General features: G+C 36.2%; 3 protein-coding genes and 2 non-coding genes across 6 annotated transcripts; 2 read left to right on the top strand and 3 right to left on the bottom strand.

The window, feature by feature from the left end:
• Nucleotides 1-2,205: 2,205 nt before the first annotated feature.
• Nucleotides 2,206-9,584, top strand: LOC123258074 (transcription termination factor Rho 1-like). 2 transcript variants are annotated; one of them, XM_044717983.1, is made up of 3 exons: nt 2,207-2,459; nt 7,202-9,022; nt 9,083-9,584. In XM_044717983.1, exons 2-3 carry the CDS (start codon nt 7,867-7,869, stop codon nt 9,268-9,270), a joined length of 1,344 nt encoding a protein of 447 aa, XP_044573918.1. In that variant the 5' UTR covers nt 2,207-2,459; nt 7,202-7,866; the 3' UTR covers nt 9,271-9,584. The 2 variants fall into 2 exon arrangements, with proteins under 2 accessions (XP_044573917.1, XP_044573918.1); XM_044717982.1 differs by having other exon boundaries at nt 2,206-2,459; nt 7,202-9,584.
• A 63-nt stretch (nt 9,585-9,647) lies between these two features.
• LOC123258071 lies at nt 9,648-15,358 on the top strand. The gene has a single exon (XM_044717977.1). The coding sequence runs from the start codon at nt 9,891-9,893 to the stop codon at nt 15,147-15,149; it is 5,259 nt and encodes a 1,752-aa protein (XP_044573912.1). The 5' UTR covers nt 9,648-9,890; the 3' UTR covers nt 15,150-15,358.
• Nucleotides 15,359-24,063: 8,705 nt separating this feature from the next.
• On the bottom strand, nt 24,064-24,136 carry Trnam-cau. Its single transcript has one exon. It is a non-coding gene; the product is annotated as a tRNA-Met (tRNA).
• An 11,762-nt stretch (nt 24,137-35,898) lies between these two features.
• Nucleotides 35,899-46,560, bottom strand: LOC123258033 (single-stranded DNA-binding protein-like; the record flags this gene model as incomplete). The annotated part of the gene is made up of 2 exons (XM_044717944.1): nt 35,899-36,339; nt 46,510-46,560. Coding segments are annotated over 2 exons (492 nt in total), but the record flags the coding sequence as incomplete, so codon positions are not given.
• On the bottom strand, nt 36,425-36,498 carry Trnar-ccg. Its single transcript has one exon. It is a non-coding gene; the product is annotated as a tRNA-Arg (tRNA).
• Nucleotides 46,561-60,948: the final 14,388 nt, after the last annotated feature.

Raw genomic sequence — 60,948 nt, 5'->3', positions numbered from 1 at the left:
TTAGTGGATATGTTGATAAGTAAATTTCTGCTGTTTTATATGTAACTAATTTACTTATCAACATATCCACTAACTATAATCTGTATACTGCTACACAGTTGGAAGTATTTTTTGATTTTATTATGCAATTTGGAGAATTTTTATGACTTTTTTGTTGACTAACAAGACGGTATCTTTTCTAGTGAAGATTGCTCTCAAATCGCAATGTTCGTACAGTTGTGTGTCTGGGCACTGGATGCGTTTGAAGCAGCTTATAAGATTTTTGATTATATATCATCAAGTATAGCGTGATTAACTTCGACTTTATACTTTGATTCCAGATAGCTAATTAATTGCTCTTTTAGCGATATCATCACACGTTTTCCGGTGTCAAGCATGTTTAATTTGCCATTTGATGAATGCATTTCTTTTAGAACACCTATTATAATTTCATTATTGTATTGAATAGGGTCTGTCACTGAACCAGTTGTTTTCATATTGAAAATCTCTTCTACAAAAGAAAATGGGTAGTTTTGTTCATTGCGATGCATCTGCTGATCTTCAACTAATTCCACACCTTGAATTTTTTCCCAATCTGTTTTTTCTCTTAGTTGAACTGCAAACTCTTGCCCAATTTTAAACATTCTTTCTTTTATAAACTCACTCTGCCAAAGCTCTACTGCTGATGCCCTGCCTTCTTCAAAACTTTGTGATTTAGGTGGAACGATATCGATGATTTTTACACTAACAACAGCGTCCCCAACGCCCTTAAAATAACCTTTCTGATCCTTTTCTCGCGAAAAAATGAAAGAAATCAAATCACTAGAATCTCCTACGTTATTACCGCTTTGATCTTTTCCACTCGCATCTACTGGACCAATAGTTTGTATAGGTAAATTATATTCACTCAATATTTCTTCGATTGCTGAACCATTGTATATCTTATAGTTCACTTGGTTTATGAAATCATTGACTCTTTCAAAAGACTTTTGGTTAGTTAAAACTGACTTTATGTCTTTTTTTAAATCAACTAAGTCTTCATCAGAGATTTGATGCGCACTTTCCACTTTTATTATGTGCCAACCAAAACTGCTTGCTAAAACTTCACTTACTTCACCTACTTTAAGAGCAAACACCTTCTCTCTCATGTCTTCCGGTAGAAAATCCTTAGTTATATTATTTACTCTAGTTTCTTCAAGTTCTGCTTTGCCAAACTCTTCTACTATCTGTTCAAAGCTTGTTTTACCCTCCTCAAATGCTCTTCTTGCTGTCTCAGCTTCTTCTTTGGTAGAAAATATTATATTAAATATGTCTCTTTGATCTCTAAGTTCTTGTTGTTCTATTATGCCATCAACTTCTTCATCTGAGATCTTGATTTGATCTTCAAAATATTTCTGTTCTAGAGAAATATATTGCGCAGTTCGATACTCAGGATAATAAAAATGGGATTTATTTCTTTCGTACAAATCAAGTAAGGTTTGATCATCTGGTTCAGGAATGTTTGTAACTGCATCTTCAGTTATCTTAACAATATCAACTACTCTAGTTTGGTAGCGACTGTTGTATATCTGCTCATCAATTTTCTCGCCAAAAGTTACCGGATAATTATCTTTAAATAACGAAGTCATAAACATCATTGCAGGCAGGATTTTCTCTAGCTTTGCTATATACTCTTTCTCTGTCATATGCAGGTCATTTAGCGTTTCATGGAATTTGTTTTTGTCAAATTCGCCTTTATCATTTTGAAAGTACTTGGTGTTTTTAATATGGTTTTTTATAGACTCTTCTCCAACTGTCAACCCCAGTTCACTAGTTAGGTTAAACAATAGTTTTTGCTCTATAAGTGCGTTAAGTAAATCATATTTCAGCTTTTTTACTTGTTCTCTACTCGCATCAGATCCAGAAATTTGTTTTCCATAATTTTGATATAGTGATTTATACTCATCTGACGTTATAACTTCTTTTCCAACCCTAGCTACCTCTTCTTTTTCATCATCACCTGATAAAAGGTTGCCAACTCCCACAAAGATTAACAAGCAAGCTAAAAGGACAACAGTTACTTTAGTGAAAAAATTTTTAACATTCATTTTAAACTCAGTTAATTAATGGTTAATTATAGAATAGTGATAATTTAATACTTGTAAACCTGTTGCTTTATTAGATAATATATATAATATATTAACTTAAAATTTAACTCTCTTCTTAAATAGAAACATATGTTTAACTGAGTTATACTATACCTTAAGAAGGGGAAATATGCTTAAAGGTGAGAGCATTTAATTAACTTAAGAGGTGGGAAGTGACAAACAAAAAGTTATTGAATGACAAAATTAATGCTTTTTTAGTTTTAATAGCTTATATTTTAGCTCTGTATAACAGTAATGGATACTTTAAATGGGAGATGCTTTTTTGATGTCAATGGAATCTTCTAAGGGCAATAACGATAGAAATAAACAGTTTCTAGTGCAAATAGTTGCTTGGTTAGTAGACAACACTGGTTTAACTTTTAATCAAATAGCATGTGGCGAGTCAACCGACACAATTTGAAATTGCAACGAATAAATTCTTTTTCGCCATAGTATCTAAAATCCCTTTGGGCATACTAAAAGACTACTCGCTACAAGAAGCTTCACTCTTCAAGAAATCATCTTAATATTGACAACATATACATTCCACCAAATCTTTGTATCCACACTATTCATGCAGTTATCTTTAATAAATATTAATAGTTATTAACCAACGTGGTTATATTTATTTGGAGCATAAAAGACTCCATAATTGGTGACCCTCGACAACTAGAACAATTTCAAATCACATCAAAGTCTTGAGTACATACACACAAGTATTTCACAACATGGCCGAAAACGAAGACTTCGCTGACGCGCAAGACGCTGCGCAATTCACTAGCACAGCCATGATCCAATCCGTATTTGGAAAGATGCCGTTCCCAAATTTACAATCAATCACAAACATAGAAATGTTCTTCACGAAGTTAGAAAGTTGGTTCGCACTACAAGGACTTGGTGCACGAAAAGAACAGGAAAAGTTCGCTGCAGTCATCGCCTACGCAGACCCCAAATACCTGGAACAAGTACACGATCTTGTGAACAATCCACCCGAAACTGCCCCTTACTCCACCTTAAAGGAAGCGATCCTTTCAAAGTTTACGGACTCGGAAATGGTACGTTTGGACCGACTTGCAACGGGAATTCAGCTCGGCGACAGCCGCCCAAGCCACTTACTCTGCCAACTGCAGCAAACCAAGGCAACCTGCGACGAATCAGTAGTACGACGCTACTGGATCAAACGTTTGCCTCCTCCCGTACGCGCGGTAATTGTCGGCATGATAGGAAGCTCACCGCAGACCAAACTCTCACAACTTGCAAAAGCAGCCGATGCGGTTATGGATTCCTTAAACGACGATGCGTCTGACCACGTATATGCTTTTTCAAAAAGCAAACAACAGCAGTCTCATCAAGAAGAACGCGTCATAACGCTGACCAAACGACTCGACGATAATGACAAGGCTCTGCAGCAGATTAACAACAAACTGGGACAGTTACTTAATCACAATCAAACGCGTGGCAGAAATAATCAGCGACCCCAAAATTATTACCGCAACAATGCACCTTCTAACGATAGATCGTCCCAACAACTGTGTTGGTACCACAACAAGTACGGCAGAGATGCACAGCGTTGCAGCCAACCATGCTCCTTTACAGCGTTCAACGAGGACGACCAAAAAAACTAAATGCAACCGTCAGAGGATCAGGAGGCAGCCTTGACGGATTAAGTAATTTCGCCTCTTCTTATCATCAAGCATTCCAAATTAATGTTCACAGAATCTCTTACTGCAACCGACTCTTTGTACCAGACGCCCAATCTGGGAGAAAATTTTTAGTCGATACAGGAGCCGACGTTTCGATCATTCCATACAGTACTATTCACAAGAATATACAAAACGCCAATCGCCATACACTCTTTGCAGCGAACGGCACAGAAATAAAAACATACGGCACCATCCGCTTGACACTGGACCTAGGACTACGTCGTCCTTACACTTGGAACTTCGTTATTGCTGATACCAATACTCCAATCATTGGATCCGATTTTCTACACCACTACAACCTTCTTGTCAACATCAAGGAGGCTAAGTTAGTTGATGCCAAAACACGCTTGACATGCTGTGGTATCCACACCCATCAAAATTCATCAATTATTAAAACATTCAACACATCCAACGCATTCGCTCAACTGTTGGAGGAATTCAAAGACATCACACAATTCAACACAATCACACATCGTCCATCGTCAACAACTAGCGTCACCCACGTCATCGACACCAAAGGAGCACCACCCTTCGCGCGACCACGAAGACTGACCCCAGAGAAACTCCGAGCAGCAAAGAACGAGTTCCAATATTTAATGGACATGGGAGTATGCAGACCTTCTAAAAGCCCATATGCTTCACCTTTACACATGGTACGAAAACCTACTGGTGAATGGAGACCATGCGGTGACTACCGCGCCCTCAATGCGCAAACCATACCGGACCGGTATCCACTACCACACATACAAGATTGCACACACGTGTTCTATGGAAAAACTATTTTCTCCAAGATCGATCTCAACCGCGCATACAATCAAATCCCAATAGAACCTAAAGACATCCCTAAAACGGCCATAACAACTCCTTTTGGTCTGTTTGAATTCACACACATGACATTTGGACTGTGTAACGCAGCTCAAACATTTCAACGCTATATGCATACAGCATTCAGGGATTTAGACTTTGTCTTTGTTTACGTCGACGATATAGCAGTCGCATCGGCCAACATACAACAACATCATATCCATCTGCGCCAAGTTTTCGAGAAACTGCAAGAGTACAATCTCACGATAAACCCCAGCAAATGTAGTTTCGGAAAAGAATCAATTGAGTTCCTAGGACATAAAATTAACCACCAGGGTATTAAACCTCTACAAACCAAGGTAAACGCCATTACAAATTTCCCCTTACCCAAGGTGGCCAAAGAATTACGAAGATTCCTCGCAATGATCAACTTTTATAGACGATTCATCCCCAATGCTATTCAACATCAAGCTCCACTAGTGCAGCTTATACCAGGCAATAAGAAAAACGATTCCACCCCAATCAACTGGACAACAGAAACAATCGACAAATTCAACAGTTGCAAAAATTCTTTAGCACAAGCTGCACTATTGGCACATCCTGCACCGAACGCAAACCTTTCGCTAAGCACAGACGCGAGCAACATAGCAGTGGGAGCGGTTCTACATCAAGTCATCAACTCGGAATACCAACCAATGGGATTCTTCAGCATTAAGCTCTCAGAAACACAACGAAAATATAGCACATACGATCGGGAACTCCTAGCAATTTACCTCGGAATAAAACATTTCCGCCACATGCTGGAAGGCAGGGTTTTTCACATCCGTACAGACCACAAACCCTTAGTATACGCCTTCGATCAAAAACCCGAAAAAGCATCCCCGCGACAACTTCGCCAATTGGATTTCATAGGACAATTTACCACATCTATAACACACGTAAGAGGAGACGAAAATACAACCGCAGATACGCTTTCCCGCATCGAAGCCATCGGAGATAATTGCATTAATTATAATGAAATAAGCGATGCGCAATTACGCTGTCCAGAACTCCAAAAACTACTCAATTCCAACACCAGCTCTCTTCAGTTAAAAGCAGTAAATATTCCTCATACACATCACTCACTAATTTGCGATATATCTACTTCTAGCGTACGGCCTTTCATACCACAGCCGCTTAGAAACACAATCATCGAAAAGCTACATAACATTGCACACGGTGGAGTTAAGGCAACTATAAAACTTTTAAAACAACGATTCGTTTGGCCCTCCATGCACAAAGAAATCTCCGAGTTCGTAAAACACTGCATTCCTTGCCAAAGATCAAAAATCACCCGTCACGTTCGCTCACCTCTTCAAAACTTTACACTACCCAACCAAAGATTCGAGCACATCAATCTGGATCTTATTGGACCACTACCACAATCTGGCCCGTACAGATACTGCCTCACCATTATAGATCGGTACACGAGGTGGCCAGAAGCCATCGCTATTGAAGACATGCAAGCCGATACCGTAGCATCCGCCCTCATTCGCTCCTGGATCTCCAGATTTGGCATACCGGCTCGAATCACAACGGATCAAGGCAGACAATTCGAATCGAGGCTATTCAATGAATTATCAAGGCTACTGGGAATCGATCACCTACGTACAACCGCATATCATCCACAAGCAAACGGAATCATCGAACGCTGGCATCGAACACTAAAAGCTGCCATCATGTGCAAAAACCATGCAAATTGGCCACAGAAACTACCAATAATTCTTTTAGGACTTCGCACAGCTTACAAACCGGACATTCAAGCAACACCCGCACAGCTAGTATACGGAACTACGCTCAGGTTGCCGGGAGAGTTTTTCCACCAATCAAACAAAATACAATCCCAAACGGAATATGCCAAAGAATTGGAAAAAATCATGCAAGAGATCCGTCCAGCACAAACAGCTCATCATGACACCTCCAAACCATTTATATTTAAGGAATTGGAAACCACCTCACATGTATTCCTACGAAATGATGCCGTACGCACTTCACTTCAACCTCCATACGACGGTCCATTTGAAGTCATCGAAAGGAACGACAAACACTTCACCATATCCGTCGCTGGACGTCCAGTCAAAGTATCAGTGGACCGCCTCAAGCCCGCCTTCATAATAATGCAACAGCCAACAGACAAAAGCTCAACGTTGGAACCACCAAATAAAGGACCAGACCTACAGGCTCTTGGAGAGTCACCGGAAACAACCTCACCTCCAAGACCCCGGCGTACAATTAGACTCCCTGCTCGCTTTGCACCATGAAGTCTAGGGGGGAGTACTGTGGCGAGTCAACCGACACAATTTGAAATTGCAACGAATAAATTCTTTTTCGCCATAGTATCTAAAATCCCTTTGGGCATACTAAAAGACTACTCGCTACAAGAAGCTTCACTCTTCAAGAAATCATCTTAATATTGACAACATATACATTCCACCAAATCTTTGTATCCACACTATTCATGCAGTTATCTTTAATAAATATTAATAGTTATTAACCAACGTGGTTATATTTATTTGGAGCATAAAAGACTCCATAAGCACAATGTTGCAGATTGGCCCTTGAAGAAGTACAAGACATAGCTGATGAGGAAATAGAAGTAGAAAAATATAACCCTATTATTTCTGGAATAATTACTGAAAAAGAAATCGATGATTGCAAAAAAAATCCAAATCGTGTACCAAATTTGATTATAAAAAATATAAAAAAAAGGAGTAAAGCGATTGGTAGCATTCTTGGCTTTGCCTCTACGGCAAGACGTAGAGATAAACCTGATGCGATTTATTATTTAGTAAAAAAATTTCCTATCTTGGACAATAACGTTATAGCTAAATTAATTAGTACAACAAATTACACAGTTGAGCAGGTAAGAGATGGATCTCATCATAACATGCAAAATATAAAACCCCAAGATCCTGTACTACTCGGCTTATGTAGTCAAGAAAATTTAGAAGCAGAAGTGGAAAAAGCAAAAGTAGAAGAGGAGAAGCAAGAAAGGTTAAAAAAATATAAAGAATAGCTATTGAAAATCCTCAAATTTTTGTGCTTTGTTAACATTAAATTAACTTGACTTGCTAGTGTTTATTAGTATAATGTAAGTAAAGTACGGGGTTTAATGATAATTAAGCTTAATACGCACTGAAACTAACTCAGCCTAATTTATTATCTTATAGTCACATTTTAGGTTAGTAAGCATCAATTAAAATTTTTGGAGGATTATGACAACAATCAATGAAGATGTTTTGGCAAAAGGAAAGGTTACAGCTCAACCTGAAAAAAGTGAGCAAATTTACAATAACGATACAGTAAAACAGATGGTCAATGAAGGTACTGAGAAAAACAGAAAAACATTAGATCTGAGCGAATTAAAAGAGAAAACAGCAGAAGAATTGTTAGAGTTAGCTGAAGAAAGAAAAATTTCAACTAACGGTAAAAGCAATGGTAGAATGCTAAAGCAGGAAATAATATTCAGCTTAATGAAAAAAATGAGTGAAGAAGGAGGCATAACCACAGGGAGTGGAATAGTGGAAATATTGCCTGATGGTTTTGGTTTCTTACGTTCAGCAAGTGCAAATTATGCCCCAAGTACCGATGATGTTTATATTTCTAACGGGCAAATAAAGAAGTTTAATTTACGTACAGGAGATATGGCATATGGAGAAATAAGGCCACCTGGTGATAAAGAGAGATATTTTACTTTAACTAAGGTTCAAAGTATAAACTCTACTGAAGTAAGTGAATTAAGAAAGTACGTCCATTTTGATAATTTGCTTCCTCTTTATCCTGAGGAAAGCATAGTACTTGAGTGTAATAATGGTGATGATAAAAAAGGCTTAAGCATGCGTGCTATAGATATAGTAGCTCCTCTTGGAAAAGGGCAAAGAGCGTTAGTAGTTGCTCCACCTCGCACAGGAAAAACTGTATTGCTTCAGCAAATGGCTAACTCTATAGCTATAAATCACCCTGAAGTAGAATTAATAGTGTTACTTATAGATGAAAGACCTGAAGAAGTAACAGATATGATACGTTCTGTAAAAGGTGAGGTAGTAAGTTCTACGTTCGATGAGCCTGCTTACCGTCACGTACAGCTTGCTGAAATAGTAATAGAAAAAGCTAAAAGAATGGTTGAGCATAAAAAAGATGTGGTAATTCTACTTGACAATATTACTAGACTTGCACGTGCTTATAATGCGGTTATTCCTTCGTCTGGGAAAGTTCTAACTGGTGGTGTAGATTCAAACGCACTGCAGAGACCAAAACGCTTTTTTGGAGCAGCTCGTAATATTGAGAATGGGGGTTCTTTAACTATAATCGCCACAGCTCTTATAGAGACTGGTTCAAAAATGGATGAAGTTATTTTTGAAGAGTTTAAAGGTACAGGAAATGCTGAGATCATACTTGATAGAAAACTTTCTGATAAACGTATATTTCCAGCTATTGATATTACAAAATCCGGAACAAGGAAGGAAGAGCTATTAGTTGATAAGGCTATACTAAATAAAATATGGGTGGTGCGTAGGATACTCAATCCTATGGGACCCGTTGAAGCAATGGAATTTTTACGTGACAAACTACTTTTAACAAAGAGCAATGCTGACTTTTTTAACTCCATGAATCACTAAAAGTAAGCCAGTTATGATGGATATGCTGAGCAAAAAGTAAAACGCTCTTATAGCTAAAATAATTTGGATTTACCAAAATATATTTATAGTTAAGTTGGCAATTTACCTTAAGTTAGCGCGTGACACTGGAATAACACCCTTGGTGGTAACAACTAAAGAAAAATATCAACTAGGTTTATAATCTATCACTACCGTGTTTGCAATTTTGTCATGAAAAGCTTGTTTATGTTCATCATCTACTGCACATACTAAAACTAGGATTAGTATAGCTAAAAGTAAAATAGGATTATAAAGCGATATACAGTAAATTATGAAAAAAGCGATGGTTCTTTTTATTGCTTGTTGTTGATGAACGGTCACTGTAAAACTAAAAAACTGCTTTAATTAACAATTCGATTTGGAAACTGGGCACACAAGAAGTTTATGTAGAGAAGAAGAAGGAACTAGAAGCGTCGATTGCAAGTTCGGCGTGTGAGTTTTTGCTTTGCTTTGTGAGACAGATGGCGAAATCAAGCGATTGAGCCAGCACTTATAATTCAATAAATAAGGTTAATCATCATAGGAAGTTTGGTCCTTCAGAGCCAGATTCGTTATTGTTAGTAAAGTAAAGCACCATTGCGATGGAACAACTCAAACGGCTAAAGGGAGTGAGGGGCCGTCTCAAATCCAGCCTCACCAAACTGCTACACACAGCAGAAAACTCTTCCGCATCAATCGGCGTTGACGCCGTGGAGGTACTGCTAGTCAGGCTCGACAAGGTTTGGAATGATTTCGAACTTGCCGGAGATGATCTGAGCGTGCTTGACGACGTCGAGGGCTGGGTTGATCCTGCGGATGACTACGACGAGTATGAGGCGAAGTACATAAAAGCCCGTGCGCTTTTGTTTTCCCTCAAGCGCTCACAGGAGCCGACAACACCAACAAGACATGCAGAAGGAGATTCAATAGCTAACAACGACGCTATTTCTCGCTTAGTGCAGCAACAACAAGAGTTTTTCGAACGCCTAGGAGCAACTTCAACACCAACCCAGGCTGACGCCGCGGCGCCAGTAAGGGAGACAGAATTACCGAAAATACACATAAAACCGTTTGGTGGCATTTACAAGGAGTGGCCAGCCTTCAAAGCACTGTACATAAGCACTGTACATAGCAAGCAACATCTGGGTAAGATACAAAAGTACCACTATCTAAAATCGTTCCTCGTGGACGAGGCTGCAAGTTTGGTACGCCATTTGCCGATTTCTGAGACGGCATATGACAACGCTTGGGAACGCCTCAACGAGAGATACGATCGACCACGGCAAATTATTCACAACCTGTTGGACACCTTTATGGAGCTACCATCGACTAACAATGGAGAGGTATCCATATTGCGTAGCATATCAGATGGTGCAAATGAGGTCATCCGTGCATTGGACTCAATTGGCCATATGGACCGAGACTGCTGGGTTATCCATTTATTGCTGAACAAAATCGATCCAGAGTCACGCCGCAAATGGGTAGATGCAAGCCGTGCTTCAAATTCACCAAAAGTCGAAGAGTTCTTCAAGTTCCTGGACGCACGATGTGAAGAATTTGAGCTGTGTCAAAGCGATCCTGTACCGAGACAGGGTGGTAACAATAAGAAGACAAGCAGAGCCATGGTAACTGCTGCGCTGACAAAATGCGTGAATTGTAATGCGGATGGGCATCAACTGTCTAAGTGTCCTCAATTCATTGGTTTGTCTATCGACCAACGCCGTTCTTTTGTAAAGCACAAATCTCTCTGCTTTAACTGTCTCAAACCAGGTCACAGGTCATCAAACTGTAGCTCAAAGTACAACTGTCAGCAGTGTGGCAGCAGACACCACACACTCATACACACGCATGCTATGCAGACCAACGAGGGTCAAATCACATCCACGTCTTCAAGCGATCGCAACGATCCAGACACGACATCGGTGACTGCGAGTCACATGTCACAGGCACTACTCACGCCAACCCTATTGTCACATGGGCAAGTAGGACGAACATGTACTTTGCCAACTGCATTGGTACACATCCGCAACTCTCAAGGCACATACACAAACTGCCGAGTGCTACTCGACACGGGCTCGGAGTTATCATATGTATCGGAACGCTGTATTAAGGCACTGGGTCTTAATCGGGCTCCTGGCCGGATTCTCATTTCCGGCATTTCTTCAATCAAGGCCGATACCACGAGGGGATTCAGCACACTCACGATCAAGTCTCGAGTTTCTGATCACTCGCTACAAGTAAAAGCTCACATTCTAGGAAAAATCACATCTACGCTGGCAAGGGAAAACATTGATGCATCTGCGCTTGAGATTTTCAATGGGATTCCGCTTGCAGACACTGAATTCAACTCGGCATCGCCTATAGACGTCCTACTAGGCACCGATTCTGTATGGGCTATTTTAACCGGCAACAGGAAGCTGGATGCGCAAGGCAACATAATAGCCATTTCAACAATCTTTGGATGGGTTATCACATCGATTGCGTATCAAAATCCATCAATCACCACGTCATTTTTGTCTACAGTCGATATCCATGCTACTTTACAAAGGTTTTGGGAAATCGAGGACTCCCAAATCACCACTCACCATGATCCTGAAAATGTTAAGGTTGAAGAGCATTTTCAAACCACGCACTCACGCGACTCCAAGGGAAGATACACCGTAGAGCTTCCATTCAAGGATGCAGATCCACAATTCACTGACACTCTGCAGGGAGCAACCCAACGCTTTGCTTCTGTGGAGCGCCGTCTACATAGAGACACAGATCTGCACTCACGGTATGTACAATTCATGCAAGAGTATATTTCTCTAGGCCACATGCGCCAATTGAACCCTGACGAAATTCTCACCAACGATGGAAGGGTATTCTACATGCCACATCACCCGGTACTTGGAAAGAAACTACGAGTAGTTTTTGACGGTTCATTCCAAGATTCTTCTGGTCAATCTTTAAACGACACCCTGAACGTTGGGCCGAGCATTCAACGAAACCTGTTCGATGTATGCGTACGCTTTCGCCTACATAAATACGTTTTTTCTGCGGACATCATCAAGATGTTCAGGCAAATTTGGATCAACAAGCATCACCGCAACTATCAACGTATCGTTTGGAGAGAACATCCTTCAGCTCCACTTCTACATTACCAACTCTGCACTGTAACCTATGGCACTGCGTGTGCACCATTTCTGGCTGTACGGGTTCTTGAGCAACTGGCCAGAGACTACCAACATTTGTATCCAACTGCTGCGCGCATTCTTCTTGAAGATTTCTACGTTGACGACGTTTTAACAGGAGCTGACACCGAGGAAAAGCTTCTACAATACAAACAAGAACTAATTCAACTAATGTCATGTGCTCAACTCGAGCTTGGAAAATGGATTTCCAACAGCAACCGCGTTGTCGACCCTGAGACAACAATCACAAACAATACATCATACAGTCCACTCGAAACTACGAACAAGGTTTTGGGAATTCATTGGCAACCGCACACGGACACATTGGCATACAAGGTATCTTTGCCCAGCGAGGGAAGGATTACAAAACGACAAGTTTTATCAGACGTGTCTCGCATTTTCGACCCACTTGGATTGCTGGCTCCAGTGGTTATTCAATTCAAAATCCTGTTCCAAGAACTTTGGGTTCTCAACTTAGACTGGGACAGCCCGCTACCGCTCAGCCTGGAAGATTGGTATCTCAAATGCAAGAACGATATCAACACGCTCAATGAACTTGAGGTTCCACGCTACATTGGCAACTCTACTGACACAATTGAATTGCACGCCTTCTCGGACGCATCTATAAAAGCCTACGCCGCTGCCGTTTACAGTAGAGTCACTCTCCCTGATGGTAACATACAGGTTACTCTTATTGCTGCAAAGACTCGTGTTGCACCGCTCAAAACACAATCACTTCCACGCCTGGAATTGTGCGGCGCACTGCTACTAAGTCGACTCATCAACTCAGTCAAAGCTGCACTGAAAAACTACAACGTCACTGTTTACGCCTGGTGCGACTCTACCATTGTTTTGGCTTGGCTCTCGCACATACCTGCCAAACTAAAGACTTTCGTCGCAAACCGCACTGCCGAAATCCTCAGCATCATTCCACGAGATCACTGGCAACATGTCAAATCAGATGACAACCCTGCTGACTGCGCTTCAAGGGGCATGCTAGCTGCTGACTTAGTAAACCACAACCTATGGTGGAAGGGCCCACACTGGCTATACTCAACCGAAGCTGAATGGGTAAAAACACCTAGCACTCCTCATTCTAGTTTCATTTCAGATGAACAAGTCCAGGCTGAAGTAAAAGGTTCCGCTTTCACGACAATGAGAACATACAACACTGAAACCTCACTATTGGATGAACTGATCGACCGTGTCTCCTCGTGGCCGAAGCTACTTCGTATTCTCGCCTACGTTCTCAAGTTCATCCGACGCACTCGCAGAAAATCCAACACCGCTACGCTGACACTTGAGGAGATCCATGACGCACGGATCCTGTACCTGCGCCATGCCCAAGACGAATTCCAAGCTGACTACAAGCGACTCCTCAACCAGCAAGATTTGGGAAACAAATCAAAATTGCGCACCCTCTCACCGCAAATCGACAAACATGGACTCCTGCGAGTGGGTGGCCGCTTAGGTAACTCAGAACTGCCAGCGGATGTGCAGCATCCAATAATTATGCCCAAATCTCATCGCATAACGAAACTCATTCTGGAACATGAGCACCGGATTCACTTACATCCTGGAGTATCGGCGTTATTCGTGATCGCACGCCAACGCTACTGGGTGTTTGGCGCACGCAACCTCATTCGAAAGATCACGCATGACTGTCTAAAATGCTTTAGACAACGGCAACACACATCTCACCAATTCATGTCAGATCTGCCGTCTGTCCGGGTTCGGCAGGCATTTCCGTTTGCAAACACTGGCTGCGACTACGCCGGGCCAATCACCCTCAAGGTCCACAAGGGACGAAATCCACGCAAGGAAAAGGGTTACATCTGCCTATTTGTATGCCTAGCCACTTCTGCCTTGCATTTGGAGTTGGCTACAGATCTTACAACCGACACATTCTTGGCGGCACTCAGACGATTCATCTCTCGCCGCGGGAAATGCTTGCAAATGTATAGCGACAACGGGAGAAACTTCGTCGGGGCAAAAAGGGTATTAAACGAAATGCAAACTCTTCTGAAGTCAGACGAACACAACAACACCGTACTGAAGGCCCTGGTAGACGAAGGAATCAACTGGAATTTCATTCCCCCCCATGCACCACACTGGGGTGGCAAATGGGAATCAGCTGTGCGCTCTGTCAAACTGCATCTTCATAGAGTCATTGGCAAGAATGTCCTCACCTTTGAGAAAATGCACACACTTCTCGCCCAAATAGAAGCTGTGGTCAACTCACGTCCACTATTCTCAACTTCGGACACTGAGGTCAACTATCTGTCGCCAGCACACTTCCTCATTGGTCGTCCCTACACGACAGTACCAGAAGGCGATCTATCAAATGTACCAATCAACCGTTTGGATTATTGGCAACAGACTCAAGCTATGCTGCAAGGCTTCTGGAAACAATGGCACATGGAATATCTTACATCACTCCAGCATCGGCCAAAGTGGATGAACAAATCGGTCAACATGGCCAAAGATGACATCGTGCTCCTTAAGGATTCTCACACCCCGCCAGCAGCATGGCCTCTCGGAAGAGTCATCGAAACGTATCCAGGAAAGGATGGAATGGTCCGCGCTGTACGACTTAGGACTCCAACTGGAGAAACCACCCGTCCAATTGTCAAGCTCGCCCTATTACCAAATTCTGAAACAGTGTTTCAGGGGAGGCCGGGATGTTGATGAACGGTCACTGTAAAACTAAAAAACTGCTTTAATTAACAATTCGATTTGGAAACTGGGCACACAAGAAGTTTATGTAGAGAAGAAGAAGGAACTAGAAGCGTCGATTGCAAGTTCGGCGTGTGAGTTTTTGCTTTGCTTTGTGAGACAGATGGCGAAATCAAGCGATTGAGCCAGCACTTATAATTCAATAAATAAGGTTAATCATCACTTGTATTAGAGTGATCTGCTCAAGTGTATCTTTGTCTCTTACACGCATGCTAAATAACAAGTGCCCTAGAGTGCCGCCAAATTTTACTAGCATGAATATATGAAATATACATGGTATCATTAAAAATAAAGAAAATACAATCGTGGTGATTACAATTATTGCACCCATGATCCCTTGTATTGCGTGTGTAAGTGAGAAACCTACCGCCATTAAAGCAAATGGTATTGCGATAAATAAAATACAATCAACTATAAATGCTAGAATACGCCTTGTCATTGTTGAGTAGTTTACGTTTTTATCCATACACTGCCTATAAAGAAAAATATCAACTAGGTTTATAATCTATCACTACCGTGTTTGCAACTTTGTCATAAAAAGTCTGCTTGCGTTGATCAAATATTGCAAACATTAGAACTAAAGTTAGTATAATAAAAAGGCATCCAGAAACATAGCTAGGCAGAAGATAAGACAGAAAATTATAAATAACCCAAATGCCTTCCCTAAAAATGTATCTTATTGTTGCTTGCATTAGAGTAACGTTTTTAAATGTATTTGCATCTTTTATACGTACGCCGCACAGTAGTCTTCCTGGAGTGCAACCGTACTTCGTTATTGTTAATATATTAAATACTATATATGTTATAAGCAGTGTTGCCATAAGGATTATCCTATGGGTAGATATATCATCTACATCGTAATTTAGAAAAAGGAGTGAAACAAGTGCTATTATCATCCATAAAACACCGTCGATCGCACATGCTGAAACTCGCCTCAGAATCCCTGCATAACTTACTTTAGTATCCATACTCTGCCCATGTTCTACTGTGACATAACTAGTATAAAAATATGTTATTAAATAACCGTAAATATACTAATTTGGGTAATATTAGCTACTTGTGTCACTCTATTATTTGAATTAACATTAAATCATTTACAGTTAGGGAAGTTATGTCAACACCAATCACAGTTGCGTATGGCGACGGTATCGGACCAGAGATTATGGAGGCGGTGCTGTCGATATTGCGCGGAGCGGAAGCGAAGATCTCAATAGATATTATTGAAATAGGGGAACGTGTTTATAGTAAGGAATGGTCTCACGGAATTTCTCCAAGTGGTTGGGAGTCTATTGAAAGGACAAAGATATTACTTAAGTCTCCGACAACAACTCCGCAAGGTAAAGGCCACAAAAGCTTAAACGTTGCACTCAGAAAAAATCTAGGGTTGTATGCAAATATCAGACCATGCATTTCATATCATCCTGTGATAGAAAATAAATTCGGTAAGTTTGATATCGTAGTGATACGCGAAAATGAAGAGGACGTTTACACCGGAATAGAGCATAGGCTCACTGGTGACTCTTACCAATGCACTAAAATTATTACTAGGTCTGGCTCAGAGAAGATATGCAGGTACGCTTTTGAATACGCGAAAAAACACAACAGAAAAAAAGTAACTTGCCTGACTAAAGATAACATAATGAAAATGACTGACGGCACTTTCCATGCAGCGTTTGATCGCATTGCAAAGGAATACCAGGACATAAAGGCAGAACATTATATAGTTGATATTGGAATGGCACGTGTTGCAACAGAACCCGAGAATTTCGATGTTATAGTAACCGAGAACTTATATGGCGACATATTATCAGACATTGTGGCACAAACCTCTGGATCTGTGGGGCTTGCTGGAAGTAGCAACATCGGAAATGAATACGCAATGTTTGAAGCAGTGCACGGTTCTGCCCCTGATATTGCAGGAAAAAACATAGCTAATCCTTCTGGTCTTTTAAATGCTGCAGTGCATATGCTAATTTACATAGGTCAAGTGGGTACTGCAAAATTAATCTACGATGCATGGCTCAAGACTTTGGAGGGTGGAATACACACTGCCGATTTGTATAAGGAGAAAAGAAGTAAACAGAAAGTTGGTACAAAAGAATTTGCAGAAGCTGTTATAGATAATTTAGGAAAGAAACCTGCTGAGCTTACAATTGGCAGTGGTTCGGATAGTAAAATAAATTTGGATAGTAAAATAAATAAAGTACAAGACAATTACGAACAAGATTACAAAGTTAAAAAGCTAGTGGGTAGTGATATAACTCTCGCTTGGGACAAATCCAGTAATGTTGATCAAATAGTAGGATTATTTGAATCAAGTAATCCGCAGATTATAGCAATATATTCGAAAGGCCTTGCGATTTGGCCAGGAAGTTCAAAGTCTTCAAGTGACCAAATAACCTGTAGGTTTATCGCGAATAGCGAAAAAAAACCTATCACAAATAGTGACGTAAACGACCTACTAATCAAACTCGAAGAAAATACCTTTGACGTAGTAAGAATGGATAAGTTGTATTTGTATGATGGGAAAGAGGGGTTTTTCTCTTAATGATCGTTTGACATTCTTATGATTGCATAAAACATTTAAATAGATTATACTAGAGATATAATTTATTTATGTGAGATGTAGTAATGGGTCAACATTTCAAGTTAACTGGTCAGGAGTTTTGTGATAATGCTGACCTGTTCAACGTATTGGAAGTAGAAGCTAAGCAAGTTGTAGACAAGAATTATGAAGAGCTTAGCGCAATTTTGAAGAAACAGCATAAGCAGTTAATTCTTGTAAATCATCCTGACAAGGGTGGAGATAAAAATAGATTTGATCAAATTTATAAAGCTTATCAAGAACTAAAAAAATATATTGAACCTTTGGAATCAGGAAATCCTTGTGTTAAAGTCAGTATTGGCGCTGAAAGTGATGGGCGTTTAACAGCAAGAGAGTTTCACTATAGGAAAAATTTGTTTAATAAGCTAAAAGTAAGTGAGGAAGAGGCTGTAGGTAAAGATTTTGATGGATTGATTTCTATACTAAAAAGAAATGACTATTCGTTTGAAAAAGACCTAGAAAAACGCATTGAACTTGAAGATAAAATAGAGAGGATTTTGCAAAATCCAAATTTAGATGATTTTGAGAAGAATGTAAAGAGTGCAGGATTAATGGAAGAGCTATATCAATATATAGCAAAGCCAAGCATACAATTATTCAATTATGTTACTCCTCTAGGAAAAAAGAGAAGCCTAATTGAAGAAGATAAAAAGACATTAGCATTGAAATTTATAGAGCGTAAAAATGCCTTACTATTTATTCGGACTCTTAGTGTTCTACCCTTAGGCCTGTTAACTACAATTACTATAGGTTGCTATTTTTCATGGTGGATCATAGCACTTAATATCATTATTAGTAACGCCTCTCGTTTATTAATAGGTCATTATATGAAAAAATATGCCAACTCAGAAATTTCTACTGATGAATTCATGAGTAAAATAAACTATATCGCACTAGGTAGTAAGCTTCTTATCAACTATCCTTTAGCTGCTTTTTCTGTTTATCTACTTACAACAAATTTCATTGCTAATAGATTAACTGTTGGTGGAACCATACTTGGTTCACTATTGTTATTGGCAGTATTAATTGAAATGTTAGCTCCTGTTTTCTCAAAAGGCTGTGAAATATATGCTGAAAAGCACACAAAAGATTTACTAGAAGAGGATCCAAGAGATAGGGTACAAAAGGAAACTGACCTGTTAGGATGGTATGATCCACGAAAACTGTTAATGCCAATTGTTATGCCTCTTGTTAAAAAGTGTTTTGCGGAAGTGGCAAGCGAATTTGCTGAGAGGAATTTTGATGAGGTAAAAACTGATATGTCTGATGTTAATGCTAAAGGACTATCTAAGCCTAAAGGAATTGAATTTGCACAGCAACCAGTGTAGTATAAGCTTTTAGCTCTATGCATGGACTCAAAAAAAGTAGAATTGATATTTGAAAAGTTTCAACAATCAAATCCTGCACCAAAAATAGAGCTGAATTATACCAATGATTTTACGTTATTAGTTGCGATAGTTCTATCAGCGCGAACAACTGATATAAGCGTTAATAAAATTACAAAGGAGCTATTTAGTATCACTGATACGCCAGAAAAAATGCTGAGTTTTGGGCAGAGTGAGCTAAGAAAATGCATAAGCAGTATTGGTTTATATAATTCCAAAGCAAAAAACATAATCGGGCTCAGCAAAATATTGATTGAGAGGTACAATAGCAAAGTGCCTACTGATTTCGATGATTTGGTGTCTTTGCCGGGAGTGGGAAGAAAGAGCGCTAATGTGTTCTTAAATTCGGGGCTTGGCATTCCAACATTGGCAGTTGATACTCACGTTTTTAGAGTGAGCAATAGAATCGGGCTTGTGAAAGAAAAAGATGTGTTTAAAACAGAACAATCTCTTTTAAATGTGGTTCCCAAAAAATACCTGCTTTATGCTCATCATTGGCTAGTTTTGCATGGTAGATATGTTTGCAAAGCACAGAAACCTTCGTGTGAAACGTGCATAATTCATGATTTATGTGAATTTGAGTGCAAAAGGTATAAAGTCTAGTATTTCTTTTTTTGTCATCCAAGTAGCTATAGAAACGAAAAAACTTACTTGACACATTTTGCTGGAATGATACAAGTTATTATTCAAACAACAGTTATGCAAGAGATCTGATTACATCTAAGCTAACAATGGACCACTAGATATATTACTAATCACGTTGACCTGATTTAATATTTTATTAGTGGGATTGAAATAATTGTATCCGTTCAGCGGAGTGGCAGAATAAGGTAGACAAGGTGATCTAAAAAGATAATCATAGAGCAAAAGTGAAATAATATGGTAAACCTTTTAGAACTTTGCAAAAATTTACAGCAAAAAATAGAAAGGTTAGAAGCAAAAATAGAAAGATTGGAAAAAGAGAATGAAAGTTTAAAAGCAGAAAATAAGGCTTTAAAGATAGAAAATGCTGAGTTAAGAGAAAGACTCGGTTTAAGCTCAAAAAATTCATCAATACCAAGTTCCAAAGAGTTGTATAAAATAAAAAAGAATAAGCCGAAAAGCGAAAGGAATATTGGCGGTCAGGTTGGTCATAAAGGAAGTTTTCGCGCCAACATGGATGCAGATAAAGTAGTAAAGATAGAGTTGCCTAATACTTGCGAATGCGGAGGAGAAATTGCAATATGTGAAAAACCATATATTCATCAGAAAGTTGATCTTCCAGAAATCAAGCCTTATGTAGTGGAATATCAGTTAGAACATGGCCGTTGTCGGAGATGCGGAAAGAGAAGAAGTAGCAAGTTACCGGAAGGTGTTACGCCAGATACATTTGGTCCAAGGGTTAAGTCAATAATTGCAGCGTTCAGCGGATTCTACAAAAATTCAAAACGCGAAATAGCGAGTGTCGTAAATGATATCTTCAATTTGAACATAAGCGTCGGTAGCATATCAAATAGTGAACATAGAGTTGCTTCAAAATGCAAAAAAATGTATGAGCAGATCGAACAAGAGATAAGTAGGAGTAAAGTTCTACATATTGATGAAACGAGCCATTATAACAAAGGTAAACTCGCTTGGTGTTGGATGTTTGCAAGCAATACGGCAAGTTTTGTAAAATTTACAGAGTCAAGAGGAATGAAAGTTTTACAAAATAGTAAATTCTGCAATCGCAATAGCTTGGTAATAACTGACAGGTATGCAGCATACAATTATTTTGCCGATAAAAACAGGCAAATCTGTTGGGCACATTTATCAAGAGATTTTGAAAGATTAGCACATAGTTGGAATATTGAAGTTAAAGTTCTGGGTTGTTACTTGAGAAACGTGGCCACTGAATTATTTGCACTAAAAAAAGCTTTACTAAAAAGTGAGATAGATGTTTTGAGGTTTGTCAGACGTGCCAGAAAATTAAGAAAACGTACAAAGTATTACTTGAAGGAGATATCTCGTTTACCTGAAGCAATTGGAGCCTCTCGAGTTGCAAAAAATGTTCTGAGATCTGAAAGAATGATGTGGAAATTTTTAGATGACCCAGAAAATATTCCGCTGACAAATAACCACGCTGAACGGCAAATTCGGCATTATGTCGTTTATCGCAAAAACTCATATTTTACACAATCAAAGCGGGGAAATACATTCCTTGAGCGGATAATTTCATTATACTTAACTTGGAAACAAAGGGGTCTCAATCCTTTCCAAAATCTCCTATCTATTGTTTCTTAAACCACTCTCCTGAACGGATACAAATAATTTTCTATAAATTCCTTATATATAGCTGTTAACTTGTGTATATCGTTTACTAATACGCATTCGTTTATCTGATGTGCGGTTTTGTTGATTATACCAAATTCAATCACTGGACAAACATCTTTGATAAACGCAGCGTCAGATGTGCCACCACTTGTGCTCAGCGCAGCATCAATACTGGTAACTTTATTTATCGCATCAAGCATAATATCAGTATTTCTATCGGGAGTAGAGAGGAAAACGTCCCTGCTGCTATGCACAGAAAGTTTATAATCGTTAGTTACACTGGAGCATATTTCATCAATCAGCTTATATAAGCCACCCGGTGTTTGTTCATTGTTATATCGAATGTTAAAACGTGTAGTTGCTAAACCAGGTATTAGATTGCTAGTATTATTTCCAACATCGATAGTAGTAACTTCGCAATGTGAAGGCTGAAAATATTTATTACCATGATCAAAAGTAGTATTTTTTACCTTACTCAATATCGATATTACCTTATATATTGGATTATCTGCTAGGTCTGGATAGGCAACGTGCCCTTGTTTTCCATGGCAAATTAATTCAAATGTTACAGAACCTCTTCTGCCTATTTTTATGGTATCACCTAATTTCTCACTACTGGTTGGTTCAGCAACCACACAGAAATCCACCTTTTTTTGCTTACTTTTCATCCATTCCAAAACTGCCTTTGTTCCATATTCTTCCGTGCTTTCTTCAGCACTGGTAATCAATGCACTTATCGAACCATTAAATTGAAACTTCTCTGCAATCAAATTTACCATAGCAGCAATAAACGCAGCTACTCCGCTTTTCATATCAGCCGCCCCTCTTCCATATAATATACCATCCCTCACTTCTGGATTAAATGGACCAAATGCCCAATCTTTTAACTGACCCGGTGGTACAACATCAACATGCCCAGCAAAGCACAAATTTGGTACTCCATTTATATATTTCGCATAAAGATTTTTAACTTTATCACCAAACTCTAAAATTTCACAATCAAAGCCACTCTTCTTGAAGATTGTTGCTATATACTCTATTGCCCCGCCGTCCCTTGGTGTTATACTCTCAAAAGAGATCAATTTCTTAGTTAGCTCTACAGGGTCAATTTTCATGTCAATCTTAAAATACTTATATTGCTATATTGTAAACACTCTATGCACTATTTAAAACAAATATTACATCAAGCCGAACAAACTTTTCTAAGGGAAGTAATAACAGATTACCACCTTGCTGATGATATCTATGAAATATGCACACGACACGGAAATGACATCTTTCTAGTTGCAGATGAAAATACAGCAAAACTTTTAAACAAAAACGTATTTAATAAAATTTCTCATTTAATTATTCCAGCCCCACCTGTCATTCCAGTGTCACGCGCTGGAATGACACCGGGTGGAGAAATGACACCAAGCAGAGCTGCCTCTCTTGAAACCGTAAATCTAGTGAGAAACAAAGTAAAAGACAGTGACTTAATAGTTGCATTTGGTAGCGGCACCGTTAACGATATCTGCAAATATGCAAGCTACCTCGAGAAAAAAGATTATATATCGTTCCCAACAGCCGCTTCCATGAATGGATATACATCCGCAAATGCTTCAATATTAGTAAATGGATATAAAAAATCGTTCAAAGCACATCTTCCAAGAGCAGTATATATAGATATAGACATACTTGTCAATGCACCACTGCGTCTCACATTAAGCGGATTTGCAGATTTCATTTGTCGTTCAACAGTTCAGGCTGACTGGCTACTATCTCATTTGTTGCTTGGCACAGAATACAATGAATTACCTTTTACACTTGTTCGCGATTTGGAGCAAATTTTGCTAAGAGAGTATACGGCGCTTACTAAAAGAAGTAGAAAAGTGGTCCTATTACTTATGGAAGTTCTACTAATTTCAGGACTTGGAATGGTAATATCAAAAGGCAGCTATTCTGCAAGCCAAGGAGAGCATATGATAGCTCACGCAATGGAAATGGTAACAAGAGATCATTCCTTACTACATGGCGAAAAAATTGCTGTTACGACGATTACCATGGCTAATTTGCAGGAAAAGATATTATCAATACAAAACCCGATTATCAAACCGACCACTTTAGATGTAGAACATATAACTCAGTGCTTTGATAATATCGAATTTGTAAGAACTTTTGAACAGAAGCAAATTATGCAGCAAAAAATCCAAGAGATTATTTGTAAAGAATGGCATAATATTTCCAGTTTAATTAAGCAAAATTTACTACCTGCAAAACACCTGCAAAAAATATTTGAAGATCTATCAATTCCACACTTACCAGAGCACCTCAGTTGGAATAAAGAACAATATTGTAAAGTGGTCGATCTTGCGTTTACAACAAGAGATAGATTCACCTTTCTTGACTTAGCTAACTGCATAGAAGAAAGTTAAGTTTTGTAGTGAAATTCTGTCATTTAAAGAGATCATAGGCCAAAAGCTAAACCCTTTTCACAATCTCTTATCCATTGTCTCCTCACCTGAGTGGATATACAACTCATTCCAAGTAACTGACACTGGGTTTCACCAGTAGCACTGCTTTGCTAAACATAGTTTAGTTCGAGTGGCTGAGGAGGGACTTGAACCCCCGACCAAGAGATTATGATCCTCCTGCTCTACCAACTGAGCTACTCAGCCTAATTAAAAACCTTATTATACACACGATCTATATGTTTCGTATAATACTTCAAATCAAACAAAGATTCAAGTTTTTCCGAGTTAATAACCTTAAGTAAGGGTTTATCTTGTTTCAATTCGGCCAGAAAATCACTGTTGTTTTGTTTCACTTTCATTGCATTGCTCTGAACAATTTTATACGCCTCTTCCCTCGCCAAACCACTATTTACTAACTCAAGCAATACACGCTGTGAGAAAACTAAACCTTTTGAAGAATTTAAGTTCTTTTCAATGTTTTCCTTATTGATCACCAATTTATCTATCAAATCTGTTAATCGCACTAAAGCAAAATCCATTGTTATACAAGCATCAGGAGCAATGCATCTTTCCACAGACGAGTGTGATATATCACGTTCGTGCCACAATGCAACATTTTCTAACGCAGGAAAAACATAACTGCGTATTAAACGTGAGAGTCCAGTCAGATTTTCACTTAAAATAGGATTACATTTGTGTGGCATAGCAGAGCTTCCCTTCTGCCCCGTGGAAAAATGCTCAGAAATTTCGCCGATTTCAGTTCTTTGCAAATGACGAATTTCAACAGCAACATTTTCTATTGAGCTTGCAATCACTCCCAAAACTGAAAAGAACATAGCATGTCTATCACGAGGAATGACTTGAGACGATATGATTTCAGGTATGAGTCCTATTTCTTTCGCTACATATTCTTCAACAAACGGATCAACATTTGCAAAATTGCCTACTGCACCTGATATTTTACAAATTGAGATCTCTTTTTGCGCGCTAATTAATCTCTGATAATTGCGTTTAAATTCAGCATAAAATCTGGCAAATTTTATTCCAAGAGTTGTTGGTTCTGCATGCATTCCGTGACTGCGTCCAACACAAACAATATCTTTATAGTCCTCAGCTTTTTTTTTCAATGCTGCAAGTAAATTTTTTAGATTCTCGAGCAAAATATCACAGGACTCTTTCAGTTGCACCGCAAGGCATGTATCCAAAACATCAGAACTTGTCATTCCATAATGAAGATAACGAACATCAACTCCCGCTTTTTTAGCAATATATGTCAGAAAAGCTATAACATCATGTTTTACAATGGATTCAATTTCGTTGATACATTCAACATCAAATTCAATAGCACCAGAGAGGTTCTCAGCAATATTATTCGGAATCACTCCTAACTTTGCTTGAGCTTCACACGCTAATTTTTCTATTTTAAGCCATATATTAAATTTATTATTTTCCTCCCAAATGGAAGACATTTCTTTTCTGCTATAGCGGGGAATCATTTTTGATTTATTCCAATAATGGTGTCATTCCAGTGCGTGACACTGGAATCCAGGTATAAAAGTATTTGCAAATTATTCAATGGACAACGGATTCTAGAAGCATAAAATAATGTCCATGATGAAATAAACTGGATCCCAGTGTCACGCACTGGGATGACATGAGGGAAGCGCTGGGATGACACCAGCTTAGCCATGGCAGACATTTCTTTACGACTATAACAAGGGATCATCTTTGATCAGCTATCATCACCATCAGCAGCTTCTTTATTCGCATCTTGCTCTGCCTCTTGTTGCTCAGATTTCTGATTTTGCAATTTTACTTGCCTTAGCTCATTTGCATCTGTTTCGGATTTCACGACGTATATAGTAATTGGTACTACTACTTCACTATGTAATTCTACGTTTACTTGGTATTCACCCAAGTTTTTGATGCTTATTCCACCAAAAGATAAACTACGGTGATCTATCACATGTCCTTCTTGTAGTAAAATTTTCGCAATTTCACGTGTTGTTACAGAACCAAAAATTTTACCATCCTCTGAAGCTTGCTTTATTAATACCACAAACTTATCATGTAGTGACAACGCAAGCTCTTTTGCTACATTTAATCTTTTTATATTCTCTTCTTCCAGTAATAAACGTTGCTCCTCTAGCTTTGTTAAATTTTCCTTGGTAGCTTTCACCGCTTTTCTTTGTGGAAAAAGAAAATTACGTGCATAACCTGGTTTAACTTTGACAACTTCACCAAGCTTACCTAAAGTCCTTATATTTTCCTTTAAAATTATCAACATAAATTACCTAAACTTTTTTAGTACAGTAAGGAATAAGAGCTAAAAAACGTGCCCTTATGATCGCTAAGCGTAACTTCCTTTGTTTTTTTGCACATACGCCTGTTAATCTTCTAGGTAATATCCTACCATAGTCAGAGGTAAACTTGGATAATAAATCTATATTCTTATAATCTATGTCTTCATCTTTAGACGCAGCAAGAGGGCAAACTTTAGAACGCCTAAAGCCAGTCCTATTATTTACAGATACGTAAGAATTATTAAAACTATTTCGTCTTTTCATCATTATGCGCTTTGTTCCTCAATTTGTTTATTCATCATATAAGATTTACCTTCAAAAATTTTATCAACCTGCACAGGAAAGTGGCGAATAACGTTCTCATTAAGTTTCATTCTACGCACAAATTCATCCAGAATGCTTGCAGTAGAACTTATGCACATTATACAATAATGACCGCTCTTCATTTTATTTGTGTGATATGCAAAATCCAAAAGACCCCAATGTTCATACTTGATTAATCCTGATGCTTCAATGTTTTTCAAAAGCATTTCCAATGCTTTGCTCGATTGAGTTGGACCGTTTATTCTAAAATCTTTCAAAATATCTTGAAAAATCTTTATTAGATGTTCTGAAATATTTCTCTTCAAAGCATTTACTGCGTTATGGATAAACGCACTTTTAGTACTGCCTCCTAGAAATTTTGTAAAATCTTGCGTTATTCCTAAATCTTTTAGGTCATCTTTCAACTCTTTATCGATTTTTGACTTCACTTCTTTCAAATTTGAAAGATCTTCTTCTAATTCAACCCATAAAATTTTTGTAAGATCTTCCAAGAAATCAGAGTAAGCAACTAGACTTTCTTTAATGTTCTCAGCACGCACTTCTAACTCTTGTTTTGTAAGCTTGTCATTTCCTTTTTTCAGAATATCCCTGATTTGCTGGAACATAACATCTGTTTTAATGTTTTTCAACAAGACAGCTAGCTCTTGGACCATCTCCTCTACTTCTTGCTGTAATAATCCTTGTTGTGCTATAAAAGTAAATTCATAAAGATTCACTATATCTTCCTTTAATACCGATTAAATATTTCATTATATAAAGCTTTTTTATATAAGCAAGTTATTTGTATTAATTTCTACGCCTTTAATCCAGCTTAAGTTAGATATTTCATAAATAACTTGAGGAGCAATTGAGTATGCACCTGGTAATAAGATGCTCACTTTGTGTTTTTCGAGAAGAAGTTTTAGCATTATTTTGGTTCTGCCTTCATCTTTCAATATTGCGTTTAATTCCATAGCGGCTTTTTGCGAATCCGTGCACTCAGTGGTGAGAACTAATTCTTTTATTGTAGAAGTGACTCTTTTTGTAAACTCAGATATATCCTTGCCTGCTAATCTTGTCGTATTTTCCGAAGCTTCAAGATCAATTATCACAAATGTTCCTGGTGAAAATAAATCTCTTTTTTCTTCTATTATTTCATTATTATAGAATGCTATTTCAGAAACGTTATGGGGATCAGAAAGTGTGAGGATAACAAACCTTCCACGCTCTGAAGTTCTCATACGTGCATTTAATATTACCCCAGCAGTTTTTGCTGTTCTATTTTCTCCGATAAACCCAATATTTAACTTTTCCAGAAGAGTTCTAAATTTTTCAAGCGGATGATTAGTTAAATAAAATCCTAGTGAAAATAACTCATGTTCTAATTTTTCCTCTTCATCAAAATCTTCCACATTCTCAAGTTTCGGTTTGAGGACATCAAGACTACCAAACAAAGCAGCTTGACTTGATTCTCTATCCTGTTTGTTTTTATTTGCAAAGTAAATCAGCGTGTCCATTGACTCATATAGCTGCTTTCTGTTCTTATGCACGCTATCGAATGCTCCGGATTTAATCAGGCTTTCTAGCGCTCTCTTATTTATTATATGACCTGAATTTTGAATGAATTCCCATATGTCCTTACAAGCGCTTGAACGTACGTTCACTATTCCTTCCGCTATAGAAAAACCAACATTCCTCAAGGCAGCAATACCATAACGTATGCGTTCATCCTCTATTGAGAATTCAGCTTGAGACTTGTTTATATCAGGTGAAAGAACGGTAACGCCACTAAACTTTGCTGCATGATAAAATAAATTCAGTTTATCTCTATCATCAATATTCAGATTCATTAGTGCTGTAAAAAATTCTAATGGATAATTAGCTTTAAGGTAAGCCGTTTGATAAGATATAACCGCATATGCTGCAGCATGAGATTTATTGAACCCATAACCAGCAAATTTTGCAACAAGGTCAAAAATATAACTTGCCCTGTCATAATCAACGCCATTCTTCGTTGCCCCTTGGATGAAAAGTTCACGTTGTTTATCCATCTCTTCCTTGATTTTCTTACCCATGGCACGTCTCAGCAGATCTGCTTCCGCTAAGCTATACCCGGAAAGAATACGGGCTATTTCCATCACTTGTTCTTGGTAAATTATTACCCCAAATGTCTCTTTTAATACTTCCTCAAGTAACGGATGAATATAATCTGGCTTTTCAAGTCCGTGTTTTCTTGCAACATAAGTTGGAATGTTATCCATAGGTCCTGGACGATAAAGGGAAATTAAAGCGATAATATCTTCAATGCAGTCCGGTTTTAGTTTAATTAAAGCTTCTCTCATTCCCGAACTTTCAAGCTGAAACACTCCAATTGAATCACCGCTTGAGAGCATCTCATAGGTTTTTTGGTCATCTAAAGGAACTGAAGAAATATCGATCTTTTGTCTATCACGATTAATTAAACGACATACATGATCTATTAGCGTTAGCGTACCAAGCCCAAGAAAATCAAATTTTATTAGCCCAGCTTTCTCCACATATTTCATGCTGTATTGAGTGATTGGCAGAGCCGAATTTGGATCATAGTACACAGGAACAAAATTTTCCAACTTTTGATCACATATTACAATTCCAGCAGCATGGGTTGAAACGTGACGATATATTCCTTCAAGCTTAAGAGATATATCAAGAAGCTTTGCAATTACCTCATCACTATCCCGTTCTTTCTGCAGGTTTTGATCAAACTCTATCGCTTGTGATAAAGTTACAGGATTTACTGGATTAAATGGAACCATTTTAGATATTTTATCCACTTGAGAGTAAGGCATTTGTAATACCCTCCCAACATCACGCAATACTGCCCTTGCCTGCAATTTTCCAAAAGTGATTATTTGAGCAACATAACCGTACTTTTTCTGAACATAATCAATAACCAGGTCTCTTTTTTCCTGGCAAAAATCAATATCAAAGTCAGGCATCGATATACGATCAGGATTCAAAAATCTTTCAAATATTAGGCCAAACTTTATTGGATCAAGGTCTGTAATCTGTAAGCCCCAAGCAACAATTGATCCAGCACCAGAGCCTCTTCCTGGACCAACTGGAATGCCATTTGCTTTGCTCCAACGAATGAAATCAGAAACTATCAAAAAGTAGCCAGCGTAGTTCATCGAAGTTATCACACTCAGTTCGTAATTCAGCCGATCGTAGTATTGTTTAAGGTCTATGTCTGTCTCATTCGCAATACGGAATTCTAATCCTGCAACTGCCTGCTCCCTCAGTTCTTCATTCTCAGTTTTATTTTCTCGACAAGGAAATTTAGGCAAAATAGGCTGCCTGCTTCTTGGCATGTAAGAGCACCGCTTAGCTATCACTAAAGTGTTATGAATTGCTTCGGGAATGTCACTGAACAGCTCCTCCATTTCTGCCACAGATTTGAAGTAATGCTCGGTAGTTAACTTCTTTCTGTTATTCTCCAGGGCATAACTCCCCTCCGATATACACGTTAATATATCATAAGCCTCATAGTCAGACCTATTTGGAAAAAATACATCGTTCGTTGCAACTAGTGGTATATTGCGCTGATAAGCAAAATCTATTAAAGTTTCTTCAAGCTCTAGCTCCTTGCTCAGCCCATGACGCTGCAATTCAACATATAAATGACCATTGAATGCTGAAAGCAGTTTTTCAACCGTTTCTTTATCTTGCCCCAACAATAGTTGAGCCAAACATCCACCGGTTAAAGCGATCAGACCCGTACTTAAATTCAATAGCTCATCAAAATCAACGTAAGGAATATCGCTGTTATTCTTGCGCTTTCTAAAAGACTCACTCACCAAAGTGACTAAATTAGTGTACCCTTGCTCATTTTTTGCAAGCAATAATATAGGTAAATTTTGTTCTGAATGTTTAACTATAATATTGCATCCTATTATTAGCTGTATTTCCCTACTTGCCGCATATTCTGCAAACTCAAGTGAACCAAATAAATTACCTGAATCAGTAATTGCAACCGCTGGCATTTTATTTCGCAAACAAAGGCCGATCAGCTCCTCAATTTTAACCGAGCTTTCAAGCAGCGAATAAACACTATGAACACGTAAGTGTATGAACATAAGAAACTTTAGATCAACAAAAAAGGATAACATTAATTTACTCATGAGAACATAATTTTCATGAGAACAAAAGCCTATAAGATTTCTCAAATCTAAGGTTAAAATACAAAAAACTTCCTTGACAAACTCCGCCAGCCCCCTTATCATAAAATTGAAGCTATTGTATTTGCTTTCGCCAATCTGCAGATTAAAAGGTAAGGATTACTTAATGTATCGGCGTCTTATGTTCAATTTTTTGCAGTATATAGATACTGTATGTCTTTACAAAACTTCATCTACATCTAGATTTTTATCTAAATAAGCTGAACGCGCTTATAAAGCGTTACAAGACATCAAAAAATGCCAATACTCGACAGAGATAGTAAAAGACTAGCTAACTCGGGGATTCTTTGTCTTTTTTTCTGCTTAGTAAATTTCTTAAACATTTGCAGCGTAAGTTAGTTGCAATTAAAAGCGGCTGAATCTCGCTTGTCAAGCGTTTAAAACATAAAAAACGCCAATATTTTAAAGCGGATAATAACCACGGGGCTTCTTTTGCCTTTTTTTTCATTTGGTAAATTTCTTAATGTTTATGGCTAAACGACAACCGTCATCCCGCTGCTTGTTAGCGGGATCTCTTGTTAGCGGCTGAGATACCGCGAATGAATCGCGGTATGACGTAGGGATTGCATTAGCTATAATTCTTTAGTTTTCACTTTTCTTTTAACCTTGCAATGATATTTTCTTTGCCGATAAAAATTAATAGTTTAGCGAGCTCTGGTCCTGTTTCTGTTCCTGTTAAAGCTGAACGCAACTGCGTAAATAGGTTTTTTGCCTTTATATCCACTGTTTGTCGAATAGTTTTGACCCATTCTGACAACGTGTTTTCATTACAATCACCTTGGGGCAATGCATTGAACGCAATTTTTATAAGCTCCTTATCAAGAATCACAGGCTCTATATCAGATTTGCATATTTTCCACCACTTGGCCACCTCAGAAAACCTTTCTATATTGTTCCTTATAAAATACCAAAACTCTGAGGAGTCCACTCCAATTTGATTTAAACGGTCTTGCACCATTTCAAATGGCATTTGTTGCAGAACTTTGCTATTTAGCTTATATATTTCACTCAAGCTGAATTGTACAGATGCTGAGCTAAATTTTTTAATATTAAATGAATCAATCAAAGATTGCATACAGGCGCAAGCTTCAATTGGATTGGATGTTCCAAGCTTCACTAAATAACTAACTAGTGCCATCGGTTCAATTTCATCTTCTTTTATAGATTTAATGTTCAGCACGCCGGTTCGCTTGGATATCTTGCTATCATCAAAATGTAGCAGAGAAAGGTGAGCAAATGTAGGGATTTTCGCTTTTAATGCTTTAATCATTTGGAGCTGAACTGCGGTATTAGTTACATGATCTTCCCCGCGTACAACATGGGTTACATTAAAGTCAACATCATCAATAACAGAAGGTAACATGTATGTGTAAATTCCATCTTCTCTTTTTACCACAGGGTCACTTATGCTACTGGTTGCAATATTTATTTCATCTTTAACTTCATCATTCCATTTAACAACCTCATTTCTATCCAACTTAAATCTAAAATGTGGTCTTCTTCCTTCTTGCTCATAACTAATTTTCTCTTGCTCAGTTAGAAGTAACGCGCTTCTGTCATATACAGGGGGAAGTCCTTGTTTTAACTGCAATTTTCGTTTAATGTCTAACTCTTCTCTTGTTTCATAGCATGCATAAATATGCCCTTCTTTTATTAACTGCAAAAACACCTCATTGTAACGCTCAAAGCGCTCTGATTGCTTGAAACTTGCATCCCAATTGATACCAATCCATTTCAAATCTTGTATGATATCATTTATATATTTGACATCTGAACGCTGAAGGTCAGTATCATCAAAACGGAGTAAAAATTTTCCATTTTGATTGCGTGTGTACATCCAACAAACCAAGGCAGTTCGTACGTTTCCTACGTGGAGGTAGCCAGTTGGGCTTGGAGCGAATCTTGTTAGCATTTAAACAGCAATATTGTTTACTCTAATTTATTTTAATTTTATATAAATATATGGCTAAAGCAAGTGAGATCTGCTAATACAATTGAGCGAGAGAAGAATAAGTATGGCTATAGCATTGTGGCACCTTTGATATTTGATGGATTAAGACCATATGATAAATTCAAGAAAATTCACAGCTTGACGACAAAGGCTAATGTAGCATTATATTGGTATCATGACTAACTTAGAAAAGATGAGAGAAAAACTGCAAGATCAAATAAATTATCATAATGTTTTGTATCATCAAAAAAATAAGCCAGAAATAAGTGATGCTGAATATGATGAACTGAAGAAAAAGTTAGCTGAAATAGAGCCAGAAATTTATGCAACACAAGAAAGTGTTGGTGCTCCACCTGATGAGAGGTTTTCTAAGGTGGAACATCAAGAACCTATGCTTTCCCTTGAGAATGCTTATGATGAACAAGGTGTAGAGAAATTTTTGTCTAAAATAAAGAGGTTTTTAATTGAGGACAAAATAGAGATATTATGTGAACCAAAAATTGATGGGTTGTCGTTTTCTGCAATTTATGAGGATGGAAGATTTGTTAAAGCTGCAACTCGAGGTGATGGTTTTGTAGGGGAAGATGTCACTCACAATGTTGCAACAATAAAAGGCTTTCCTAAGTTTTTGCAAGGTGTGCAAGGAAGACTAGAAGTAAGAGGTGAAATATACATCAGTAACAGCGACTTTTTAAAGTTAAATGAAAACGATGAATTTGCCAATCCTCGAAATGCAGCCGCTGGTTCTCTAAAGCAATTGGATGCAAACATTACAGCAAGCAGACCTCTTAGATATTTTGCTTATTCTTTGATTGGTGGAGCAGAGAAAAGTCAAAGTGAGGTACTAAATAAGCTTGAGGCACTTGGTTTTTGCGTAAATGAGCATCAGTCCTTAACGAGTAGTTTGGATGGAATGCTGAAGTTCTATAACGAAGTCTATAACTGTCGCTATAACTTGGATTATGATATTGATGGAATAGTCTATAAAGTAAATGATTTGGTACTACAAAATCGTCTAGGGAATACTCACAAAGCACCGCGCTCAGCACTTGCATACAAGTTTTCTGCGGTTTATGCAAAAACAAAGTTAAATAAAATATTTATACAGGTGGGCAGAACAGGAGTTTTAACTCCAGTTGCAGATTTAGTGCCAGTTAATATTGGTGGGGTGCTAGTTAGTAGAGCAAGTCTGCATAACCAAGATGAGATAAAACGTAAAGACATAAGAGAGGGAGATATTGTAACAATCAAAAGGGCAGGGGATGTAATTCCCCAGATCGTTGAAGTAAGCAGAGATTCTCGTCTTCCAAATACACCTGAATTTGTGTTTCCTGAAGTATGCCCTGAATGTGGTAGTAAAGTACGTCAGGTTGAGGGAGAGGCTGCAGTAAGATGTCCTGAGGAATTTGCCTGTAAAGCTCAAATAATAGAAAAACTAAAGCATTTTGTATCGAAAGATGCATTTGACATTGTTGGCCTTGGTGATAAGCAGATAGAGTTTTTTTACGACCTTGGTCTGATAAAACAAATTCCCGATATTTTTACTTTAGAAGAAAGATTGGATGAATTTAATCTGGAAGAACAGTCTGGTTGGGGCAAGAAATCAATAGCTCATTTATTAAATGCTATACAAAGCAGAAGGGTAATAACTCTAGATAGGTTTATATTTTCTTTAGGTATTAGATTTATTGGCCAAGTTGCAGCAGAATTGCTTGCAGATTATTATGTTTCTTATGATAATTGGTATAATTCGATGATTGAACTGTCATCAGATAATACTGAGCTAGTAGGTATAGACGGCATAGGAAAAAAAGTAGCTGAATCTTTGGAATCATTTTTTTCTAAGGAACATAACATCAAAATGTTAAATGATCTTACTGCTTGTCTTCAAATTCTTCCTGTGAGCTCCAACTCTAGTAACTCTGTTTTAAATAATAAAATTATAGTGTTTACTGGTAAGCTACTTGCTATGAGTAGAGGAGAGGCAAAAGTAAGAGCCAAAACTCTAGGAGCAAAGGTCAGCTCACATCTTTCTGCTAAAACTGACTACCTAATTGCAGGAGAAAAACCAGGATCCAAATATAAAAAGGCAGTGGAATTAGGTGTAGAAATTTTAGATGAAGACCAGTGGCATAAAGTGATAAGTTTGGGAGTGTTCAAATGAAACTTGGATTGTATATTAAATCAAAGTTGCAAGACTATTTAGAGAGTAGCCAATTCTTTCCATCCAAGAATCATTTTATTGACTTGCCTCAATTTTTCAACAGAAGGCAAGTCTTCTGTGCTGAGCGGTAGGCGGACAGTTTTGTGTTCTATGAGCCCAATATCATGCAAAAGTGCTTTAGTGGGTATTGGGTTGCTGGCAGTAAATAACGCTTCGCAAGCCTGTTGCCAGATATCTGTTGAACTTTTCATGTCATTTTCTGTCATTTGAACAGGTTTCCTTCTGGATTCCAGCGTCACGCGCTGGAATGACAGTGAAGAGAGTTCGTCGTTCAGACATTTCTTAACATATTCATGCGCTATGCGTGGCCAAACATTGGAAGCAACGGAAACCAGGCCAGCCGCACCATAAGCGGCCATATCGGATATCATATTATCATCTCCGCAAAAGACCTCAATATTTGGTGCAACTTTCTTATACTGAGCTAAAGTATCAACAGTGCCACTTGAATCTTTGATAGCCCAAAATTTTTCGTCGCTGGATAAGTTGCGTATAGTTTCAGCGTAGAGACTCACTCCTGCTCTTGATGGAATATTGTAAAACATAGCCGGCACATGTGCTTTCTCAAGCAGCTTTTCAAACCATAAAGTCTGCCCCATAATTCCGGGCTTTGCATAAATGGGAGTTGTCATTAGATAGCCATGAATAGGCATACCCTTGCAAAAATCAAGCCATTCAAGAGTCTGATATAGATTCACTCCTGGTACGCCAATTATAATTTTCGTATTTAATTTTAGCTTACATACGAATTCAACTAATGTACGCTTTTCAGAATCAGTAAGCGATAGGCTCTCACCTGTGCTACCCAGCAACACTACGCCATTTTCAGCTTTAACTTGCATTGTCAGTAAACGCTGCAAACTGCTATAATCTATGCTATCTCCATTGCAATTAAAAGGAGTAACACAAGCAGTCCATAAAAATGTAGATTTCAATTTAAATTGTTAAAATGGTATTTCATCATCGAGTAGTTCATCTTTTATATCGTTGTCAAAACTTTCGTGTTTATCTTTTTGTTCTGTTTCACCTTGTTTGTATTCACTTGGCTTGTAATCAGAATTTGGCGCACTATTTCGTGAATCCAAGAGAGTAAGAGCGCTATTAAAATTATATAGAACCACCTCTGTTGTGTATCTTTCACCACCGTTTTGGTCAGTCCATTTTCTAGTTCTCAAAGAACCTTCAACATAAACTTTACTGCCTTTGCGTGCAAAATCTTTGACGATTTTTACTAATCCTTCACTAAAAATTACGATATTATGCCATTCTGTCTTTTCAGAGCGCGTACCAGAAAATTTATCAGTCCAACTTTCAGATGTGGCTATTGAAAAACTTGCCATTTCTTTTCCATTTTGTGTAGTCCTAATTTCAGGATCTTTTCCTAAATTACCAACTAGTATGACTTTGTTTATGGTACCACCAGACATAATTATGCTCTAAATAAATCCTTTTATTATCTTATGTGAAAATACTATTGTCAAATTTAATTAAAAGTGCGCTTGGAGGGATTCGAACCCACGGCCTTTGCCTCCGGAGGGCAACGCTCTATCCAACTGAGCTACAAGCGCATATATATTTAAGTTATTTAATAGATAAGCCATCCAAGTTAAATTTTTGTTTTGGATAAAGCGTAAACATAATACTCCCATATCCAAAATATACATTTTGAGAATCATTCGCATGCTTTTTTATTGCTTTTTGATCTACGGTCCATACAAAAGTTACATAATTTTCAGTGACTGAGTGCACTTTTAAATCCTTAGTATTTATAAACAGTTTTCCATTTACCCATATTTTCCATGTATCGGGAGAAAGATATAAAATTGAGTCTAAACTCACTACCTTACAGTTGAAATTCTCCTCTTTCGCAGCTTTTGAAGACCATAAATTGAACTTTTCCATTTCATGAACCATTTTATTAACTGGCTCTTCATCAAAAAAAATGCTTTTTACGTTACTATATTGTGACAAAACGTCAAAGTCACTTTCCACTGCTTCTCTTATTATATCGTCCCGATCTGTATAGCTTAGTTTTTGATTGTTGATAAAGAAACACTCTTTTGCACGCAAATTTGCTATATCAATAAAATCGTCGATTTCTTGATTGCCAACTTTAAGAATACTTTCAAAATATCTTTTTTCTATCATCATTCCATACTGAGAATGATGACAAACCATTTCATCATTACCTTGTTTTTCTATATATACGCATAAATTTCCACTATTTAATCCTAATATTTTATGCTCAATAAAATCTTCATTGCCAATATATTGTCGGCAAGAATACTTCTTACAAATTCCTATGCTTTCTATAATATCTTCACAACTGCAATATGCATTAACATTGGAAATGAGTAGCGTAAAAATAAAAAACAGCTTTATATTCATTATCTTATCTACTTAATATAGTATACCAATCAAAGACTATATTAGCTCTCACTATCTCTATCATATTACCATTCAAAATCTGATTCATAGTTGCAGCATCAATATTTCTCTGCTTGTTTAAAATAAGAGATTTGATCATAACATAACCAGGCAGATTTGGAATAGACTGTAAAAATAAAAAAATATGCTTATCGCTGATTGAGCTTAAATTTAGGGCCACTTCACTTTTTATTACTTTTGTGCGTTCACTTTTGTTGTGGAGCTCAACTTCTTCGGGTATAGAAATTGATATTTCAGGTTCTAATATATAGTACTTTTTATATAACTTGCTAAGCTCGAAATTTAAATTTGCAATGTATCTGCTACTATGTAAATTTGAAGAGGAAATTTTTTTCCATAAATCTAGATTTTTATTTAGAATGACTTCCTTTTTTTGAATCTCAGTAATCTGTAAATTAATAAAACGTATTTTATCAATCTCAATTTGGTTTTTATTATAAATCTTTTCGTTATAGATAACAACATATGTTAATAACCCTATTAATCCAACAGATAATAACAAATACGATATAAACTGAATTGTAGCTTTTCTTTTTAATTGAGAGATAGTCATTAATCTACATTGCCTCTCCTATTTCAACATCAATAGATAGATTTTGCTCTTTAGCAGCAGGTAAGCTAGAAATATTAATGTCATAGGTACGAAAATTATCGTTTAAATTTTTTCGTAGTTTCTCGTATTGATGAGAAATATTTTTACCGGATTGAAAATTAAACTTTAAAGTTGTGGTAATATAACTTTTTGCCTCATTATAATTCCATTCAAATGATCGAAGCTCTATACCTGGTATTTTTAACTTTTCTACATACTTAACTTGTGTAAGAGGAGAATATTCTATTTTTGATAAAATATTATTGATATTAATAAAATCATAAATTTCATCTATTTTTTTTACATTATAGCTTTGGCTAAGTTTTATTAGTTGGTTATTTAAGGTGCTCTTCTTTGTGGATAAATTATCAGCGACATTGAAGTTTGAATATAAATTTAGCAAACAAAGGGCATTAATTACAACTAAAACCAAAGCAAAGTATAGAAAAGTTTGAGGAGAGTTTAAATAAAGGTAATTGAATAGATAAAATTCTTTAGTTTCTTTTGTATTAAAAATAGCTGCTAATTTATTCTTAAAGCTATGAAACAAAATTATGGTATCGCAAAAGTTATCTTTTTCACTTATGGCTAGCTCTGCTCCCAATAGCTTGCCTAACTCATATGGAGTTAATATGCTTACGCTATTCTCTGAAAAATTTATGACTGATAAACTAGCTTTAATATCTTCTGACACTATGATGCAAAGGTCGATAGGGTTATTTTTTTCGAACCCAAACTTAGTTAAGGATCGAATAGTATCTTGCACTTCCTGATATATTCCACCAGCGATAATTCCTGGTAAATTATCATTAGTAAATGATGTTAAGCGCGTAAATACCATTTTATTCTCTTTAAGAACCACTTGTCTATAGCCTCCCGTTTTAGTTGCAGCAACTATAATTTTCCAATTATTAGGATCTTTATGTAGAATCTTTTTTGTTATATTACTTATTTCTATAGGAAACATTAATATTCCCTTAAAGTTGGAGCCTATCTCAATAAACACATTCAACCAATATTCTACTAAATGCTTTGCTTTTGATGAAACAAGAAGATAGCACCAGTTTTGATTGAATTTGTTTGGCTTCTCAACCAAAAAAACTGAACTTATGTCATTATTACGAGAAAAATGCTCCATCTTTGTTTTTGCTGATAGATAGGCACTAATCTTGTTTGCCCTTGTAATAAACTGTAGCGAGTAATTTTGATCTGCATGATTAAGCACCAGGTATAAAGGTGCTTTTTTATCTGACGAAAGACATGAAATTAAATCGGAAACTGCTTTATCGTTTTTGCCCTTAACAAAATACCTTGTATCTTGAAAAAAGCATCTAGTGTTTTTAAGCTTAAGCATTAGGTGGAGAAGGGAAGAACTCTGGAAGATTCCTTAGATATAAAATCTGTAGAAAAGAAAAGAGTTCCCTTCTCAAAAGTAGAGGCTGGACGGTATCGTAGAAAGGCCTAAATGGTTCTAATTCTGTATTCACAAGGTAAGCCTTACTTTTCATTTTTAATAGTAGTATATGGAGTTATATATGATCAACAACTTTTTAGGTATAGATGTTTCAAAAGAACGCTTTGATGTTTCTCTCTCATTCATAAGTAAAAAAGGAAAGCGTGAAACTAGGAAAAGGAAATTTAAAAATGATGATACTGGGTTTCAAGGTCTACTGAACTTTCTACAAAAACATAACGTAGAAGAAGTAAAAGCTTGCATGGAATCCACTGGTTGTTATAGCGAAGCTTTGGCTGAGTTCCTCCACAACGCTGGATATTTCGTTAGTGTTGTAAACCCAGCTTGCATAAGATTTTATGCAAAAAGTAAGCTTACACGACAAAAGAATGACCAGACTGATGCAGAGATTATTGCAGATTATTGTCAAAGACAGGAACCTTCTCGTTGGACACCACCTTCTCCTGAAAAGAAAAAATTAAAACATCTTTATCGTTGCTCAAATGCGTTAAAGGATGAGTTAACATTAGCAAATAATCATTTAGAAAAGAAAGAGAGACTGCCTAAAGAAGTTGCAAATGCTTGGGAAGACCTTGCAATGAACATAGAGCAAAAAATAGAAACAATAAAAAACTCCATACGCGAACTATTAAAACAACACAAAGAATTGTTGGAAGATTTTCAACTCCTATTAACTATTCCAGGAATAGGAGAGGAAACAGCAATAGCTATTTTAGCTGAAATTCCTGGTATAAAAGCCTTTATAAATGCTAGGCAATTGGCAGCATATGCTGGAACTATACCACAAAATATAACATCAGGCTCATCCGTACATGCCAAGCCCAGATTAAGCAAAACCGGTTCACGAACATTACGTAAAGCAATGTACTTTCCTGCTATAGCAGCTAAAAAGCATAATCCTATCATTATGGCTTCTTGCGAAAGATTAAAAGAGAAAGGCAAGCATGCTATGGCCATAGTTGGTGCTGCAATGCGTAAGTTACTTCATATAGTTTTTGGTGTTTTAAGTTCAAAAAAGGCCTTTGATCCAGATCATATCAAGAACTATAGGGCTAAAAGGTTAACTGAAGGTTTAGTACTTTAAAATCAAAAAATGCTTCTAATTCATCTTATGTAAAATGGCATCTTACACAAATTTATTGAATGTTGTTGGTTAGTGGATATGTTGATAAGTAAATTTCTGCTGTTTTATATGTAACTAATTTACTTATCAACATATCCACTAACTATAATCTGTATACTGCTACACAGTTGGAAGTATTTTTTGATTTTATTATGCAATTTGGAGAATTTTTATGACTTTTTTGTTGACTAACAAGACGGTATCTTTTATTTAAAGTATTATTTTTAAAATATAGTAACATTATGCCTTCTTCTCCAATAGAAAGCATAAACTTACTTTTGGATTTTGAACTAAACATATTAACAAAGCATATACTTATCTAGAATTAAAAAGGCAATTTATTGAAATTCATTAAACGTTAGAGGGAAATATTGTTATAAATTTTCGCAGCAACATTATTTATATTATAATTTTTTTATAAAATTACTACTAATATTAAGTTATTTAGATAACAAATTAAGAAAATTCATTAAGACGAATTTGTTATTTTTCAAATTGTAGGTAAACTGAAGCCACTTTAGCTATATCTGCCAATTGACTTTAATTAATAATAGTTATTAATCTATTTACTATTCTTGTAATATTATTTCTAATGGTAAAGAAATATATATTTTTCTGGAACAGTTGTTATTTCAGATACAGAATTTATTGTAAGTAAACTAACCATTTGCTGAAGAGCGCTCATCTTCTGTGGTACTTGATGATGGAGCAACTAATTTGCTCAAAATCTCATCTTTTGGTCCCATAGCGTAAATGACACCATCTGACATGAGGATCACCTTATCAACTACGGACAATAACGGTAGCTTGTGAGTGATGATAACAGTAGTAGTATTTTGTTTTCTTGCAATGCCAATTGCATTAATTAAGCATGCCTCTCCATTGCTATCTAAGTTAGCGTTTGGTTCATCAAGTACTAAAAGTTTTGTGTGACCGTAAAAAGCTCTGGCAAGTCCAAGAAGCTGTTTTTGGCCGCCAGAGAGCGTTACCCCTCCAGGACCTCCTATTATTGTATCATATCCATTTGGTAAGCTTAGTATTAGTTCATGTATCCCTGCAATTTTTGCTGCTTTGATTATTTCTTCAGGATTTGGATCTGGCCTCATGCGAGCAATATTAGCTTTGACACTAGTGTTAAATAACTCAATATCCTGAGGTAAGTAGCCAACATAATTACCAAAATTTTCTCGATTCCAAGTATATACATCAGCGCCATCTAGTCTGACTACACCAGATATTGGCTTCCATACACCAACAGTTAATTTTGCGATAGTGGATTTACCAGAAGCACTTGCACCAATAACACCAACTACATCTCCAGGATCTATAATGAATGATATTCCTTTTACTGTCGGCTTATTGCTTCCATAAGGAGTAAAAAATACTCTATCAAATTCCAATTTTCCTTCAGGTTCTGGTAGAGCCATCGTTTGCTCTCTTTTTGGCGATGTTAATATAAGTCTTTGTAGCCTTCCATATGACATTCTAGCCTGATTTAAAAACTTCCAAGTATGAACCGCAGCGTCAAATGGTGCTAATACTCTACCCATTAAAATTGAAGCAGCGATGATGCTACCGGCAGTCTTATGAGCTGTGATTGCAAGTAATGCACCTGTTCCAATTACTGATATTTGCAGAGTTGAGCGCAAAAACTTAGTGATTCCAGTAATTACATTAGAGCGATTTTGTGCTTTAATTTGCATTGCTCGATTCTGATCATTTCGTTTACACCAATCAGAGACTATGAATTCTGACATGCCCATAGCTTCAACCACTTCTGCATTTCTTGTTGCAACATCTATAGCATTGATATTCCGTATAGTTTCTTCGTTGGTTTCTTGTAATATTCGTTTAGTGGCAAGTTCATTCCATATTGCCATAGAGACTAATATAATAATTCCAGTAATAGCTATAAACCCCGTGGAGGTATGTATCATGAAAATCACAACAAGGTAAATTAACGACCATGGAGTATCAAACAGTGAGAATATACCATTTCCTGTAATGAAATTTTTTATCACTCCGAGATCTCGTATTGCTTCACCACTTGAAGTTGAGCTCTGCACTGACGTTAGCCTGATTGACCTTACTATCAGATCTGGTGTTGCAGTTTTATCGATCCAATCACCTATTTTTGCCATGGCTAAATATCGACAAGTTTCAAGCATTGCAGAACATGCAAATGCAGATAAAGTGATAATTGTCAGCATAGTTAGTGTTGATACACTTTCGCTCGATATCACCCGATCAAGCACTTGAGAGGTATAAAGTGGTAGGAATAACATTAATAAATTGATTCCCGCACTAAACCAAAAGATAAACCAAAATGCACTTTTGCATTTTTCTAGGCAAATATATAGAGTACTTTGCTTCAATTCTTTTTTTATTGATGGCGTAATTTCCACAATCTTCCTCTTAATTTGATTACATGCACCATATACAATTTTTATTACAAAAATATTAATAACGGTAGTTAGCTTACTTTAAGTGAGTAAAATATTAATATATGTGAATAGGAAATATAAACAATGGTAAAAAGAAGTATAGTTAATATTTCCTTCATTGCCTATAGCGAAGCTACGTCATACCGCGATTCATTCCATAGCTGTACGAACATTCATTTTTGAAGGTAAACTGCACAGCAAATGGTGTCATGAAAGTAGCTGACACTGGGATGGCTTTGTTGCATCGCTACTTATGAAAGGCTAACTATAATTAGGATTATAAGCAACTTATTGAAAATCTTGTTTTTTTGCAATCAATCTGATCAAATTTAAGAATAGTAATTTGTTATTTATATTAATAAATTTAATTCTATTGAAAATAGCTAAAGCATTGAAATTCTTGAATTTTAGCCAGATTAGTGAGTGGTAGTGAAATTTCTTTTACTCAAATTTAGGTATTCACTGACCGTTCTTGTTATAAATACCAGAATAATAAGCTACTGATATTCTCCACCTTTTTTATCTTTAATCCATCATAGCTAGCGATGCAACAAAGCCCACCGATTCATTCTACTGCAACGCAGAAAATTCGTACAATTGTGCATAATGTGGGGCTTCTGGCTACATTTTTCTATTGAACTCACCTTTTCTCTATGTGACAGATTTCGTATTAAATTTTAAATTTAATGCGCCTAGATATACAAGCATTCCTAGCAAAACCATAGGTATAGAAAGCAACTGCCCCATAGTTAAATCAAGCCACAAATAGCCAATTTGATAGTCTGGTTCGCGAAAAAACTCAACGAAAAAACGTGCTATTCCATACCACATAACTGCAATACCAGTTAACGCACCGTGATACAGTCTTATTCTAGTTAAGAAAAACAGTGAATTTGCAACTGCAAAAAGTAGCAGTCCTTCAAAAAGTGCCTCATAAAGCTGGCTTGGATGATGCAGCAAATTATCACCACTCTCTGGAAATACCATACCCCATGGCATAGTTGTAACTCTGCCAAATAACTCTCCGTTTATAAAATTGCCTATGCGACCTAAAAATAAACCTATGGGAACTCCGCAAGAAACTAGGTCCAGTGCATAAAATATAGGAATGTTATGTCTTCTGCAGGAGATTATTACTGCAAGCAAAACTCCTATAGCACCGCCATGAAATGACATCCCTCCTTCCCAGGTCTTCAATATCTCGATAGGGTTGCTTATATAAAGAACTGGATCATATATCAATACGTAGCCAAGTCTACCTCCAAGGATAATACCTACAATAGTGGCTGTTAATAACGAATCGTAAAAATTCTTAGTAAATATTTTTTGGTCATCTAGCCTATGTAAATACCAATATGCAAACACTATACCCAAAACGTAGGCTAAGGAATACCAATATATAGAAACAGGACCGATGCTGAAAATTACTGGATTTAAAGACATATTTTGCTATAAATTATTTTTAGACAATCTACTTTTTTCACGATCCCATTCTCTCTGTTTTATGGTTGCTCTCTTATCGTAGAGTTTTTTTCCTTTTACAATGGCAATTTTAGTTTTTGCAAATCCTTTATCGTTAAAATAGACCGAAAGCGGCACAACAGTTATCCCAGCAGTCTTGATTTGACCAATTAGTTTATTTATCTCCTTTTTATGCAAGAGTAATTTACGTTCCCTTTTTGGTTTATGATTTTTTCGGTTCGCAGCTTTATATTCTGCAATATGCATATTGTGCAGCCATACTTCGCTATTCTTTTCAACAACGTAGGCGTCGGAAATATTTACTTTTCTTTCTCTTAGCGATTTAACTTCACTGCTTAATAAGACCATACCCGCTTCAAATTCTTCTAAGATGAAATATTCAAACCTTGCTTTCCTATTTTCTGCAATAACTTCCATATCTAAAGATATCTTTAAGCTTCAATATATTACAGAGTTTTTGACTTAATTCATAATAAAACAGTTATCCCAATAAATATAAGGTGCCAGGCTAGTCTGATAGCAACAGGATAACAAAAATCAAGTAAGTGCTTTTTCTGTCTCTCTAGGCACAAGTTCCTTTACTTCTTTCATTTCAGTTTTAGGCTTTGACATTATATATTGACCAGCACCAACTATGAGCGCAGATCCTGCAGCTAGTCCAATTATTGCTGGTACAGATAGGGCAGTAGCAAATGCAAGTGCAACACCAACTATCACTGCAGTTACAAAACACACAATAACACCTTTTACAATTGCATTTTTTGCAGATTGTTCTTTTTCTTTCACAATTGCATTTTTTCCAATTTGTTTTTCTTCCTTTTTCTCTGGAAGCTGCATTACATCTTTATTTTCAGTAAGATCCTTTGGCGTTTTTTTATTCTCATTTTTTAACGTTTGCTTTTTTTCCGCTTCCTCTAAAAGCTGAATTATACCTTGATATTTAGTAAGGTCTCTTGGCGTTTTTCCATCAACATCTTTTAATGAAGGGTCTGCTTCAGTGTGTAGCAGAACTTCCACCACTTTTATTTTGCCATTTTTAGCAGCAAGATGTAAAGGAGTACGTCTATCACCATTTTTTGCATTAACCTCTGCTCCTTTTGCGATTAGAGTTTTTACTACATCTTCGTGGCCATTTTTAGCAGCAAGATGTAAAGGAGTACGTCTATCACCATTTTTTGCATTAACCTTTGCTCCTTTTGCGATTAGAGTTTTTACTATATCTTCGTGGCCATTTTCAGCAGCAACATGCAAAGGAGTCCATCTATCAGCATCCTTTATATTAACATCTGCTTTCTCAACTAGAATTTTTACTACCTCTATGTGGTTATTTTCAGCAGCAAGATGTAAAGCAGTACATCTATCATCATTTTCTGCATTAACCTTTGCTCCTTTTGCGATTAGAATGTCTACTACATCTTTATGGCCCTCTCTGGCTGCAAGATGTAAAGGAGTACATCCATCATCATCTTTTGCATTAACGTTTACTCCTTTATTTAATAGGTTTTTCACCTCCTCCTCATTATTATGTTTAACAGCTGAATGCAAAGCTTTGATGTTCTCTTGTGCCTTTAATAGAGCTTGTTTTACCGCTTTATGGCCTTTTTGAGAAGCAAATGTTAAAGGAGTCCATTTATAATGGTCTTTCGCATTAACATCTGCTCCTTTTTCAATTAGAGTTTCTACTATATCTTTGCGGCCATTTGCAGCAGCAAGATGTAAAGAAGTCCACCCATCACTATTTTTTGCATCAACGTTGATTCCTTCTGCTTTTGATAGAACTTGTACTATCTCTTTGTGGCCATTTGTAATAGCAAGATGTAAAGGAGCCCATCCTTTATCATTTTCTGCATTAACATTTGCTCCTTTTCCAATTAGAGTGTTTACTACATTTTTGTGGTTCTTTTCAACAGCAAAATGTAAAGAAGTCCATCCATCACCATTTTTTGCATCAACAATTGCTCCTTTTCCAGTTAGAATGGTTACTACATCTTCGTGGCCATAGTGAGCAGCAATATGTAAAGGAGTAATTTTATTATCATGTTCTGCATTAATATCTGCTCCGTTTTCAATCAGAGCTTTTGCTACATTTGCACAGTTCCAATAAGAAGCAAGATGTAACAATTTGACTTCCTTAGAATTTTGACCACGAGATATAGTAAATATGTAATTTATGCCAGATCCACTATCATTGTCAGGTTTACTCTTTTCCCACTCTTGACATAAATCTGGATCTTCTTCTTGTAACTTAGCTTTTATTTTTTCAACTATATTGTCCTTGCTCAAATCTGAAAGGTCATTTATTTTTTTTAATATTTCCATAAATTTATTATATTCCATAACTTCCTCACTTAAAAGATATAACTTAGTTGTTATATCTTTTAACATAGAAGTCAAGAACCTAAATATTCGTTATTATCTTTCCTTAAAGAGTCATTTAAGTTATATTACAGACTATGAAAAACCTCAACTTTAGGAAGGAAATCAAGTTTTTTTCTCTGTCATTTATAATTTTATTTGTTCTATGGACTGTATTGTCTGGTTATTTTGAGCCGTTTTTTATTTTTTGTGGAGTGTTTTCCTGTATATTCACATCGTTTATCTTTAGAAGGTTGATAAACGCTGAAAGAGCTCTTAGCCAGATTTTAAATAGTACGAGTAGACTGTCGTTTTATAAGTTAGTAAGTTATATACCATGGTTAATGTACCAAATCATTTTATCAAGTGTTTATGTAACAAAAAAGGTGCTACAACTCAAATCTAAGCTTGAACCGATTATTATCCTAAGAAAATGCAAAGGGCATAATGACGAAAGCATTGCGTTATTTGCCAATTCAGTCACAATCACTCCCGGAACTTTAACTATCAATGTTGAAAGTAAGCAGAAAACATATTTCTCTACCATGTATTTGATAGATAAAGATCTTGAAAGCGGCATTTCTGAAATAGAAAATAAAATCTTAAAAATACTACGTTCAGTTAAGTAATTGCTTTAAATAAGTTAACAGCATCCTTATATTCCCTTACAAGACTTTCAAGCATTTCTTTTGGAAGGCTATTGTTAACAATAGAACATAAATAATTATACAAATCTTCTAACCTTAATATGTTATTTCTCTTCTTGCTGTTGAATTTATACGGAAAAATACCTTCCATAACTTCAATAGTAGTAGCCTTGTTTAAAAATACATTTTCACTTGTCACGCTTATTCTTGCTAAAACAGTGTTAATTTCAGGTTCGTCACTCGTATAAAAATCTGATAGCTGAGTTATTCTAATAACGTACAAAGTTACTATTTTTGACAAGCAATTATCAGCATATTCACAATTTTTTATTACCTCCCACTGAGTAACCTGAGATTTACCTATTTTTGCATTGTTCGGTAATTTACTCATTGAACTTTCTCCATTTAATCCAGTGTAATAAATTATACTAATACTTTGTTAAATAAATAATAACGCGATTACAAAAATGTATACTTATAGTAGTATATTATACAAAAATAGCACAATATCTAAGCATTAAAGCTAGTTTTAGCTGGGTACATGGGGCTATTCGTTATTTTGTGTTGTCCAGTGAGGTCCAAAATTAGAGGTCCACTTATATAAAGAGTTTAGTCTGCCTTCTTTGCTATAAAATAAGTTTTCCTTTTGAGCTGTTTTGTTAGTATTAACTAAATTCTAAACTAACTGTGCTATAATGAAAAAGATAAAACTCGGAATACTAATTTCAGGTAGGGGGTCGAATATGCAGGCCTTAATAGAAGCATGTCAAGATCAGAATTTTTCCGCAGAAGTTGCATGTGTTATCACAAATAATAGCGAAGCTGCTGGTCTGAAAATAGCAGAGCAAGCAGGAATCTCAGCGTTTATTGTTAAAGATAAACCGCTTGATGCTGGTAAAATTCACGAAATACTTGTTCAACATAAGGTTGATTTAATTTGCCTTGCAGGGTTTATGAGAATTCTCAAAGCTGATTTTCTGAGTAAATGGCATAACAAGGTGATAAATATTCATCCCTCTTTACTTCCGTCTTTTAAAGGCCTAAACGCTCAAGAGCAAGCTCTAAAAGCAGGTGTAAAAATTACAGGTTGTACTGTACATTATGTCACTCCTGAAGTTGATGCTGGAGCCATAATTGCTCAAGTTGTTGTACCAGTGTTACCAGCTGATGATATTCAAAGCCTCTCAGAACGCATTCTAGCTGAGGAGCATAAGTGCTATGTAGAAGCAGTAAGATCAATAGCAGAAAGTATTAATTATTGACCCTGAGCGTTTTTTCCAACTTCAACGAAAAATAAATTTTCGGGTTCCAGTAAAGAACTTGCCAGCTCGTTTACTTTTTCTAGCTTTACGTCATTAATGAGACTTACAAAATTATTTAGACGATTAATATCGCGATTACGTACCTGCATACTAGCCAAGAACACTGCTGTGTTTGCGTTATTAGATAGGGAAAAGATAAAATTATCACTGTGGACGGAAGTCCACGAGGTGACGACCTGCATGCCTAGGCGTGCGCGAGGAAACTCTATATATAGCCGAAGAATTAAAAATTTTCTGTAGGCAACCGATCTAAATGAATGATATACCAATCGAAAGGTATTGTTTCAATTAGATAATTTTTGTCGAAACATATTCCAAAAGTTATTTGGTTTGGGAGAAATTAGGGTGAAAGTAAAAAAAAATTTTATCACTAAAGTGGGGCTGGTGGACACATTTTAGTCCCCAGATAGAATATTTTTATATATTCGCATTCTAGAGCTAAATACGCGTCGATTGGTACCTCAATCGACCCGATCCGACATTTCATTCAGAAGTTATTCAAAAAATTCGATTTTTTCTTCTTCTTCAAAATGAAGCCAGTTTGCGTCGGTTTGTCGGTTTGTCTGTTTGCACTATTTTTATCTTAAAAATCCTGAAAAAAATTGGAAAATGTTTGTTACTATCATATGAGCAACTATTGTTCTACAACTTTTTGAAATACCTTTAGCTTACGTCAAAAAATTAAAAAAACTTTGTTAATGAAAAAATTCATAACTTTATAATTAAGAAAGATATTAAAAAAAGCTTTACACCGTTGAAATGGTTTTTTAAATATCAATTTCACTTTCTTTGAGACCAAACGTCTATATAGTAAAAAAACAAAAATACACTGAAAATAAACTTTTTTTTTTAGAAAAAAAATTATTTTTCAAAATTGACTCGACTGATCCTTTTTTTTTATTGCACGTGTAGATAGCTTTTGAGATGACGCAACTTTCGATATATCGCTTATATCTGGCAAAATCCGTTAACTCAAGATATAGTCCTGTAAGTGCAGCTACCCATTTTGTCCAGCCTCTTGTGAAGCTTGCATTTACTTATATGTACATGTGTATGTATTTGATTGGCATCTTTGCTTTTTGGAGTCTGCTTATATTTGGTCAATACCCTAAAAAATATGGAGTATGTATATCTTTTCAGATTTTAGTTTATTTATTAAAAAATAAAATCCAAATAAAAAAGGGCTTGAAAAGCAAAACGTAAACATTGACTCAACTTGGTCTCGAACCCAGGCCCTCTGTGTTAGGAACCACGACGCTCTCCACTCGACTAACCTAGAACTGTCTTGCTTGATGGCAACTTTTGTTGTAATTCTGCTTTGTGTTTCAGTGTCTCATGTCTTAATGAGAAGACTCAGAAGATTGGTACTTCAACCGACCCGGTCCGACATTTCTTTCAGAAGTTATTCAAGAAATTCGATTTTTACAGTTTTTTCAAAATGAAGCCAGTGGGTCTGTTTGTCTATATTTTTATACCCTTGCAGAGGGTATTATAATTTTGGTCAAAAGTGTGCAACGCAGTGAAGGAGACATCTCCGACCCTATAAAGTATATATATTCTTGATCAGGATCACCTCCTGAGTCGATATGAGCATGTCCGTCTGTCCGTCTGTCTGTCTGTCTGTCTGTCGGTTTCTACGCAAACTAGTCTCTCAGTTTTGGAGCTATCGAGTTGAAACTTTGCACACACCCTTCTTTCCTTTGCAGGTAGTATATAAGTCGGAACGGCCGGGATCGGTCGACTATATCCTATAGCTGCCATATAACTGATTGATCGGAAATGCCATAACTTTGGTGTTTTTTAAGTTAGAGGGTTGGGACTTTCCACACATGTTATATTTGACCAAAATATCTTATGTACAAAATTTCATAAGGATCGGCCGACTATATCCTATAGCTGTCATAGAACGATCGAAATTGGTATAACTTTGGTGTTTTTTAAGTTAGAAAGATGGGATTTGGTACAGATTCTATTTTGGGAAAAATAATTCAATATGCCAAATTTCATAAGAATCGGCCGACTATATACGATCCGCTACATATCTAATAATACAAGATGCGTGGCGCCACCTAGCGGACTGCGACTGAACTGCAAGGGTATATAAACTTCGGCTCCGTCCGAAGTTAGCTTTCCTTTCTTGTTATTAGAAATTTTGTTGATGGTGAAATTCTCATAAGGATCGGACAACTCTATAGGATCCGATATATATAATAATAATATAAGCTTCTGCTTAACTGCAAGGGTATATCAAATTCGGCTCCGCTTGAAGTTAGCTTTCCTTTCTAGTTTTTTTTTTATAATTTATTATATAGTGGAAATCTCATAAGGATAGGCCTCTCATCTGTTAATTTGTTAAAACAATTTGGTTTCCCACAACTATAAAACAATTTTGGATTTTAAATACATTTTTGAGCAAATTTTTAATTAAAATTTTTAAACTAACCAAATTCCAAAACCTTTGTAAATTAAAAATACGTATAACTTCAGAGCCACTGAAGCTATCGAAAAATTCTTTACGTCTTTGGAAAGGTTTTTAATTATTCCACCTTCTTGAATGTCAAAATCTATAGAGTTAAGAAAAAAAGAGTTTTGATGTTTATCCTTACAATTAAAGTATTGCTAACTATGTGAATCGCCTGTCCAGAGGTTACTTCCATATACATATATTCTATATATTATGCGTTCTGTTTTAAATAATTGAAGATCAATATATACAAAAAAACAACTGATATCATATAAAAAAACCTCTTGACGAGGTAAAGTACCGGTGACGAACCTGCATGCGAAACCCAAAATATCTGATATCAATTTTAGTGACGAAAATATGCTATATAGGTGTACAAAATTGCATATAAAAAATATTCTTGTTCGGCACGTGCAAGAAAAACAAAAACAAATCAGTCACGTGCCGAACAAGAATATTTTTTATATGCAATTTTGTACACCTATATAGCATATTTTCGTCACTAAAATTGATATCAGATATTTTGGGTTTCGCATGCAGGTTCGTCACCGGTACTTTACCTCGTCAAGAGGTTTTTTTATATGATTTACCATACTAATTTTTGTATCTTTAAATAATTGTTCATCAATTCCTTCCTTTTTTATCCTGCTCAATGTATCTCTTATTGCAGATATGGATTGACTGGCAGTAGAGCTATCAGTACTTAAACCTCCGGCTATAATATTTGCATGCGTATAACTAGCCATAGAGGCACTAATACCATAAGTAATTCCAAGATTTTGCCTTAGCTCTTTCATCAGCACTGAATTCAGCCCCATACCACCAAGCGCATTAACCAAAACTTGAGCATTATAGTAGTCTGGATCTTCATAAGCTATACCTTTTTGAGCAAAAAGTATCACACTTTGTGGTATATCCATAAAAATGTTCTTACTTTCTGCAGAACCAAAATCATTTTTCACAGGTATTTTTCTCACTTTTGATCTTTTTGACGGCAATTTACATAAATATTTATCTAATAGCGTAATAATTTCTTCTTTTTTTGTACAACCAGCAACACTGATAACTATGTTATCTTTAGCAAAATTACGCTTTATGTATGTTAAAACATCGTCTCTAGTAATGCTCATTATAGTATCAAGAGTACCGTACACACTTTTTGAGTAAGGATGTTTTTTAAACAATAACGTATCTAATTCTTTTCCAGCAACAAAATAAGGATTTTTTTCAAGATTATTAAAATCAACTTTGGCTTTCTCGAAAACTCTATTCAACCCTTCAGAGTCAACTTTAGGACGTATTATAGCATCGCTAAGTAGTGAAATACTTTCTTCTAAATTTTCAGACAAAGTTTCTAATGACACTCCGAAACTTTCTAAATCGGGGTAAAAAAGTAAATTTATTCCTTTGATCTTCAGTTTTTTTGCAAAATCCTTAGCGTCATTTTCTCCTGCCCCTTCTTGGATTACAAGAGAAGTAAACCAAGCAAGCCCCTGTTTTTCTGCACTCTCATACACATAACCTGCATCTTTAAATGATATATTCAGTGAAACTTTTGGTAAAGCACAGTTTTCGACAAATAAAAACTTAAATCCTTTACGGGTAGTGACCTCCTCTATATTTAAGCTACCACTTGCTTGTAAATTAAAGCTTAGGCAGAAAAAAAACAGAAGTACAAATTTACTTATTCTCATTGTTATCTCCTTTTGGTAATAAACGACCAATTAACTTATTGGAAGAAAAGATAGTACGAATTTTGTTATTTACATCCTCTAAATTAACATCATCTATTTTGCTATATGAAATATCTATTTCATCAAGTGGAATACCAAGTGCAAGGTGTGGCACATAGAACATCGCTATATGAGTTAAGTCAGATAGATTATCAAACTGTGCTGCTTTGTATCTATATTTCCAGCTTTGCAACTCCTCATCCGTTATTCCTTTAGACATGAAGTTATTAATAGCATTATCTAACTCTCTTTCAACAATATCTAAATTAACTCCGCTTTTTGGAATGACCTGAATATCAATGTAGCCATCACTAAAAGCTAGGCTATTATAATAAGCAAACACTGATACTGCCACATCTTCATCTAAAACCAGATCATTATACAGTTTGCTGGATTTGCCGCTACCTAAAATTTCAACCGCTAAATGAGCAGCGGAAGCTTCATTTATATGCTCAAATAAGGGTACACGATAACGAAAATATAAAACTGGTTCTTTTACTTCAGTGCTCTCTAAGGTCACCGATAGACCTGCATTATGCACTGGATCCTGATTTGGGTAATTTCTCATTACAGGCTTAGCTTTAATTTCGCCATATTTTTCTTCTGCTAATTTCACTACTTCATCAAGTTCCACATCACCCACAATCAGTAATATTGCATTGCCGGAGTGATAATAGTTATCATGAAACCTCGTTATGTCATCCAAATTGTAAGTTTTGATATCGCTCTCCCAGCCGATAACAGACCTACCATAGCCAGTACGGTAAAATGCACTATTCATTTCTTCCCATAACAAGTTGTTAGGATGATTATCAAATCTCATTTTTCTTTCTTCCAACACAATGTTTTTTTCTCTATCTATTTTGTCTTGAGTAACATTAAAGCTGCCCATTCTATCTGCTTCAACTTCCATTGCAAGTGGTAAATCTTTTTTGGGGACCAACTCATAATAACAGGTATATTCTTTAGTGGTAAACGCGTTAAATTGAGCCCCAATGCTACTCATAGTGGCTTCTATATCTGTGAACTTTCCTGTAGTTTCAAACATTAAATGTTCAAAGTAGTGAGCCAATCCTGCTTTGCCGATTGGATCATCCATTCCCCCAACTTTGTATATTACTGCATGTAAAACGGCTGGAATCCGATGATTAGAAACAACATAAACATCTAGTCCGTTACTGAGTTTAGTATATTTTATGTTGTGCTCTATGTTTAAAGCATTCGAAGAAATTGGGTAAGTAAAAAAAAGTACAGGTAGTATAAGAAAACTAAAAAACTTATGAAGCATTATTTCGACCTAATATAAAAACAATTATTTTATTCCTCATTTTGTTTAGAAATAAGCATATCGTATATATACCACTTATATAACAATGTAAACATTCCACAAACTATAGATAAATCTGCTAAATTAAAGGCTGGCCAATACCAATCATCAATATGAAAATATATGAAATCATATACAGCTCCCCAATAGATCCTATCAACTACGTTTCCGATTGCTCCACCAATCATCAGAGAAAAACCAAGGTAAGTTGACTGATCGTCAGACTTGTATATCAAATATGCAAGTATACCAATTATTAGTATTGAAAATGCTGAAAAAAAGAAACCGCCATGTGGTAAAGCGCTACACATTCCAAAACTAATACCTGAATTCCAAACTTCAACTAGTTTTATAAAACTAGCGATCTCAATTGATTCTCCTTCATCAATCAATGAGTTTATGTACAATTTGCTCGTTTGGTCAATCAATACTATAATTAATATAACAACTAAGCATAACTTTTTCATAAATTTGCCTTTAACCTATAAACTTTAAGTATATCATAATTTATCTGTTTTGTTAACTCCTCAATACTATGGAATTTTTTTTCTGACCTTATGAATTTTAAAAGTTGTATATTGACTTTATGACTATATACGTCTTCATCAAAATCGAATATGTGCATTTCTATTATAGGCTTTTTCAGATCCTTAAATGTAGGTCTCATACCAATATTGACTACTCCATATAACCAATTTGGATTACTATCAGGAAAAGTCACTCTAGCGTAATATGTGCCAAACTTAGGTTTTATCATGCAATCTTCTATAGGAATATTTATGGTTGGAAATCCTATTTCTCTACCTCTACATGCACCTTTTGTCACAACACCAGAAACTTGATAAGGCCTGCCGAGCAATTTATTAGCAATTTCTATTTCGCCCCTTTGTACATACTCCCTTATTGAAGAAGAAGAGCAAATTTTGCCGTCAATTGTTAATGGCTCTAATTTAGTCAAAGAGTATCCATATATTTCAGAATATTTCTCTAGAGTTAATATATTACCCAATCGTTTATGACCAAAAGTGCAATTTTCTCCGACAATTATGTGTTTAGCGCCATATTTATCTATTAAAATCTCACTGATAAAGTCATCGCAGCTAACCTCAGAAAAACCTCTATTAAAATTAATAATATATAAGTAATCTATACCATAGCTGCTGATTAGTTCCTTTTTTTGTTCTTGGTCTATTAACCTAAAATTGTTTCTACCAAATAAAACAGTTGATGGGTGAGGCTCAAAAGTCAAAACTGCAGAGGGTAATTCTCTTTCTTGTGCTACCTTCTTTAGAGTAGAAATTGCAAACTCGTGTCCTAAATGAATGCCATCGAAATTTCCGAAGGTTAGTGCTATATTATTTTCTATTCCTTGCTCACAATTATAAATAATTTTCATACAATTTGATGTTTTTACATGTTTCTTATATATAATAACTATATTTTAGTAAGCTACGGAGATAAATTGTGAAAAATGTTGTGATATATGTAAAGAAGGGCTGTCCATACTGCATAAGGGCAAAGGATTTACTAGATAAAAAAGGTGTGAAGTATGAAGAAATTGATGTGCTCAAAAACTCAGATCTATTTAACGACATAAAATCAAAGTATAACGTTAGAACAGTTCCACAGATTTTTATCAACGATAAGCACATTGGGGGGTGTGACAAATTGATGGATCTTGAAAAAGAAGGAAAGTTGGATGATATGCTAAATAATAATGACAATCACACTGATGTCACAACCTACACAAACAGCAATGATGAATGTGGAGATTGTGTTATACCACATGATGATTTTATGTAACTTTTTATCTTGTTTTGTCGTGTAATACGTAAATGAAAACTAGTATGCTCACTTTAAACAATTCTTAATGAATTAAAAATACAATTCATTCAGTGAGTTTTTTTAGTGGGAAAAAATGACAAAAAATATTTCAATTATTAGCAGAAACTTAATTAGTATCGAATTAGTTAACAAACAAGATTTAGAGAATTTCATCAAGATTTTCACAGTGCTTGATAAACATATAGCAGCTAAAACACTTTTTACAGAAGAAGTGAGAATAGAGTATAAACAACACAACGGCATAGAAGTTGTTGAATTGCTAAAAGATACAGACTTTACATATCATGAGGTTGAAAATGTATTGAACCACCTGAGTAAACATGGAATGAAGGTGCCCAGCAGTGTTATAGCACACACCCTTTTTGCTGCATACAATCATGCACTTGAATTTAAGGATGTAGCATTTTCCTTTTCTGAAGGCTCTCCACAATTTAACATCAGAGTGAGTAAGAACACCTTCATAATAACTCCTATGAGTGAGGAGAATTTGGAATTGAATTCACAAAGTAGCAAGAAATTAATAGAGTCGTTACAGAGCGAAAAAAATATTTATGATTGTATAGTAGAAGAAAATACCATTAAAGTTATAGTGCATTCTGAAATACATCAAGCTATAAATTTGATTATAAAATCACTGATAAAGTCTCGCCTTTTAGCAAAAGAGGAAGAAGGAAAATTCAAAGAGAAATTGAGACAACTTGCTTTTAAGGATCAAGCTTTTGTTGAGTATTCCAGTATCAAAACCATCAGTAGGTATCCACATAATCATCCTCTGAGAAAGCATGAAAGTGTTACTAAGGATATAGAAAATATTTTATGTGATTTCATAGCAAATGAGAATAGCGAGTTCGCTATAGAGCGGTTAAATAGGCTGAGCTCAGCAGTTTCTCCGGATACTCCAAGAATCATCACTAAAACTATAGATAAACTTGTTAAGTTTCACTAAGATATACGAGAGCCAATAGATTTCTTGTATTACCTTTTGTCATCCAAGTAGCCAAGGCTACTTGGTTCTTTTTTTGGGTTCCAGCTATGTACATAGCTGTATGAACATTGTAGCCGTTATTCAAGTAGCCCGCAGAAGCGAAAAACTTACTTGACAAACTCCGCCAACTCCCTTATCATGAAACTGAAGCTATTTATTTATCTTCTCTGTACAGATTAAATGACAAAAAAACTCACGTATCTGGCGTCTCATGTTTAATTTTTTGCACTATGTGCACCTTATGTCTTTATAAAACTTCTAGGTTTTTACCTAATATAAGCTAAAATGCGCTTATAAAGCATTTAAAACATAAAAAAACGCCAACTTAAAAAATGGATAGTGAATAACTAGCTACCCTAGGGTTTCTTTTGCCTTTTTTTCTGTTTAGTAAATTTCTTAACGTTTATAATTTAGATTAGTTGCGGTTTAAAAGCAACTGAATCGCGGTTATTAAACGTTTAGAATAAAAAAACGCCATACTTGAAAGTATAATGTAAGTAATTAGCCAACCACGGGGCTTCTTTTGCCTTTTTTTTGTTTGGTAAATTTTTTAACATTTATAGCTAAACGACAACCGTCATCCCGCTACTTGTTAGCGGGATCTAGAGATACCGCGAATGAATCGCGGTATGACGGTTCGTGGCGGTATGACGGTTCGCGGTGGCATGACGATAGGCTCGTCATCCCGCTACTTGTGAGCGGCTGAGATACCGTGGCGGTATGACGGTTCGCGGTGGCATGACGTAGAATTTTATACTCACCAACTCAGTATTTCAACCTGGATTGTATCTTATCGGTAAAAAAGAAGAGCTATTTTAGGAAGTTTTTATAGGACTAAAACCAAAGAAAACTTGCATATAAGTTTATCAAGATGTAAAATTAAAGTTATTTTAAAAGAATAGGTTAATTATGAATCTTGTAACAAAATCTGCTATCGATTTTACTGCTTCATCTGTTCTCTCTGACGGAGAAATTGTTGATGATTTCTGTCTGAGTAAGCGCATAAAAAATAAGTATGCTGTCCTTTTTTTCTATCCACTTGATTTTACTTTTGTTTGCCCAACTGAATTGATATCGCTCAATAATAGAATAACTGAGTTTGCAAAGCGTGGTGTTGAAGTGATAGGAATAAGTGTAGATTCAAAATTTTCACATTATAAATGGCGAAACACTCCAGTTAATGATGGTGGTATTGGAGAGATTAGCTACACTTTAGTGTCTGATATCAAAAAGTCTATATCAAGAGACTATGGGGTCTTATATGATGACTCAATTGCGCTGAGAGCAACTTTCGTTATTGATGATAAATTTATTGTACGTCATCAATCGATAAATGATTTGCCTTTAGGGCGTAATATCGATGAATTCGTTAGAATCGTTGATGCAATTAAACATAATGAAGAGCATGGTGAGGTGTGTCCAGCAGGGTGGAAAAAAGGTAAGCCAGCAATGCAGGCAAGCGATGAAGGAGTAGCTGATTATCTAAACTCATACAGTGAAGAATTATAAATTTAGTACAAAAGTTCTTATTATTGGATCTGGGGCAGCGGGTTATGCTGCTGCTATATATGCAGCACGTGCAAACTTAGAGCCAATTGTAGTAACGGGAATGCAGCCTGGTGGTCAGCTTACAATTACTACAGATGTTGAAAACTATCCTGGTTTTGTTTCAATACAGGGTCCAGAACTAATGGAGCAAATGAGGTTGCATGCAGAAAAGGTTGGAGCAAAAATAATAGATGATGAGATAAAAAGCGTTGAACAACTTGAGGATTCTAATGAGTATAGGTTTAGATCTTCTGGTAATACTAATGACTACTACTCAGATGCAATTATAATTGCATCTGGTGCGCAAGCGAAGTGGCTTGGTCTCAAGAGTGAAAAGGAATTTCAAGGTTACGGAGTTTCAGCTTGTGCAACTTGTGATGGTGCATTTTTTAGGAATAAAGTTGTAGCTGTGATTGGTGGTGGAAACACTGCTGTTGAAGAAGCAATATTTTTAACTCGATTTGCCAAAGAAGTGATATTAATACACAGGCGTGATAAATTAAGAGCGGAAAAAGTAATGCAAGATAGGCTCTTTAAAAATGATAAAATAAAAGTAATGTGGAACCATACCGTAGAGCAGATTCTTGGAGAAGAAAATCCAAAAAGGGTTGCTGGTATTGCGATTAAATCAGCAGAAACCCAAGAATTAAAAGTGGATGGAGTGTTCATTGCAATCGGGCATGCACCAAATACGGGTATTTTTAAAGGCTTTGTTGAAATGGATGAGCAGGGTTACATCATTACAAAACCTGGAACAACTTTAACTAGTAGGGCAGGAGTGTTTGCTGCAGGTGATGTTCAAGATAAGGTATATCGTCAAGCAGTAGTTGCAGCAGGAACAGGATGCATGGCTGCGCTTGATGCAGAAAAGTTTTTGGAGTCGTAGTTAATTCTAGGATTTTAGATAAATTGCTTGCAATTTTCCTTGTATCTTGAAAAAAGCATCTAGTGTTTTTAAGCTAAAGCAGAAAGCAATAGCTGATTATCAATAATCTGACACACAACATCCCTGATCAAGCTAACTTCCTTTTCAGCCTTAGCACTCTTTATTAACATACTACCATTATTATATTCAACTGAAACACCAGCAGGAATATTGATAGGAGCAGCACCTATACGAGACATGAATTTCTCCTATTATTTAAAACACACGACACAAAACTTCTCCACCAACCTTTAACTTATGTGCATTATAATCAGTCATCACTCCTTTGGGTGTCGATATAATAAAAATACCAAGACCATTATATGCTTTAGAAATGTCCTTATACTTAGAATAACGACGACAACCAGGCTTTGACACCCTAACTATGTCACTAATTACAGGTGACTTCTCATAATACTTCAATTTTACAATGAAAGAAGGTAAATTATCTACAACTTGCTTTTCATAATCAAGGATATACCCTTCCTCTTTTAAAATCTCCAATATAGAAGAATTCATCTTAGAAAATAGTACCCTTGTTGCCCTATGCATTGCCAATTGAGCATTACGTATCCTTGTTAAAAAATCACCAATACTATCAGATAACGCCACAATATACTCCTTATATTATATTTACCAACTAGACTTTGTAACTCCTGGAATTTGCCCAAAAGAACATAAATCACGCAAAACAATTCTACATAAACCAAATTTTCTATATACTCCTCTTGGTCTCCCAGTTAAAGCACACCTATTTCTAATTTTGGTTTTAGAAGAATTTCTAGGCAATTTTTTAATTAATTTATTTTGAGCTGTAAACCTTTCTACAATAGACAAATTCTTATTATTTATTATAGATTTCAATTTTTCTCTTTTTTCTTTATATTGATCGCACAACTTTATTCTGCGAAGATTTCTTTCTATCATAGATTTTTTTGCCATATATTTCTCCTCTCAATTAATCAAAAAAAGGAAATTTAAGAGCCAGTAATAATTCCTTTGCTTCCTTATCACTAACTGCACTTGTTATAATATTAATATCCATACCTCTAATTTTACTTATTTTATCATAGTCTATTTCTAAAAACGAGATATGTTCCTTTATACCAAAGGAAAAATTACCATTACCGTCAAATTGCTTCACACTAAATCCTCTAAAATCTTTTTCCCTTGGCAAAGCAATATATATCAATCTTTCTAAAAACTCATACATTTTATCTCTACGCAAAGTTACTTTGCAACCTACTGTAGCACCTTTTCTGATCTTGAAGCCAGAAATAGATTTTTTTGCAAAAGTTGATAAA

The sequence above is a fragment of the Drosophila ananassae genome (assembly GCF_017639315.1).
Source record: "Drosophila ananassae strain 14024-0371.13 chromosome 4 unlocalized genomic scaffold, ASM1763931v2 tig00000241, whole genome shotgun sequence".
Lineage (NCBI taxonomy): Eukaryota > Metazoa > Arthropoda > Insecta > Diptera > Drosophilidae > Drosophila > Drosophila ananassae.
The sequence above is the reverse complement of the archived record's forward strand: the minus strand, read 5'-3'. Positions and strand labels throughout refer to the sequence as shown.

Bases quoted from the DNA above. Each gene is read 5' to 3' on its own strand.
- LOC123258074 (XM_044717982.1), top strand. From the start codon at position 7,867: ATGACAACAATCAATGAAGATGTTTTGGCAAAAGGAAAGGTTACAGCT.
- LOC123258071 (XM_044717977.1), top strand. From the start codon at position 9,891: ATGGAACAACTCAAACGGCTAAAGGGAGTGAGGGGCCGTCTCAAATCC.